Source organism: Zea mays, chromosome 6 (assembly GCF_902167145.1).
Source record: "Zea mays cultivar B73 chromosome 6, Zm-B73-REFERENCE-NAM-5.0, whole genome shotgun sequence".
In the NCBI taxonomy this organism is placed as follows: domain Eukaryota; kingdom Viridiplantae; phylum Streptophyta; class Magnoliopsida; order Poales; family Poaceae; genus Zea; species Zea mays.
In genome coordinates, this window is record NC_050101.1 from 81,899,064 (window position 1) to 81,970,703 (window position 71,640).

Below are 71,640 nucleotides of genomic sequence, written 5' to 3' on the forward strand. Positions count from 1 at the left end.
GGAAGACGACGAACTCCGCCTCGCCCGACCCCAGGGCTCGGACTCAGCCTCGGCCTCGGAAGACGACGAACTCCGCCTCGCCTGACCTCAGGGCTCGGACTCAGCCTCGGCTCCGAAAGACGACGAACTCCGCCTCGCCTGACCCCAGGGCTCGGACTCAGCCTGAGCCTCGGAAGACGACGAACTCCGCCTCGCCCGACCCCAGGGCTCGGACTCAGCCTCGGCTCCGGAAGACGACGAACTCTGCCTCGCCCGACCCAGGGCTCGGACTCAGCCTCGGCCTCGGAAGACGGACTCGACCTCGGCCTCGGAGGAGCCTCCGCCTCGCCCGACCTAGGGCTCGGACCGACCACGACACAAGGGGGCCATCATTACCCTACCCCTAGCTAGCTCAGGCTACGGGGAACAAGACCAGCGTCCCATCTGGCTCGCCCCGGTAAACAAATAATGATGGCGCCCCGCGTGCTCCATGACGATGGCGGCTCTCAGCCCCTTACGGAAGCAAGGAGACGTCAGCAAGGACTCGATAGCCCCGACAGCTGTCCTTCCGCAAGGCTCTAGCGCTCCTCCGACGGCCACGACATCACATGAATAGGGTGCCAAAACCTCTCCGGCTGCCACGACGGCATGTACTTAGGGCTCTCGCTCCTCTCTGCTAGACACGTTAGCACACTGCTACACCCCCCATTGTACACCTGGACCCTCTCCTTGCGCCTATAAAAGGAAGGTCCAGGGCTCTCTACGAGAAGGTTGGCCACGCGGGAGGATGGGCCGGCGCGTAAGTCTCTCGCCCTCTCCCACGCGGACGCTTGTAACCCCCTACTGCAAGCGCACCCGACCTGGGCGCAGGGCAACACGAAGGCCGCGGATTTCCCCTTTGCCTGTTCCCTTCCCCCCCCTTCGTGCTTTGTCTCGCGCCGACCCATCTGGGCTGGGGCACGCGGCGACAATTTACTCGTCGGTCCAGGGACCCCCCGGGGTCGAAACACCGACAATTTCATGACTCATATGGTTTTGACAAAATAAAATAAATAATCCCTCCCTAATTAAACTAATCCTACAAAAAAGAAAAGAAGAGAGTGAAACTAGGGAGAGAGAGAAGAGTAACACCTGAATTTGGTTGGTAATTAGCAAGAAATTTTATACCCCCAAATTCAGGGTGTTACAGTGAGCTCGGCAGCGTGGCTTGGCGACGCGACTTGGGGGCGGCGGGGCGGCCAAGCAGGGAGTGTGTCTCTTGCTGGAGAAGAGGCGCCCGACGATGGTCAAGGGGGCGATAGGGGTGGTAATGGATCATGATCCAAATGGTTCTTCACAAAATGTCAAGGCCCTAAATAAATTTTAGTTCCAAAATTAATAAAAATAGAGCTCGATCCTAATTTGATCTGATCCTTAAATCTTTTATTGTAAAATATTGTTATCCATTAGTCGGTTGCCCGTGCGTTGCGATGGCTTACAACAATACCCAGGTAAACTATCCATAAAAATATTCAAGATTTTTTATTGATTATCTCCGCTCTCTGTATAATAATTTTTTTTTGATTTGGCTAACTGATGTTATTGTTTACTCCATGCAATATATGTCTTGGTACAACACGACCAATGAAGTGAGCGATTAGAAGAGAGTTCACAACGACTGACTGAACGAACAAAGATTATAAAATGACATAATTCCATCATACAGAGACCAAATAAGAGAAAGTTTGTGAGCTCAAGTTTCTAAAATAAGTCACATGAAATCAAACTTATAAAAAAGATAGATCAAAATATGGAGTGATTGCTAAAGCAGGCATCAATAAAAACTGAATGTGCTCCATATAAATTATGCTACTTCGTAGCAATTACTAACGTTTAAAACTAACAAATAACCTTTCATTTTACTGTTAGTGTGACAAATCATTGTTGCTCCATCCAATTCAACAACCTCAAACACCATGTAGTCCATTGCGCCAATGTGGTCTCAGAAACGACCTAATGCTTGCAAGAGCCAAAAACGTCGTGACGTGCTTGGGCTGTAGCCTCGACCCAACACGATTATTATTTTTATTTTACAAAAAAACGTATATACATATATATACAATTTATATTCAATATTAAAAACTTCTGAGCATGATATTCTACTGGTTAGACAGCTTCACCCATTGTCTTCTGTCCTTCTTCCATCAGGGCATGGGTTCAAACCCCACCTCCTGCATCGTTTTTTAACATTTTACATTGATTTAATTAAATGGGCCAACGGACTAATGAGCTATCCTGGCACAGTTAGGTCGGCATGACATGCCTGAGCCATAGTTGTGGTCTGTGCCGTGGGCCGACGGGCTAACGAGCTGGTCTGGCACAGTCAGCAGGCCGGCATGACATGCCTGAGCCATAGTTGTGGCCCGTGCCGAGCGCCGTTTGGCCATCTATAGACATGCAACGGATTAATTTGAAATAGCTGTGAGGAGTTATTTATAAAATGGTGACGCGAGACCGTTGAAATTAGTAGTATAGATAAGGATTGTGATTGTTGAGAACTACGTTACCACGGATCACCAGATCCGCTCCCTTCCCTCCCGTCAGCATATTAGGCACGAGAAGATGTGGAAGACCCGTATCCCTTCCCAGAAGCACGTCAGTGAAACACACGAGACACAGGATGTAGGGTTGGGCCTCTGGCCTCTTTCTCTTCTCTCTCTTATCTTATGAGGGGGTACATGTTCCTTTATATAGAGACGTGAGACCCCTCAGGGGCAGAGTCGGTATTTTCCCACATAACCCTAACTAGGGTTACTTAACACTCCCCCTTGGGCGAATACCGCGACCAACACATGCCTCGTTAAAACTCCCAAAAACCTAGTGGGAAAAATATGAAGAAAAAGCGCATGGTGACACATTTTGCATTTGCACTTTATTGCCTCGTTAAAAACCTCATGTGAGAAACTTCAGGAAAACTCACCAAGGAAAAAAGAGTACAACGGCTGTCGACAGATTTTGATACTCTAGGATCTAGATTCTATCGAATCTTCTACGAGAGCTAACTTTAGAATTGTGCTCCCCCTGATCCTTGCAAAAATGTATCAATATGGCAAAACATATTCTTCTGGAAGTATATGCACATAGAGATTTAGCAAACAGATTGCATATCCTTGCAAGGATTATTTCAGGAACTTCACCTCAACTCACTTCTAGGATGCACGAGGTAAGTGCAGTATCAACATAAATAAGCCACTTCGGCTGATGGTGTTCGATCGACTGGATCTATATATTTGATAGAAACTTCAATAAAGGTTCACATATTGATCATCAAGTTGACACCTTCAGGGCATAGAATATGATATCTATTGTCTCACGATTGATCAATATAAGCATTCGCTCCCCCTGACGATGACATCTGTCAAAGTCGTTATCCCTCATAGCTCAAGCATATTCTTCAAGATATATGTCTCATTGTTCATCTGGAATAACGAGAATGGATGAGGTTGGGGTGCTATCATTTTCTATCTTACACCACAATTTATACATAGTTGTGCAAAGCAAGTAACATGTCCTTCTATAGGACTTAGGGGATAATATAGTTGCAATAGTACATATTCTAAATATGACACATCGCTCCAGACGTTCATCCAATGCAACATCTATGATGGTATAACAAAAGTCCACCAAAGATCGTAATCCATCAGGGATTTTTCATCGATCAGATATATCGTTATAGTCTATCATTCTGGCACAATGGGGATATTTTGCCCGTAACACCTAAACCTTATAGGTTTCTGCCATTGGGGCTTTAGAGGATACCGTAATTCCACATCTAGTGAAAAATATCATGAGTAAAGATCGTGGAAGGCACATGTGCTTATTCGATGAACTTCAAGTCCTTTGGTACCTCATCTTATTCCTTTTTGGATATGTATGGGTCTTTATCCCTATATAGGGATTATCAAACTTTGGTGTTCAACACAGACTTTATTTCTTCTGGAAAGGTTCCATCAAGGAGCTATAATCTCATCTAGGAGATATTCTCTCTACATAGGATAGTGTTCATTCGTCAGGAATGTATTATTCGATATGAGATTTATATGTTGCATGCTTATAATTCAAAGATATGAGTCCTCCTAGGATCTCATGACGGATCTTCAGAATCCTATTAACTGCAAATTTCAATTCATGCCATTTGCCAGATATATTACATAGCGGAACAGTGTTTATTCAACACATATGTAGGATGGGTCTCTCACAAGACCACTTGAACCATCGCATTCACCACACATTATTTCAATAGTGCCCATAAATGTCCGAACTTCAAGCTCGTGACTTTTATTTTGCGATTATTGGTCCAGCCTCGATTGCATTTATCAATGACCCGATAAGAGAGCTTAAAGCACTCATGCCTAGGACTTTGTTTTGGATCCATTTGCAATCTAGAGGGGCAAGATAGGTGTCGACACATTTGTCTCCCACATTTAATAATGATCTCTGTCATTTCCCAAAAACGAAAGATTCATTGTTCTGTATTCCCAGCACAATGATATTGTGTGCATTGCTAGGAATTTCATTATCAAGATGAACCTCTTCGTGAGGCAAATCACCATCAGGGTGAATTAATCGGAGGAGAGTTATGACAGACCATGTGAATCTGCAATCAAAACATATGCTTTGACTAAGGCTGATGGATCATATTCCCAAGCGTCCCCGAGAATAGATCAAATACCAATAAGTCAAATGTGGATATAATATTAATCCCGGGTATATCCACATCTACATCAGGTAGAAGCATTCAAACCAATATGGTTACTCCTCAATGATTTCTGGCAAACTCCATATTTACAGGAGTACACACTAAACGATATGTTCAGTTTGGCTTTTGTGCGTTCATAGAATATTGAGGCATTACACTATATGGGCATTCCTCCCCCTAATGCCGAGATGTTATAAAAGCATACAAATAAAATCCCCAACCACAATCATCCAGTTGTGGCCAATGTATGCTATTGTGGTGATTTATTTGGGAAATCTTACGCACATTACAGATCAGGGTTTTATGCAGTGAGCTTTGGACTTAGATTAATGTAGTGGCATGAATACTACATATTTTTCCTTCAACTTGAAGGGTTAGTCTCAACATCCAGCGAGACACGCAACAACAAGTTGCTTCGTGGTTACAATTCTGCAAACTTATTGTTAATATTACCAAGTGCACAATAAATCATTAAGATTTAGACTGATATGCGCAACACTATTTTATCCATATGCGTCCTTCAGGGGCTCATGCTTACCATTCGTCGTTTGGAGCCAGTAGTTGACTTCAGATCAACAAGTAAAATGGCCATCAGGGTCTAGCGCTCACAAGGACATTCACTAGTTGCATTGTGCTTTTAAGCACATAGAAAAATGTGTGCAGATAATGGTAGTAAAGTGCACGGCATCAGGCCAATGCTACTAAGCAAATATTTTTGGTATGCAGTGATGTATAGTCCAACTCATTTTACCATTGCCCATGGTTTACCCAATTACTCATACAAGTCTGAAATTGGGTTTCAAGTTATGCAACATTTTTTTAGGTATTATAATTTTGAGAGATAACTTATAACAACAGTTAATAATTCGTGGTGTTGCCAGCAGGCCAAACATTTCTCCTCATATTATATATCAAATTGTTCTATGTAGCATATGTCGATCTCTTTATTGTTCAGCAAAAAGAGAAACTTTGGAATAGAACAGACAAGGCCAAGAATTCCTATATTATCTGGGAAAATCACCCGATTGCTAAGATTTTGACTAAGCAAATGGTGATAACTGCTTGGTAAGAACAAAACAAGACTGGTATCCTCCTAGGATCCATCTTCAACAACAGATAGTACTGCTCTCATACGAAGAAATCATCAGGAGTAGAGAGGATACAACAGGTCTCTACAAGATCTTCATATTTCTATCACAAATTATCATCACTAGTAGTCTAGTGGTCAAGACATATGACCATTCTGGCTCCGAGGACCAAGGACATGTTAATGTCCAATCTAGCTTCAAGCTCTATGGTGATGTGGGATTTCATAGTTATTTGTCTACTCTTCTCACTTCTGGTAGATCGGAGGTAGATAATGGTAAGCATGCCAAATGGTGGAATTCAGTGTAGTTCGGCTACATAAACCCCATGTATGTGTCCATTCAGGACCGACCTTTACCATTTAGCTTACAGTGTATATCAAATTGTCAAAAGACTATCCCGAGTCAATTCAGTGACTATAAGTATTTACAATTCCGAGAAATGTATGCGACACAAGCATAGAGGTCCTAGATAGAACGAGTAAAGTGGTTCGACGGGAACACACTATGGTTTTCACACCAACATAGTGAAAAAAATCTTAGAATAACCTCTCGGTATACTCGCAACTTCGTGTTGCTGGCGATTACATGTCCTTTTATCTCATAGTTTGCTTCATGTCATTTAGCGAAAAAGAGAGCAATGTGCTAACATCTGGTTGAACAATGTATGGCTAAGATTTATAGTCTTAAATTATTTGGTAAGGCCTTTTGCTTACTAATAGAATCCCAATTTGTGATGTCTTCTATGCCAAAAAGGCTTTCATGCATTATATTATATATCTTTGGGTTACTTCGGGTAAAACTTTATGCATGAAAAGATAGCAAAGAATTAACTTATCTGTGTTTCATTGTATTTCAATTTAATTTCCCATATTATTTAAGCACTATAGAGCTTGATATAGTTGTTATGGCCACTTGGCAATATATATAAATATATTAAGCCACACAACACATGTCAAACAAAATATAGAGCCAAACGAAATTATTTACGAAGGTTGCGCTATGCTGTGACTTCAGAGGCTCGGATAATCCACCACATTCCACGCGAGTACAAGCTCCAGCGTATCTAGCGTCAACATGTGTGCGGCCATCAGGGCTACAACAACAAATAAGCCTCTGTGACAAGCGCAACAGACGCAATTGTGGCTCAATGATTGCGACATATGGATAGTGCCTACAGTGCCTGCGAAAAATACGTGACTCAGCGATGGCGGTCCGACTCAACGGGAGCGATCCGATTAATAGAGAGTGCGACATAGCAATCACATGACGCAACCAAGTGCGAACGTCACAAATACTGTGTCGTGTTGTCAGGGCGCAGCCAATATTCAGCTAATGCCATAACTCAGCTGATTACCAACGCAGCCTGATCAGCGTGTCCGAGTACCCACTATACAAATTAATCGCTCAGCGTGAGTCCGAAAGCTCAACACAACACAAATATTTAGAGCGATTTAAGTATACACAATATATACTCCACATGCATTTTAATAATTTTCTACTATTTACTTCAGGAAATAAAGCAGAAAAATAAATACCAATATTAATGCATAATCATAACACATCGGGTGTAAAAAATATTTTTCCAATATTTAAGCATACATTTTTTCTATTAATTATTTACAACAGAAAATAATTAATTGAGGTAGAAGCCGTAACATAAAACATGCTTTATTCTATTTGTTATTTTCAACAGGAAATAAATAGAATAAATATGATATTATTCATGTAAAATATGAGAAACCACATAAAAAATGGAAGTTGTTTTGCTTTTTTTCAACTGATCGTGCTGCCTCATCCGCGTAGCAAATGGATCCACATGACCACATCTTGCATGACGTAGTAGCATATAGTCAAATACGATCATGCAAAAGGAGTGAGAGCGTGCATCACTTGCATGACCGGTGGGATCAAGAAGGGGCAGGGCCCGGTCAACAAGAATATGAGTCCTCCTTGCAATGTAGGCATGCAACAGGCGCTCGACCATCACCTCATTCTCATGCAGTCCCATAAGAATAGGACTGAATTGGTCTTCATCTCCTCATGCAGCCGCATAAGAATAGGACCCGAATAGGACCGAACTGGTCTTCATCTCCGCGAGACGTGGCACGACTGGCGGTGTGAGTGCGGCTCCCAGCGCAGCTTGGCCCCGGCGCGACTGCAGGCGCGGAGTCCTAGCGCGACTGCCAGCATGGCACGACTGTCGGCATGGCCTGCACCGGCACGACTGCCAGGGCCGCGCGACTGCTGGCGTGGGTGCGGCTCCTGGCGCGGCATCAGGCCTCAGCTCAGGCGCATGGCCTTCGACGCGGCGTGAGCATCTCTGATGTGCGGGCGAGCGGTGCAGCTCTGGCGCGTGGTCGCGACACCAAGGCGGGCACAAACTCTGGTGCTCGGGCGAGATCGAGTGGAGCCCCACCGGATATGGTGGAGTGATTACAAGATTCCACCAACATTAGTTCTAAAATAATATACCGTTCAATTGCGTAGAGGAGGAATCGTAGCTGTCGCGTAGGACAGTCCGGCTAGGCCGAGGGACCTGCCGGCTTGATGGAGAGTTGGTACAGATCTGATTTAGCAACAACGTCGAGGTAGAGCGTGCTGATAATGTGTTGAGAACTACGTTACCACGGATCACCAGATCCGCTCCCTTCCCTCCCGTCAGCATATTAGACGCGAGAATATGTGGAAGACCCGTATCCCTTCGCAGAAGCACGTCAGTAAAACACACGAGACACAAGATGTAGGGTTGGGCCTCTGACCTCTTTCTCTTCTCTCTCTTATCTTATGAGGGGTACATGTTCCTTTATATAAAGACGTGAGACCCCTTAGGGACAGAGTCGGTATTTACCCATATAACTAGGGTTACTTGGACGGTGCTGGAACTTGTCTACTGGACAGGAAGGGGCGCGTCCGGCAGAGGAGGGGTGCGAGCATGTTAGGATGCGTTTGGTTCAAGGTCAAAGTGGATAAGTTAGGGTCATCCCTGATTTGGGGGGTAGAGTCATCCCTAATAGTCACCACTTTTTTTGTTTGGTAGAAGGGATGAACTTGGATGGAACCAACCCAGTTTTTGTTTGGTTGGTGGTTGTCACTGGTTAATGGAACCAGCCCAGTTTCAGCTTTTGTTTGTTCTATAAACAGTGGTCAGTTGAACACACTATTACAATATAGTAATACAAAAAATTGAGCATACACCGTTATAAAAAACATTTCAAAACAATATTTCAAACAGTACTTCAAAACAAACAAACTGAGCATACACCATTACAATGAATCTCAAACCCAGTATTTCAAAACAAACAAACCGAGCATCCGTGTTGGTCATAACAAACCCAATATTTCATAACAAACCCAGTATTTCGACATAGCAAAGCCATTATTACATAACAAAAGAACAACATAGTTCTAATTTCCACTTAACCTCCAACATAGTCCTAATTCCCGGTCCTCATAATCTAAGGAAAGTTCTCACTAACGAAGCGAGCAAGCAAACTTATCTGATATGTCAATGGGAGAGTAGGGAACTGCCTTGCCAATCTAGGATTTTTCACTAGATATGCAAAGTAAAAGGCCTTGTGTGTGTCATCAAAACCTGGAATACTTTGCAATGTTTGAAGCAAGTCAGGTGGTAGGTCATCTGAACCAGCCTTCTCAATAGCCATTGCAAGCCTTTCAGCACCATCTTTGAATGCTCCAAACAGCCCTGCCTCTTCTTTACCAGTAACCCTTGCCTTCTTCCTAGGTCTAGGAGCTGAGGATGAAGCCCCAATATCATCTATAGGACTAGGAACAGCATTACCATCTCCCTCATCAATCTCTGTTTCAGCCATACATTTTCTATCTTCAGTACCTAGAGCTTCACTTGATCCTTTTGCATACTTTCCTATAGCCATATTGTTTCCAAAGACAATGAACATTTCCTTATAGTTCTCCAAAGGCTTGTTTAAAAACTCAGCATCAGATTTGTGATCCTGCATGTAAAAGTAACAGCTTGGTAAGGGCAAAACGACCAGCACTATCAGTTGCATATGTTGAAAACCCTGTGTCCTGGACAGAACGTAAGAAGATAATAGAAATGAGTTAATTGAGGCAATTTTGGATTTCACACTACAAATTAATTTACATCTAAAACCCACTAAATGTTTGTATCATGCATTCCAAGAATAAATGAAGCACAGCCTGCAGGCTGTTATTACCAGAAAGATCTGACGGATTCATAAAAAAGAACGAAAAAATAATGGTAACAATACAAATAATGGTACATGTAAAAGTAATATGCTGAAATATAGTAATAATACATGTAAAAGTAATATGCTAAAATATATTAACAGTACATGTAAAAGTAATATGCTGAAATATAGTAACAATATGCTCAAATGGTTCTTCACTTGTTCTCCAGTGAGCTTCATCTTGAAATAGTCATTTAGAGCCTTAGCACACATGTTAAGGTGAACTTTCTTGAAGCCTGTTGATGTCCTGATCCCTTCAACCACAAGGCTTGCTAGGTTACTGAGCATGTAAGCGGACATTGCAGAAGTCCACACAACATGGCCACTACCATCAGCTTGTTCCACAAAGTGCTCACCAGCTCCTTCACTCTCCATTTTCTGCAATATGGTTATGTCCAGACATATACATCCCATGAAGAATTTTGACATAAATGATTGATGTCCATGAATACATTAAATAAGTCCATACATTAATGTGCATATAGCAAGAAGTAATCTCACACAATATATGAATACATTAATTAAGTCCATATATTAATGTCCATAAATAAAAATTACAGCAAGAAAAACAATAACAAATTAGGAAGCATAGTGGTTTTGACGATCTTCCCACATCTGATTTTCTATTTCATGCCTCAAATTAACCATGAATGCATGTTCACTAGCTTGGCCACTTGATGTTGTAGCATGATTATGAATTGGCCAATTAGATTCTTCAATGATCAGCTCATCGCCTCCATCTTGTATGACCCAGTTGTGAATAATGCAGCAGGCTACAACAATATCTACTTGAGTAGAAAATGGAAAGAATGGTGTGGCATCATCAAGTATTTTAAATCTTCTCTTCAGTGAACCAAATGCACGCTCTACGGTGACACGAAGAGACGAGTGCCTAAGGTTGAACAACTCCTTCTCATTTTGTACCGGATTATTTCCCCATTCATTCAAGTGATACCGGACAGCACGAAAAGGGGGCAAAAATCCAGGTTTGGCTCCATATCCAGCGTCCACTAGATAGAATTTTCCTAATATATTATATACAAGTTGGTCACAATTCCACAAAACAACAAATATTATTGATAAGTACAACTTTAGAACCTCCTATATTTACCTTGTGGTACACGAAGGCCATTCTCTCGCTCTAAAGCATCTCTTAGTACTAAAGCATCATGTGTTGAACCCTCCCAACCAGCCAAGACATATGTGAATCGAAGATCAAAATCAACGGCTGCCATTACATTTTGAGAGGCATAAGACTTTCTACCACGAAATGAAGGTTCCATATCTATGGAAACCGAAGCTCTTATATGTGTGCCATCAATAGCTCCAATGCAATCCTATGTTTATCCAATACAAGCCAAAATACAATTAAGGGTCTTATGGGTTTAAATAGTGAAAATTCTTGAAGGAGAATATTGAATAGCTGAATATCACACCTTAAAGTAGGGATCCCATCTTGGATTTCCTGCTATTTTGGATGGAGTCTCTAATGATGGTGGCCTAATAAGTTCAGCTCGTAGCTCTCCAATAGCACGAAGCACTTTGTTGAAGTAGCGACTAACAGTCTCACCAGATCTACCATAATTTGTTCCCACCAACCTATTCCTAAGGTTATGTCCCACTGTGTTCAAAAACATGGCCACTTGTTCCTCAACACACATGTGTATTGTATCTTCAAGTAAACCCCGGTCTCTAAAGCCCCTACAAAAGCGAAAGAAACTAGACCTACTAAGTCTAAGCATGTTCACATATGTTGTATCACTCATCCATATTTTAGTGTTAAGATAATCAAGTCTCATCCTATCCCTTTCCTCCATTGGCCCATAAGTAATACCGACTCTTCTACTATATCTTTTTCTTTTTCTAGACTCAATAACCATAGCCATCATGGACAACAACATGTGTGCTGAAGCACCATAAATCAAAAGCTTGGTCGCCTTGTCCATCTACAATGAAATAACAAGGAAGAAGAGATGAAAGATTACTCACCACCAGAGACAGACCCACCAAAGCTGCCAGACCACCCTAAATCTATGGTATAAAAATACCGAAACCAAGCAAGGCAATTATAAACTGACAGCAAAGATCATATAGTTTTCCAAATTTCCCATAGTGCAATAAGGCTGACCTCTCATAAGAAGCAAATTGTGTATAAAAGAATTGTATTCTTGGCGGATTTTTGTTTTAAATAATTTTTTTTCAATACAACACACGAATAGATTTCCCATAGTACAACACACGAATATAGTTGACCTCTCATAAGATTACTCACCACCAGAGACAGGACTCGGCAGATCTCGAACAGACAGTGGCTGTCGTCGCTGGTGTTGGGCAAAGGCAGAACCAGAACCAGTACGTTCAGTTCTCGGGCTGTGGTGCAGTGCAAATGCAGCAGTGCGTGGTAAATGTTGCGGGATGATGAAGACGATGAACCAGAACCAGACGCTAAAGCAAGCATCGTGTGGCCTGAGTGCCTGACGATGATAGTGTAGTAGCTAGAACGACATTTTCCCCCCTTGAATACGGATTTAGAACAGATGGCATATGAGATGTAAATTATGTTGTAACGTGAACCATCGCATTTTCCCCTGATCTAGTAGCACAACGAAAAAGAGCATAGAAAAGTACTGGTTCTTGGAATGTGTTGTGCGTAGAAAAGTTGTGCCGCTCGCTGGACGGAAGCCTGGACGGACGCTCGCAGTTCGTTTGGACGGACGCCTGCTCGCAGTTCGCCTGGACGGATGGCCGCTAGCCTGCGCTGGACGGACGGCCGCTCGCCTGCGCCTGGACGGACGGCCGCCCCCTGCTGCCCGCGCGACTGGACGGCCGCTCGCCTGCGCCTGCGCCGCCGCCAAGATAAGAATGAGAGGGGATAGGGTAAGGATGGAAGGCAAGACGATTTTTTACGGTCGCGAGAGGGGCGGGGGCGGATCCGTCCGCTCGTTTTTGCTGGACAGCGCTGCCACCGAAAAATGGTTTGGGGTTCACCTCGCCTCCATATGACCCTCATCCAAATAGTGTAAAAAATGTGGTAGGTCTGTTCCATCCCATCTTGAGCATCCAACCAAACGCATCCTTAGAGGAGACGCGTGGTGGGGGCGCGTGACGACGGCGCGACGGAGACGGACCGGCGCACGGGGTCGAGGCGTCCGCGGCGCAAGCGATGGCAATAACAAACCGAACATGCAGGAAGACTAACAAATCAGGTGATGGCCGCTACGAGACAGCGACGACACGATATAGTAAATGAGAGCTGAGGTGTCAAGATATTCGAGGTCAAACGTTGTACTCGTCAAACTCTCACGTGGTAACCGAGAAAAAGATGGCTGCACCTGCACGCAGTCAGGAGTCACCAGTCAGTCAGTGCCTCGTGCTAGACACCTTTCGCACGTGGTAAGACGACAGTTCAACGTACAACTATAAGAATGCCAGTGATCCTCTCAACGTCTAACAGACGTACTGCGTGCTGGGTTTTGCTTGGAGGTGCAGTGAGAGGGAGAGCCATGACAGCCACGCTAGTGGAAACTCTGCACATGGTTCCCGGAGACGGAGATACAAGCTACGCTCGCAACTCCACTATTCAGGTAGGTATCCATGTATTTTATGCATGCATATGATGGTGCTCTTTGTCTGTCTCAGTCTTCGATTTCACGCCAAAAAAAATATCAAATATGGCCCTTGTCAAATCTAACAAATCACGCATGCATCAACAAATAGATCTAAAAGAAAGATCTCCAAAGCTAAAACTTCCCTTATTATTTGTCCTACTTTACAAAATAAAAAAAACAGTTTACATTTCTTCTGTTATCTATCGTACGTCCAGGGTGGGCAGCAAAGCAACCTAAAGCCCATGATCGAAGAAGCCGTGGTAAGCCTCCTTAACGACAATGATGGTGCGACCGGCCTGGCGATCGCCGACCTGGGCTGTTCCTCCGGCCCAAACACGCTTGTGCTCGTGTCGACGGCCGTCGCCGCCGTCCGCCGCCGCTGCTCGGAGCTCCGGCGGCAGCCACCGGAGCTCTGCGTGCACCTCAACGACCTCCCAAACAACGACTTCAACCTGGTAACCAAGAGCCTGGCCACGTACGCGAAAGCCCAAGAAAGCTTGGGCCCTCCTGTCCTGACCAGCATCGTTCCCGGCTCGTTCCACGCCCGGCTCTTCAGCAAGCGTAGCCTTCACCTGGTCTGCTCAAACGCGAGCTTGCAGTGGCTCTCAAAGGTCAGTGACGACGCCACGCGTGTGTACGTACAGTACAAACTGATGAAAATTGAATTGCAGTGGTGATCATCAGTTCCCGTGCGTATATGTATGTACGTATGTATGTATCAGGCACCTGAAGAGCTGGTGCAGAACGGGATCCCGTTCTACGACAGGGACGAGTCGGCGAGGCGTGCTCGGCGTCCTGCAGTCATCCAGGCCTATGCCCGGCAGTTTCGCAGCGACTTCACCCAGATCCTGCGCCTGCGAGCTCAGGAGATGGTTCCCGGAGGAAAGATGGTGTTCTCCCTCCTTGGGCAGCGCCCCGACGACAAACCGGAGAACGCCCTCCAGCTTTTCGAATTTATAAATGCCGTCCTACACGAAATGGCGTCCAAGGTCTGATATATGAATTATGATATGAAAATGTCTTTTTTAGAATTATTAATAATTAACTGGCTATTAACTGACAGGGTTTGATCGACGAGGAGAGACTCCACTCTTTCTACATACCGGTGTATGGGCCATCAGAGAAAGAGCTGAGGGAGATCGTAGAAGCTGAGGGCTCGTTTTCGATCGACAAGATGGCGATCCATGAACCTCCTCCTTCTCGGAATGCCAATCTCACTCCCAAGGCAAGGGCGGGCGGGTTGAGAGCTGCAATGGAACCGATCATAGTGCGGCATTTCGGAGCATCTCCACCAGCCATGGACGAGTTCTTGAGGATCGCGGAGAAGCTCATCAAAATGTCACATGTAGAGGATGAGTATCCAAACAAACCCAGGGCTTTCGTTGCTGCGTCCCTCACCAGGAGGGCATGACCGCATCACGGGAATACATGCATGCATATAAACTATGGTAATGCCATTGCCATGTTTTTGCCGAATAAATTTTATATCATGTACAGTGATATCCACTGGATTATTTACACGCACTGTGATTATTTCCATACTAGGTGAATGACCGTGCGTTGCAACGAGAAAAAATAGTGCAACAATAATATATATATATATATATATATATATATATATATATATATATATATATATATGATCATGTGTTGTTAATCAAAATAAAGTTGTCTCTAGAACTTTATAGTAGTCATGCGTCAACAAAATTAAGTTCATGAAACACATAGTATACGAGCTTTGGATAGGAAACATTTTACTGCATCTAGCACTCAATTTTAAAGCAACATGCAAATATTATAAAGAAGGTTAAACGAAAAACCAGCACACATGCACATACTGCATCTCTGATGTCGGTGTAGGGTGCTCACAAAGCTCTCCCTCGACGACAACTATTTCATCGGGACCCGGACAACCTGTACACGCTGCCCAACCTGAGGAGACTGAGCTTACATGAAAATCAGCTCACTGGCAAACTCGGTAGTGGCCTTGGTAACCTCTCTTTCCCTGATGTCTTTGGAGAGATGAGGAGGCCAGAGTCCATAAACCTTGCCACCAATAGGCTGGATGGTGAGTTACCCGCTTCCCTGTAAAGTTGTCCACTACTGAGGGTAATTAGCTTGAGGAACAACTCGCTCTCTAAATGTGTTATATTGTCAAACAAACATTATCAACAGCGCATAAACCCGAGCCCGTACACGACCCGGATGACAGAGATGCCAATCAGCAGGAGGAGCACTTCCTATAATAAATGACTTGTCCAAAAGAAATATATTGAACATTGATGACAAGATTAACGGTGGTGGTCTTTCTAAAAAATTGGTTATGCCTCTTCTGGGTGGTAAAGTTCAATCCCAGCAGGTTCCTAGAACTAATGATGCAATTAACTCTGATTCTTCTAGCACAAATGAGAACCCTATTCTTGGTGGAAGAGTATTTTCTCCTTCAGTTGTTTCTAGGGTTCAATAGAGACATCAAGTTGCTGTTGCATTTCAAAATCAAAGTGAAACATAATGACACACAAGAACACTGATATCCATTTATATTTAAAAAAAGTACACCATACATTATAAGTTTAGAACCACACTTGAACTGATTACACCCATACGACTACAATAGGTTACGCTTCAATAGGAGTCTTCCAAGGAAAACAGCTTAACAACCATAGCACCCTAAACCTTACAAGCTAAATGATTCCCACTACATTTTTTATCTTGGGGCCATCCTCTGCACAGCTTGGTCACACAGTTTAGCAGTTTTGTTTGGCGCCTCATCTCTTGTGCAGCCTCGTCTTTTTCAATATTTGGTCGTCGCAGCCTCAACCTTTTCAATATTTGGCCGCTCATCTAGCTTTCCATGTAGTATAATCGAGGATTGTGGTTGTACAAATCACAGGTTCTTGGTTTACCATACAAATAAGGAGCAGTAGAGGCAGAAGCCTCGGTCGGAGGCACCTCGTCATCATTGTGCAGTTGTGTTTCTCCATGCCCAAGTCCACCAGAATTGGGCCTCCTACGCCAGCCACTGTGTGAGGCCAAGGCACAACGTGTGCGTGAGGCTGCACCTCGGACAGTTCTTGAACCACAACAACTAGAAGTGCATGTTGAGGCAGATCTTCTCGCCCTGGTACATCTGCGTACACCAGTAGTGATCCAGCATAGCGAGAGACACTATATGAAAAAAAAGAAAATGTCCTGTTAGTAATGCAACTACTCAATGAAAACAAAAGGTAAGTCCTTTCAGAGGTTTTAGAATGATACTTGAATGTGGCAACCCTTCTGAAAATAGCATGCATTGCACCACATATATAGCAAAATACAATGGTATATTCTTGACAGAACAGAATAAGCGATCAAAAAATACATCACAACACAACCATGTTACATGCAGAGTCAGTTACCATCTCACCAGCCACCTTGGAGGCTCTGGAATGAAGAAAAGCCCAACAAGTAGGAAAACACAAGATATCAATCCTGCATGAAATGCTACATTAGTTTCTCTTGATGCTCAATTTGTCAACATACATGATACATGTAAATATATATGTGATTACCTACTACAACCAAACAGCGCCATGAAACAAGTGCTCCAATAATTTAAGCAGCTGAACACCCTGAACAGATGAATAACTTCATATTCAAAAGAGCCCATATTAATTACTAAGATTCACTACATAAAAATAATAAGAGGCACTTCAGATCCAATTTCTCTAACCTGGTTTGAGGTTGCAAGGCCTCCTCGGATACCCTTTGGTGCTATTTCAGATATATACACAGGCACATGTGTTATTATAACCCCAGGAGTTGTTAGTGCATAGAGTGTGTGGTGTGCATAAATGAAACTTTTTTAAGAATGTTTGAGAGTGGGACATGTTTCCATTTCTTAAACAAAAGGTTTAGAAACATAAGAATGAAGATTTAGGTACATATATTGAGAACTATAAATGTTCACCACATAGGAAAGAACTCCAGTACAATACCCCAGCAAAACTCTTCCAGCATAGAGCATCATAGCATCCTTCATGTCAGTAGATGAAGGAAAGTATTACAACTAGAAAATGGCAGTCAGAAGATGAAGGAAGAAAATAGCTGATGGAGGAGCATACCTTGGCAAAATATACAGTAAGCCAGCCAAAAATGCCTACAACTGCTGCAAATCGCATGGTCTGTGATAAATGCAAATGGAAGAGATGTGAGGATGAATAATGGTAACCATTTTACTTATCAACTGCTGCAGCTGAATTACTTAACCATTTTGTGTCCAAGAATGTCTGTCAGGCTGTCGCTAGTCACAACACCAATCATTGCTCTTATTGTCAAAACAGATCTAGTACAGAGTTACCTAGCAGCTAGTAGCCGCCTGGCATTCGACTCTAGTCCAGTACCTGTAGAGATGAACCGGTATTGGCCTATTGGCCTATTGGGTATTGGCTATTGGAGCCGTGGAGTGGACAATGTAGTGGACATTGGACAATGGAGTGGATAACTAGAGACATGGATCCTGGGAGTGGGAAGGGAACCGTACCTGCAGGCTGGCGCCGCCGCGTCGGGGATGGAGGAGGGGTCGAGGGGGACGATGTCGCTGTATCCCCCATCAGCCGTCGTCGTATCCCCCATCATCCGTCGCCGGTAGCGCGCCGCGAGGGCCTCCATGTCACACCCGGTTTTAGAAGGCAAACCGAATGCGAACCATGTACATTCCAGGATCAGCGATTCACGAACACAGCAGTTACATAACTGGACATCATCACACAGTGCTCAAATAATAATATAAAAGGGTAATAATAGTCGATTACATCATATGTCTGAGACATCCACATAGTCTTTACAATAATCAAAGTACGGAAAAGAAACGTAGACACACGCGGCCTTCACAGGCAGCCGACTGAGGGTTACCGCTAACCCAGACCTAGAACTCATCATAATCTTGGAACTCCTGGTGGTCTCCTTCCACAGCTTCATCTTCTCCTGATCAGGGGTTGCAATGCTGACAACCTGGGGGGAGGGGTTAGTGTGTAGAGCAAGGGTGAGTACACATCAACATACTCAGCAAGTATCCTGTTTGGTTGTAGTGGACTGGCTTTATGTGGGGGTAAGTCAAGCAGTTGCTTTTACTTGGTCAGATTATTATTACTAGTAGAGAAAGCCAAGTTTTAGAATTAACCCACGTTATTAACCCAAACGTATTCCTTTCCAAACGGAAAGAGTACCACTTACCATTACCGGAGCCAATACCAAGAGCCATCAATCTCATTGCCACCTACAATCCGAACATCTCTGATCAAGTACCACTAATCACTGGAGTTCCCTTGGCCGCTCATAACCGCGAGCACGACTGATATATCAGTTTTCATACACTCTGCAGAGGTTGTGCACTTTACCCACAAGCCGTGATTCCCTTTCTGCCCGGAGATCATGACTCTCCATTGATCACTACCAAGGTGACCCAGCAGGGCATCACTACGTAGCCTTTACAAAGATTCCCCGGGGTTGTAGCCGCCCGTTAGGTTTCCTAAATGTACCACACTCCTCCCCAAGGGACAAATCAACCTTGGCAGAGCGAGCCGCATACACCGAGCCCCATTAACGGCACGACGGCGAAGCGAACTACATCCCGGTTCCTCTAATTATTCAGCTAAGGGCTTCCCATTCCACCCTCATGGTTGCACTGTTTTCCCGGGCAGTCATCCAACAAACAGATCCTTACGGAGAGGCACTCGAGAAACCGCTCGAGCCCCCTTGAATGACACAAGTATAACATCATAGTAAAGGAGGGGAAAACAACATATCATTGATAATTCTCATCATGTTCATTGATTAGAGTTGAGCAATAGCATAAAGCTAAACAATAATAATCCAACCCAAATAGGTAAACAAGGACATGGATAACAAAAGCTAGTCAATCCTTAGGTATAACTGTGAAATGCGAGAGGTGAATTAAAGAATGTATAGGACAGAGATAGGTCAAGGGACACTTGCCTCCACCAACCGACTACTGCTCAGGGGCTGCTCCTGCGAGTTCTTCGGGCTCCTCAACCAGATCGTTCTCTATGCGAGCGCAAACATACATACGTCCATCCATTCGAATTAGGAAATAAACAATACACCATACAAGAGAGCAGATAAGTCAAATATGCATAAGATATGACATATGATATTGCATTCGCCATGGCTAGAAAGAGAAGAAAGAAGGTCTCGTGGTGGTTAAAGCTATACTCGAAGCGTATTACGGGTAGATACATAACAAATCATTACGTGATCTAGTTTCATCGAGTTACATTAACAAGTATTAGTCACATGCACTAGTAGAATCATAACTATTTTCAATTGATCAACATTACATGAGGTCCAGGATTAGCTACATGAAATAACTAATGTAACCAATTTCCAAATTGAGTTTCCATTTATTGATAGAAATAACGTGATCGCTACGCATGGGTTATAGGGGGGTAGACGGGCGCGTCTAGGGGGTAGACGAGCGCGCCGAGGGCACGGCGAGCCGTGCCAAAGCACCGCGCGCTCCACGAGAGAACGTACGCGCAGGGCCGCGCACAAGCCGGGGCCGAGGCACCGCGCGCTGCATGGGCCGCACCGAGGCTCCGCGCGCACCGCGCCGCGGGGGAGACGAGGGGGCTGCGTCGCGCGGGGAGCGAAGGGGGTCGAGGCGGGCGCCAGGGCCGCAGGCCGAGCGCCACGGCCGGTGAGCGCCGCCGCGCGGGGGGGGGGGAGAAGGGAGCCGGGGCGAGCGCGAGGGAGGGGGTCGCGCCGGACCGAGGAGAAGGGGGGAGGGGCACCGAGCCAGGGCGAGCGCGCCGGGCGCCGCGCGCCGAGCACGGGCGGGACTCCAGGGGGCCACGGGCGCACGGGGGGCGAGGGCGGAAAAACCGCGCCGGGCGGGTGCGCGCCGAGGGCAAGCCACCATGGCCGGCAGGCACGGGGAAGAGGGAGGGGGCGCGACTGAGCCAAGCAAGAAGAAAAGGGGGTGGGGAAGGGAGAAGAAGGGCTCACCGCGGGGGTCGGACGGCGGGCATCGACGTGCGAGCCGGGGCGGGGGAGCTGCGTGAGGTGGGAGGAGAGAGATCGTGTGCGGGGGGGGGGGGGGGTTAGGGGAGGGAGAGAGAAAGAGGGAGGCAGTTTGGGGGGGGGCGTGGCTGACGAGCGGGCCCCACTAGGGGTGGCGGCGGCGGCTCAACCGCCTGCGCGGGGCGCGCGCGAGGGGAGCGGGGGGGGGGGGGGGGACGGCTGGGCCGCCAAATGGGCCCAAAGCGGGGAGGGAAGGGGGTCCGGCTAGGCCGCCCAGGCTGACTGGGCCGCGCGCGAGGGGAGGGGGCGAGCTGGGCCGCGCCAGTGGGAAGCCGGCTGGGCCGAAAGGGCAGGAGGGGGAGGGAGAAAAAGAAAAGGTTTTCCTTTTTCTTTAAATCTAGATGAATGGTTTTCACAATTTCAATCAATCAAAACAAATGCATGGTTCGGCATGGTGCATCAAACAAAAGAAAGTATTTCTAGGGTTTACTTACACGAGATCTCAAGCCGAATCTCGCTATAACTTTGGAAAAGATCAAGGCTTAGCGAGGGAAAAGGAAAAAAGAAAGGGTAACGCCCGAATTTGGTGAGCGAAGAAAAGAAAATTTCAACTCCAAAAAATTCGGGGCGTTACAAACCTATCCCCCTTAAAAGAATCTCGCCCTCGAGATTCAGGGTTGGCTAGCAAAGAGCTCAGGGTACATGGCCATCAGGTCATCTTCGCGCTCCCAGGTGGCTTCTTCCTCAGAGTGGTGATTCCATCTGACTTTGCACATTCTGATGGTCTTCCTTCGGGTGACTCTGTCTGCAGTCTCAAGGATTTGCGTTGGCTTCTCAATGTAGGTCAAGTCCTCCTGGACTTCAAGACCTCCAACTGGTAACTGCTCTTCTGGCACTCGCAGACACTTCTTCAACTGAGACACAAGAAAGACATCATGCATAGCAGACAAGTTTTTTGGCAAACTGAGCTGATAGGCCACTTCTCCACGCCTTGCGAGAATCTGATACGGACCAATGTAGCGGGGTGCTAGCTTTCCTTTGACTCCGAATCTTCTGACTCCTCTGATCGGTGAAACTTTCAGATAGACAAAATCTCCAACTTTGAAACTCAGCTCTCTTCTTCTTGTGTCTGCATAGCTTCTCTGCCTTGATTGCGCTATCTTCAAATTCTCCCGGACCATCTCGATGTTCTTTTCAGCTTCAAGCAGAATGTCTGGCCTGAACACTTGCTTTTCTCTAGGCTGATCCCATTGCAATGGAGTTCTACAACTCCTCCCATAAAGCGCCTGAAATGGTGAAATCTTCAAGCTGGCCTGGTAGCTGTTGTTATAGGAGAACTCTGCATAAGGCAACCTCTTGTCCCATCCGGACTGATCTTGCAACGCACAGGCTCTCAACATGTCTTCAAGGATTTGATTGGTCCTTTCGGTCTGACCATCTGTCTGCGGATGATAGGCGGAACTGAAATTCAGATGTGTACCCAAAGCTTCATGCAACTGCTGCCAGAAATGGGAGGTGAACTGTGTTCCTCTGTCTGACACTATCTTCTTTGGCACACCATGAAGACAAACAATCCGAGACATGTACAATTTTGTCAATACTGCACTGCTGTAGTTGGTCTTAACTGGTATGAACTGGGCTGACTTGGTTAAGCGGTCCACTACTACCCAAATGGAATCGTAGCCGGCTCGAGTGCGAGGCAATCCGACTATGAAGTCCATACCGATTTCATCCCACTTCCACTGAGGAATTTGCAACGGTTGCAACAATCCAGCTGGTCTCTGGTGCTCTGCCTTGATCCTTCGACAACTATCACACATAGCCACATGCTCTGCGATTTCCCTCTTCATTCCGTACCACCAGAATTTCTTCTTCAGATCCTGATACATCTTCTCACTACCAGGGTGAATCAAATAAGCTGTCTCATTAGATTCCTTGAGAATCAATTCTCGAATAGACTGGACATTGGGAACACACAAGCGGTCTTTGAACCATATCACACCTTCTGCATCTTCCCGAAATACTTTACCTCTGCCATCTAGAATCAGTCATCGGATCTCACTGATCTTCTCATCATTCTTCTGCGCTTCTTTGATTTCCCGCTCCAGGGTAGGTTCCAACTCAATTGTGACTCCTCGCGTATTATTCAGAAATCCGAGACTCAACCTGTCAAACTCTTTGGCCAACTCATAAGGCATCGGACGAGCGACCATTAGATTGACTTGACTCTTCCTGCTCAAAGCATCTGCCACTACGTTCGCTTTGCCTGGATGGTAATGAATCTCCAATTCATAGTCTTTGATCAACTCCAACCATCTTCGTTGCCTCATATTCAACTCTGACTGAGTGAATATGTACTTCAGACTCTTGTGGTCTGTGTAAACATCACATTTCTGCCCGTACAGATAGTGCCTCCATGTCTTCAGTGCGTGAACTACTGCTGCCAACTCTAGGTCATGGATTGGATAATTCTTCTCATGAACTTTCAGCTGTCGAGACGAGTAAGCCACAACTCTTCCCTCTTGCATCAACACACATCCCAAACCTGTGTAACAAGCATCGCAATACACCGAGAAGGGCTTGTGCACATCAAGCAAGACTAAGACAGGCGCTATAGTCAACTTCTCTTTCAGCGCTTCGAAGGCCTCTTGACATTTCTAGGTCCACTTGAACTCAACCTTGTTGCCTAGCAAAGCTGTCATTGGTTTCGCAATCTTCGAAAACCCTTCAATGAATCGCCGATAGTATCCGGCCATTCCAATAAAGCTCTTGATTCCTCGAGCATCTGTTGGCACTTTCCAGTTCAGAATGTCTGCCACTTTCTTCGGATCCACAGCCAATCCTTCTTTGTTGATTATATGACCCAAGAACAGGACTTCACTGATCCAGAACTCGCACTTGCTCAACTTTGCATACAACTGGTGCTCTCGCAATCTCTGCAATACCATCCTCAAATGACTTGCATGCTCTTCTTCGCTTTGAGAATATATGAGAATGTCATCAATAAATACCACCACAAACTTATCAAGATAATCCATGAATACACTGTTCATCAAGTTCATGAAGAAGGCTGGTGCATTTGTTAGACCGAAATACATCACAGTGAACTCATACAACCCATACATGGTAATGAATGCCATCTTCGGAATGTCTGAAGGTTGGATCCTGAGCTGATGATAACCTGACCTTAGATCTATTTTGGAGAACACGCTGGCTCCTCTCAACTGGTCGAACAGATCTTCTATTCTGGGGAAGGGGTACTTGTTCTTGATGGTGACCTCATTCAGAGCTCGATAATCGATACACATCCTTTTGGTGCCATCTTTCTTCTCCACGAATAAGACAGGGGCAGCCCAAGGTGAGGTGCTTGGCCGGATGTAACCTTTCTCTGACAGCTCATCAATCTGCTTTTTGAGTTCAACCAACTCTGGTCTGGATATTCTGTAAGCTCTCTTAAAGATGGGGGCGGTTCCAGGAAGAAGCTCTATAGCAAACTCAACTTTTCGCTCTGGTGGCATACCTGGTAAGTCCTTTGGAAACACATCTGGGAACTCGGACACAACCTTGATACTCTCAATTGGGTCTACTCCACTGCTATCAACAGCCATCTGATAACAACTTCCTTTCTTTGGCTCAGGCGGGACTAACTCGGTCACCACTTCCTCTCCTAGTGGGGACACCAACTTGATTTTCCTCTTAGCACAATTGATAACTGTCTGATACTTATCTAGCCAATTCATCCCTAGGATGACATCTATTTCCTGAGTACCCATTACTATGATATTAGCGGGAAACGCTATCCCCCTTATTTCCACACTTACATTCAAACAAATGCTATCGGATCGAATTCTACCACCGGATGAGTCAATTTGAATGGGGGTTGACATGGTAGTTATTGGAAGATTATGTGCTTCTACCCATGATGCAGTAATGAATGAATGCGTTGCTCCAGTATCAAATAACACTTCTGCAATATGGGAGTCGACTGGGAACATACGTACTATCATGCCGGGGGTCTCTTGAACTGCTTCAGCCTCCAAGTGATTCAGTCTCCCATGATTATAGCGTGGCTGAGAGCGGTTGCCTGCTCCAGGCTGAGACACATTCTGCTTTGCTGGGGCATTGGGGCCTGACTGCTGCTGGGCTGCCTTCTTCGAACATTGCATCACCCAATGACCTTCCTCTCCACAGTGGAAACATGCTCTGTTTTCCACCCTGAACTAGTGCGGTTTGACTGTTCTGCTGGTTCGCTGGGGCAGGAAGACGAGGTGCATGCTGATTCTGCCTCTGGAACTGACCTCCTCCTGACTGATTGTTCTGGCGATTCTGATGCTGGTGCTGAGGATACTGCCTTTGAAACTGCTGCTGCTGAGGTGGACGTTGGTTCCGTCTGAACTGCTGAGGTTGATTGCCTGAGAAACGAGGGCGATTGCTGCTTCCAGGCTGGGGTCCACTGATCTTGCGCTTGGGCGATCCTCCATCTCCTTACGCTTCCTCTCTATCATGGTTGCCCTGTCAATCAGGTGCTGACATGTCGGGAAGGTATGATTCATCAGCTGATACTACAGAGGGTCAACCAAGCCTCTCAGGAAACGATACTGTCTCTTGGCGTCGATGTTGACATCTTCAGGAGCATAGCGAGACAACTGCAGAAACCTGTCCCGGTACTCACTGACAGACAGTGACCCTTGCTTGAGGGCCAGGAACTCCTCCTTCTTCACTGTCATCAGACCTGCAGAAACATGGTACTGACGAAAGCTACCTCTGAATTCTTCCCAGGTGATGGTGTCGGGGTTGGCATGGGTGGCGAGATAAGACTCCCACCAAGACTGAGCTGCTCCTCTCAACAAACGGGGACCATACATGACTTTCTCCCTGTCATCGCACTGAGCAGTATGCAACTCTCGCTCCACAGTGCGCAGCCAGTCTTCAGCATCCATGGGGTTAGAAGAGTGAGCGAACGTTGGGGGATGACCTCTCATAAATTCAGCACGCTTGTCCCTGGGCATCTGAGGCATTTGAGGCTGGGGTGGTGCCTGCTGCTGCTGCTGAATGGCAGCCAGAGTCTGACCGATGGCTTGAACTGCCTGAGTCTGCATTAGGAACATCTGCTCGATGGACATCGGGGGCGGGGGCGGCAGTTGCTGTTGCTGGGGTACCTCATCCTGCTGAGCTGTCTACTCCTGCTGAGCACGCCTTCCTCCTCTGCGTCTGTTTTCTGACATATGCAGAATGCAACCACACATCAGAACTGATCTTGCAAATCTTGCAACATAAGAAAAGAGTATAGAATTTTCCATAACAGTGAACAGATGAGTATCTTCACTGATCTCCAACACAGACCAACACAGCTTCTCAGAAAAAATGGAAAGTGGAATAAAAGGCTTCCCAACTAGATAGCTAACTTCATGAACATATAACAGATAAACCAGAATGCAGGGGATACCCACACTCTAGTGACAGTCATTACAAAGATCCAACTCCAACATTGTTCATCATAACAAGCATAAAAGCACAGGATAAGCAAACTACCCTGTCTAACTAAGACTAACTAAGAGCGAGACTAACGCTAAGACGGAGACTAAGACTAAGACTAAAGTTTCTATATTAAGCATTTATTACAAGACTCAACACTGACGGTCTATGGTTCTAAGTCTATCTTGGTCTTGCAGTTGGGATTGCCATAAGACTAGTGTCCACGCCGAGGTGAGCGATATGGGTGCTGAGTCCCGACGGGAGCGGGGGAACCACCATCCAGGTGACGACGTTCCGCGCGCTCAGCCCACAGCTGGGCGATCTCAGCACGAGCCCTACTCAACTCGTCTAGCGCATAGTCCAGCTCCGTGTTTAGCATGGCGGCTAGGTTGACTGTGCTGCTCAACCTAGAATTGTCCTCACCAACAGGTGAGACAATCACGCCTCCTATGCTACCAGATGGACGGCGGGGGTAATACTTCAGGTTGAGATCGTCAGCTACCCCGCTGAGCACTGAGCAGTAGTGCGAAAGCGCACGCCGTGCGGCATCCTGCATGGCCGCCTCAGCCGAGTCCCGCTCAGAGATGGAATAGTGCTCTGAGCAGACCTCAGCACCCCAGAGACTGTTCTCTGGACGACGCACCAAGCAGGTTGCCTCCCAGCGGTCCGGGTAGACCCCACGACTGTGCTGGAAGACCATACAGCGATACTCGATAGACCAAGTACGTCGGTCAAGTGCCCGACGTAGCAGGGTGTCGAGCGCATCGTGGAAGTGACACCCGCGAGCAGCATCGCGAGTGATGGGTCGAGCAACCCATCCTTCCGACTCCTGGTCAGCAGAAAAGTCGGTGTCGTGGCTCGAGCTGCTGTCGCCACCTCCGTCGTCTGGGTCTCCTCCAGCAGCTACTCTAGCGGCTGGGGCGCTCAGTGGTGGTGCAGGCGCCTCCAGCGGGAGCACAGGGGAGCAGCTCCTCACAGACTCTATCTCCTGCAGGAGCGAGACAGAAGAGCCCTGCTGCTCCTGTCGTCGACGCTCCTGCTCCTCATGCAGGTGGTGGTGTAGCCTCTCCAAGTGGCTGGACTGACCGGTCATGGGACGGCGAAGCGGACGCTCCGCGAGACGGGAGGGTAAGAAGGGGATGACAGACTTCTGTGTGGTGTGTCTAAGACGAGCCATCTACAACAGACACCGCAAGCATAAGAGTGAGAACAGAACTAGTATGACCAGCAAGTAATGAACCATAAATAAATGAAGTATTAAAATAAAACACAATTTTCAGCAAGGTATAATATATAGTAGAACATAGGTTTGGTCGATATGACCAACTTTTGAAGGGATACCAAAGTCAAGGCAGGGACAGAGGTCTATAATCCTTAGAACGACCATTCTACTCTAGGTTAGCGGTCCTACAGTCAGCACGGCTTTGATACCACCTATGTCACACCCGGTTTTAGAAGGCAAACCGAATGCGAACCATGTACGTGCCAGGATCAGCAATTCACGTACACATCAGTTACATAACTGGACATCATCACACAGTGCTCAAATAATAATATAAAAGGGTAATAATAGTCGATTACATCATATGTCTGAGACATCCACATAGTCTTTATAATAATCAAAGTGCGGAAAAGAAATGTAGATACACGTGGCCTTCACAGGCAGCCGACTGGGGGTTACCGCTAACCCACACCTAGAACTCATCGTAATCTTGGAACTCCTGGTGGTCTCCTTCCACAGCTTCATCTTCTCCTGAGCAGGGGTTGCAATGCTGACAACCTGGGGGAGGGGTTGGTGTGTAGAGCAAGGGTGAGTACACATCAACATACTCAGCAAGTATCCTGTTTGGCTGTAGTGGACTGGCTTTATGTGGGGGTAAGTCAAGCAGTTGCTTTTAGTTGGTCAGATTATTATTACTAGTAGAGAAAGCCAAGTTTTAGAATTAACCCACGTTATTAACCCAAACGTACTCCTTTCCAAACGGAAAGAGTACCACTTACCATTACCGGAGCCAATACCAAGAGCCATCAATCTCATTGCCACCTACAATCCGAACATCTCTGATCAAGAACCACTAATCATAGGAGCTCCCTTGGCCGCTCATAACCGCGAGCACGGCTGATATATCAGTTTTCATACACTCTGCAGAGGTTGTGCACTTTACCCACAAGCCGTGATTCCCTTTCTGCCCGGAGATCATGACTCTCCATTGATCACTACCAAGGTGACCCAGCAGGGCATCACTACGTAGCCTTTACAAAGATTCCCCGGGGCTGTAGCCGCCCGTTAGGTTTCCTAAATGTACCGCACTCCTCCCCAAGGGACAAATCAACCTTGGCAGAGCGAGCCGCATACACCGAGCCCCATTAACGACACGACGACGAAGCGAACTACATCCCGGTTCCTCTAATTATTCAGCTAAGGGCATCCCATTCCACCCTCATGGTTGCACTGTTTTCCCGGGCGGTCATCCAACAAACATGTCCTTACGGAGAGGCACTCGAGAAACCGCTCGAGCCCCCTTGAACGACACAAGTATAACATCATAGTAAAGGAGGGGAAAACAACGTATCATTAATAATTCTCATCATGTTCATTGATTAGAGTTGAGCAATAGCATAAAGCTAAACAATAATAATCCAACCCAAATAGGTAAACAAGGACATGGATAACAAAAGCTAGTCAATCCTTAGGTATAACTGTGAAATGCCGGAGGTGAATTAAAGAATGTATAGGACAGAGATAGGTCAAGAGACACTTGCCTCCACCAACCGACTACTGCTCAAGGGCTTCTCCTGCGAGTTCTTCGGGCTCCTCAACCAGATCATTCTCTATGCGAGCGCAAACATACATACGTCCATCCATTCGAATTAGGAAATAAACAATACACCATACAAGAGAGCAGATAAGTCAAATATGCATAAGATATGACATACGATATTGCATTTGCCATGGCTAGAAAGAGAAGAAAGAAGGTCTCGCGGTGGTTAAAGCTATACTCGAAGCGTATTACGGGTAGATACATAACAAATCATTACGTGATCTAGTTTCATCGAGTTACACTAACAAGTATTAGTCACATGCACTAGTAGAATCATAACTACTTTCAATTGATCAACATTACATGAGGTCCAGGATTAGCTACATGAAATAACTAACGCAACCAATTTCCAAATTGAGTTTCCATTTATTAATAGAAATAACGCGATCACTACGCATGGGTTACACGAGTGGGGGGGGTAGACGAGCGCGCCGAGGGCACATCGAGCCGTGCCAAAGCACTGCGCGCTCCACGCGAGCACGTACGCGCAGGGCCGCGCTGATGCGTCGCGGATGGGCCGCGCACACGCCGGGGCCGAGCTGCGCACGCACCGCGTTGCGCGCCGCGAGCGGCAACGGGGCCACGCCGAGGCCGACCGCGCGAGGTCGGGGAGCTGCGCCGTGGGCGAGGCCGTGTGGGCACGCCGCGCCGAGGACGGGGCGCGAGGGAGGCCGAGCCAGGGCTGAGGCACGCGGACGCGCGCGTCGCGGGCAAGGGCCGCAGGCCGCGTGCGCACCGGAGCAGCAGGGGGGCGCGCCGGGCAGGGGCAGGCGAGCCGGGGACGCCGGGCCGCGCGCCACGGCCGCGAGCCACAGGTGCGGCGAGCTCGCCGGGGGCACCGCGCGCTGCACGGGCAGCGCCGGGGCTCCGCACGCACCGCGCCCAAGCCTGGCCGCGCCGCAGGGGAGACGAGGGGGGCTGCGCCGCGCGTGGAGGGGAGGGGGTCGGGGCGGGCGCCAGGGCCGCAGGCCGAGCACCATGGCCGGAAGAGCGCCGCCGCGCGGTGGGGAAGAAGGGAGCCGGGGAGGGCGCGAGGGAGGGGGTCACGCCGGACCGTGGAGAAGGGGGGAGGGGCGCCGAGCCGGGGGCCGCGCGCCGAGCGTGGGTGGGACTCCGGGGGGCCGCAGCCGCACGGGGGGCGAGGGCGGAGGAACCGCGCGCGGGCGGGTGCGCGCCGAGGGCAAGGCACCATGGCCGGCGGGCACGGGGAAGAGGGAGGGGGCGCGACCGAGCCAAGCAAGAAGAAAAGGGGGCGGGGAAGGGAGAAGAAGGGCTCACCGTGGGGTTGGACGGCGGGCGTCGACGGGCGAGCCGGGGTGGGGCAGGGGAGCTGCGTGAGGTGGGAGGAGAGAGATCGTGCGCGGGGGGGGGGGGGGGGTAGGGGAGGGAGAGAGAAAGAGGGAGGCGGTTTGGGGGGGCGCGGTTGACGAGCGGGCCCCACCAGGGTGTGGCGGCGGCGGCTCAACCGCCCGCTCGGGGCGCGTGCGAGGGGAGCGGGGGGGGGGGGGGGGGGACGGCTGGGCCGCCAAATGGGCCCAAAGCGGAGGAGGGAAGGGTGGGTCGGCTGGGCCGCCCAGGCCGACTGGGCCGCGCGCGAGGGAAGGCGGCGAGCTGGGCCGCGCCAGGGGGAAGCCGGCTGGGCCGAAAGGGGAGGAGGGGGAGGGAGAAAAAGAAAAGGTTTTCCTTTTTCTCTAAATCTAGATGAATGGTTTTCACAATTTCAATCAATCAAAACAAATGCATGGTTCGGCATGGTGCATCAAACAAAAGAAAGTATTACTAGGGTTTACTTACACGAGATCTCAAGCCGAATCTCGCTATAACTTTGGAAAAGATCAAGGCTTAGCGAGGGGAAAAGGAAAAAAGAAAGGGTAACGCCAGAATTTTGTGAGCGAAGAAAAGAAATATTCAACTCCAAAAAATTCGGGGCGTTACACTCCAGGATCACCAATTGACTTAAAAGCGCAGCGAGGGCCTCCGGGATGCAGAAGTCATCGTCAATAGACCAGGTGCGCTGGAACGGCGCGCTCGGCCGCTTTGCACCCTTAGCCTCCACCTCCGCTCGGGCCCACCTCTCCCCGCCCTTCCTTCCCCGTGGCATCCACCATCGATCGAGGTCGTTGAATTGCGTTGCGTTCGACGAGATGCGTGTGTGCGGCTGGGGGAAGGATTTTTCCAACACCATACGTGATGACGACGACGCAGTTGCATTGCAGTTGCAGCGTGACACAGCTCGTGCCGGTGAGCGCGCGCTTCGTTCCCTAAGAACTCGGTGCTCCTACCACCGCCGACTATAGCTAGGCAGCGAGGTCTCGATCGGCGATAAGTTCGGGGACGGTGGGGGGGAGCGCGAGCGATGAGGGGTCAGCGACGGTAGGGGTTCCTCGCGTGTGGGAGGGGGGCGAGTGACGGGAGGCACGGCGGCGGCGGCGTTTGCAGGTGTTGCTCGCGTGGACAGGAGAGTGGTGGGCGACGAGCAGGGAGACGCACGCAGGCGTGGGCAGCATCCGACGGACGACTAAAACGGAGGCGAAAGAGAACAGACGGTTGAGATCGTCGGAAGGATGAACACAAGGCAGGCAGGCTACCCCCTTGTAGCCTTAATAAGTAGTATAAATAATAGATAATAGATTTATAGATTGGCGCAAAGAAGGTTTACAATTATTTCAGATATTTAAAGTATGCTATAGTTGATCACAGATGTAGACCCACTATATTTCAAATATTTCATGGGTGGCACAGTTGATTAGTGATGACAAATGAGAATAGGAAGGACAACATAGTACTAAAAATGGTGCATAATAGGGATTATTTCGTGATGTAAATAGCCTTCTCCACAGTCTAGGCATTTTATACAGATCCAATTAATTTACCTGTTCTTTTCCCAGTTGGCTTGCTAAAACAACACCAATAAGGTTTGATGGAACCTAAAAGTAAGATCAATCCTATTCTCAGTGTGGCAGAACCACCCGAATTATTCCACCTTAAGTGCCCGAGTCATGCCTTGGAGGCACCAACACACTTAAATCGGAATAACCTGTCAGTCCCTCAGATCTAGTCCAATAAAGCCACTTACCAAGGATCAAATACCACTAGCTCACTCGAATGTGAGGCACAGAGAAATACAGTAAAGCATAATACCACAAATTTAAGAAGTATCATTAGTGATTACATTATCGGAGTTTCAGAAACAGTAATCATAATTTTTAATGCAGCGGAAATAACTAACGGAGAAAACCGAGCAACATGGCGAAGCCTAGCCACGCTACTCCTCCTAGTCCTCTGCTGCGGAAGCAGTAACCCACTCGATCGTCTATCCCGGTGGCAGGGATGGAGGCCAAGTCACAACATCAACCAAATCAAGGAGGTACCTGCAAAAATTATGCCACAAGCAAGGTTGAGTATACTAATACTCAGCTAGACTTACCCGGTGTGAGGAGTCTACTCCTCTACCTCTAGACTATGAAGTTGTTTGGCTGAGGGGTTTGGTTTACCAAAAGCACTAGCTGGGTCTAAAATCAAGTTTTAGCTTTTCAAGTTCTAGAATAATAATTTAGACTAGATGAGTACCTAGCTACTCATACCTGGTATCAAACATTATATCAATCAACATCTTTTGCCAGTAACCTCGTTTCCACTTATTACTCAATGTAGTACAATGGATCAAACAGTCCCATTTGCTGCGAGAAGCAGAGGATTCGAATCGAGTTTTAACCTTGCAAGGTAAACCTAAACACACCACATGTAGGGGCACTCCGTCCCCACACACGTCAACCGTCCCCATCGATCCCCCGTTCGCGGCCAGGGCTCACCGCCTTGGCATACAATGCTCCACTGACCCCGGCTGCCCTCGTGCAGTGGCCGCACTTGTACCCACTATATCCGGAATGGGAGACCACTTCTTAGGACGAGTGAGGAGGAAAGTCCGCGCCCGGCTTCACTCAAGTACTAGGCTTACCGGTTACCATATTTCCCGACATGTGTTTAGTACGTTCAAACGCTTGACACAGGTATCTGCACGTTAATCCTTATTCCAATTTCGTCTCGTAGACAATGCATCCCCATGGATCCATGTCCACAAACCATCATCATTCTATTATCAAAATGGATACAACTAATTCCTGACCTCGCGCGAGTGCTAGAAATATCACTCGACTTCTAAATTTGGTTGAATTTCTAAATTTGCTTTTACTTAATTGAGCAGTCTCAAGCAAGCGTAGGATTTATAATTTCATATGAATATTTGGTTCAAGCTTTGAGAAATCTTTAGAATACACTTGATAGATAGAGATGAATGATGATATAGAGATAACAAGTCGATTTGCATAATAATTAATTAGGGGTTGGTACAACAGAGGTTCTGCTGGAGAATGTGGATTCGAACTACGTATTTGGACATACACCGACTATCAAGAAATTAGATTCAGACACTGATTGGATAATGTAACAACTATCGAGAGTCCGAATAAATGAGTCTGGACGGGAGTTGCGAGACGAGATTGACTTTCGAATTTGCATTTGCTTCAAGAAACAAAAGTTTTAACAGGCTCCAAATTTGGCTGTTCTTGAGATCAAATAATTCCAAATTTGGTGAAACATTCATGAGTAGCTTGATAAATGGAGATAAATGCGATAAAGAAATAGAAATTTTCACTGAGCATCCGAGATTAGGATAAATCTCCCGACATAACACGAAATAGACACCTGGGTGTCACACTCAGTCTGGTACCTATCATGGATAGTAAAGTATAAAGCAAAAAAAAACAAAAGTGGGTACTGGGTAGTCATTTTAACTGAAACAAGGTGGGCATTTTGCTTGTGTAAATAGAGTTACACCAGCTTCTTGAAATATAGACTGAGAAGATTAGGATATTTGACATTTATTTCATTACGACTTATGTTTGGAGGTGTGTAATAAAATTGGACAAGAATCTAATTTTCTAGGTGGTGGCTATGGTGGTGGTGGACGCAAGGATAATTACGGAGGTGGAAGTATTTTTGCTAATATTATAAACTCAATCCACCATATAATCTTTGAACTTTTCCTTGTATAAACTCAATACACCATCGAAATGATAAAGCAGGCCATTTGCATGAGAATTCAGAAGTCAAGAAATACATATATATTGGTGTTTGTAATCTATATTAAGACAAGAAAGGATTAAATAGTCAGTTTTAGATTATTTTTCCATAAATGTATAGGTTTGACTGCATGCTTTCTTTATACATGCACAAATAACACATGATAAGGTTATATGAAGACAAAAAAATTACAAACACCAATATATATGTATAAATTGCATATGACTGAATGAGTTCATGAGCGCACACCAAGACACTGAAAAGAAAATAGATGTGCATAAAAATGTGAATACCTACAACCATGTAGCAATTTGTTCTTTCATATACTCATTTTTAATTTCCAATCAACATAAAGAGCAAGACCATACTAAGATTCCATTTAATGCAGATATATGTTACACTATCATTGTATCATAATAATTGAACTAAACCTGCTTTTTGGTTGAAATTTTACCGAACCAGAGGATGAACAGAATGGAAACAATGGGTATTCAGAAACAACATACCTGGAATCCACGAGATCATCTTTACAGGATAGAACTTTTATAGCATGCTCAAAAACAGATAAGACATCTTCTCCCATGTGTATGGCATGCACAGAGAAACTGCATCAAATGAAAATGAGCTGGAACATCAGGAATCTATTCGCATGGAAGCATGTCAAGGCTTAACTACAGAAATTAGATTGAATATACAGACCCTAAGTTGGATCATAAATGTACATATTGCTTACTTGTGGTTCACATGGCTGATTAAAGGAAGATCATAATGATGAAGTTTCTTAACAGTAGTCTTATAGAACGGGGTAAGAACTTCACCAACTAGAGGGATTCTTGTGTGCTCAAATATGTGATCTATTTTTGTAAACCAGCGCTCCAGTTCTTCAGGCCCCAACTTAAACTCTAACAAAACCAAGGAACAATTAATGCTTAGTATAAACAAACGAACTACAAACTTTGTGATTTGATATAGATGATTTACCATGCCGTCCATTTCCATCAAATCCAATAAAGATGAAGTTCACAGGGATCGGAAGATATATGGAATCAACCTCTGCCAGGCTCAAATAGTTTGCAATATTACCTTGGTATAAGAAAAGACGAAATTTAGTAGTGAAAAGATCTCTGCTTCTTAAATAAGTACACACAACAATAGCACCTAGACTATCCATACTTCATGTGTGATTCCTGATTGTCTGAGATGAATGTGCATAATATAATTAGTCAAGACTGCAACTACAATCACTTCTCAAAATACAAGATCAAACGAAAAAGGCAGATAGCAAGTGCTTAAAACTCCCACACAGGTGGCTCTAGGAAACGAAATCCCTAGGCAACCTTACCCTTGTTTACTTGAGGCTGATTCAAACCCAGGACCTTAAGGAGGCTGATAACAAACCTGCTACTCCACAGCAATAGCATATTATTGAAATTTTAGACCCGGCATGCTGATATACTACACTAATGTAGCTAAGCTTATTGGTTGGTCATATATCTGGCAAACTAATATTTGTGGTTTTTTGTCTAAACTGCAAGCTAAACTCCACATGCAGTCATATGGTCTTGATTTTTATCTCCAGTTGGCCACACCACTTAATCAACAAAGTACATGCATATCTGGATAGAAAGGTTGCTAATCTGGAATTATGTAGTCTCTCCCTGCTCCAGTGGTCATTAAGTGTATTTACATGGTAATAAAGAATATCATATGCCTTGTTTCCTATGACTGCTTATGCAACAAGAACAATTAGAAAGTGATGGTATCACTTGCAATTGAAGCACACATGATTTTTTTCCACTAAGTTTCTTGTTGCAGTAACCAGAAGCATTACATTACGCCTTACAGATGTGCTCTCCCCGACCCAGTCACTACAGGAATTCTACTGATTCCCGTCGGCCAGGGTAATTCCCGTCGGCCCGAGCGAAAGCCGACGGGAATAGACTGTAACATCCTAAATCTCATTTTGAGAATATAGTAATTTTTCTTTAAAAGATCTTGAATTAGAATATTTTCTTTTCTTTCCTTAGAATTCCCATAACATTTGAAGTCACATCTCCTTAAATAAAAGTTTTATAACAAAAATTCAATAAAAAGATTCTTATATAAATAAGTCATTATTGAAGTTTACAAGTATTAATGTGAGAACATTTTTTTTAATAAGAGATCATATAATATAAACTATTTTTCTTACAATGATTACATGGGTGCTACATATTCAAAAGCAATTGCTTATGTAGAATAATAAATGAATGAATAAATATATATATATAATGAATATTGCATCATGCTGGATTCTGCTTGTGCATTTTGTTTGAGATAGAAAATTCAAACTCATATTCAAATTTGAATTCAAGAAAGAAAAATAGAGAAAAAAAATATAATAGTAATAAGAAGCCACAGATATGTTCCTTTGGGCTGAATTCCACGAGCCGGCCCATTCTCTATTTCCTTCACTTCCTCCGCGCGGCCCAATTATCCCATCCCTCTCACCTGCGTGGTCGTGTGCCCCATTCCCACTGATAGATGGGGTCGCTACTCTGGCTGTCCCCGTGCGCCTGTGGGGAAATCGGCGCCGACCCCTGGGCCCCGTCTGGCAGTGGCCGATCCTCTGTGCATTGCGGGTCGGTGACGGATGGGCCCCGAAGACTGTTTCGTCCTCAATCCGGCGGCTCAAAACGAAATCGCGCACCGGCCGCCGAAATCCGCTCTGATAACAGCCGCATTGACCGCCATGGCCGGACCCCAAACGGTAGCTGGCCCGGCTGTCGTTGATCCGCAGGGATATGCTCCGAGCTCCGGGATAAATACCGCCGGATCCGCGGCCCTCTTCCTTCCCATCGGGTGACCGGCATCACGTACGGGATACGCATGCTCTGGGTGAGTCGTCGCACAGAGAACCAGGGGAGAGGGTGGCGACTATCCTGGGCATCGGCATTCATGGGGAGCCTCGGGTCGATGCCGATTGCTCACCAAAGACCAACGTTGCTGTGGATCCACTGCGCGCCATAGGGCCCCCATCTTCTGCCATGAACCGAAACCGGGAAAGAGAAGAGGAAATCGCCATCGTCGGGTATGGTGGCGGGTACCGCAAACGCCGTCCCTCGCGTGGGCCATCGTCGATCCCTTGGGGACTGCTCTGGGTGGTTCGCCGGGGTGCATCGGTGATGTACGTGGCCTCACCGTGCTCGGGGTTGGTGTAAGCGCTGGGCAATTTCTCGCCGGTGCTTAGATGTCGTCGTGGAGCTCCTGCGCACCGTGAACTGAAGTTGTCGCGACGCAATTCAAGGTAAAGTATTTGCCCTATCGTTCATCGTACTCACTTGCGTGTTCTGTGCTTGTGTCAGAGCGGGTCAGGGAGTTGGTGAGGTGATGGTGCCTTGCCGTGGTTGTGCGCCGCCATGTGAACTACGAAGAGAGAAAGGTTAGGGGAGAAGGTGACCGCGGTGGACCGTTGGATCCCTGAAACGCGACTACGATCAGATCTGGGCGTTGGTTGGCGTGGACCGTAGATCTAAATATGGACGGTCTGGATTAGATCACAAAGCAAAGATTCGGTTGATGCGTCCGTGACCGTTGATCCCGGATCGGAGGGAGTGGATCTGACCGCGCGAAATTAAATCCGAATCGTTGATGTTGGATCAAAGGGACGGAGTTGGATACCAGTTCGGGTGCGTGGGATTCTAATCTGAACCCTTGTTTTGCGATCGGGCGGCTCAGATTCCATCTTACTCCTTCGCCGCGGTTATTTTCTAAAAGAGCCCCTGCACCTATTTGAAATAAACCCGCCGTCCATCGGTGGGTTAAACTGTGTCTGGGGAAAACTTACTAGTTAGCCCCTGCAGTTTCCGATAATAATGCGCCCAGTTCGTGAGCAGTGAAATTAGATAATAAATTGTAGAAAATGATTTTTTAATACAAAAATAATTTCAGAAACTTGTGAAATTCATATTTAATTCATTTTAGCTCCAAATTGATTCATTCTAGTTGCAATAATTTTGTTTTAATATTATCTATCACCTAGTACCTTTGTTTAGCCATGAAACTTGAATTAAAATTGTTCATTTGAATTAATCTATTCTAGGTGCTAAATAACTTTAGAAATTCGTAACCTAATAACCGTAACTTCGTTTTGATCCCTTCTAGTTTCATTAGTCTCACAATAATATTTATTATCATCTGGTAACTTTGTTTTGTCATGAAATATAGGTTAAAATGTTGCACTTAGTCTATTCAATACTTAACTACGGGGATCTTCGGAAAACCATAACTTCACAACCGTAACTCCGATTGTAGTGATTCTCGAGCCCACGATCTCGTAGTAACGCGTAGATTATTATTATGCAGTGTATTCTTATGTTTGGTGTGATGTTAATTTTGCATATACCATGTTTGTCTGTATTGCTACGTTTAGCAGTGAGGACACGAGGCACCTGAAGAGCAAGTTGGTACCTGGAATCTCAAGTCCCAGGCAAGTTGTGCCCTTGATCACTTATTTTTACCCACTCATGTTCTAATTAATCATAATGATCTGCATAGGTTAATTTTGATGGGACCCAATATGATACCCTAGTTTGTCTATCTTTATACCTTGTTTACCACTGAACTTTCTGGGTAGTACTTGCTAGTGCTATATGTGGTTTTGTGTATGGAGATACATTTTATTCATGATTATACTTTTATTATCAGTTGTTATTTACTGTTCATGATAAGATCATTATGTTAATTGGAACATGGAGAACCACCCGGGAAAACAGTGCTACCACAAGGGTTTATGGACGCCCTTGGCTGACTAATTAGGAAAGCTAGTGGAGGACTACCTTACCCGAAAGGGGCAAGGGCAGTAGGGGAGTGGTCAGTGTAGGGAGGTCCTTGGTTGATTTTACTGCGATGGCGGTCAGGCAAGAACCCTGCATTGGAGCTTCCTATAAACTGTAGCGGGTTTTCCGAAGCTAGTGGAACTTTGTAAAGGCCTCGTAGTGTTACCCTGCCTCGCCTCCTCGGTAGAGGTGTATGGGAAGTCGCGATCCCTTGGCAGATGGGTAACATGACTTGTGGGTAAAGATGCGCAACCTCTGCAGAGTGTAAAACTGGTATACTAGCCGTGCTCACGGTCATGAGCAGCTCGGACACTCACATGATTAGCTTATGGAACTAAATTCAATTTGTCATATGCATTGTATCGCAGGTGATGTTGTTACTTTTGTTCTACTACTTAATTGGGTTGGTATTTACTTATACTTAGTAATTGCTAATAAAATTTTGACCAACTTTAAAAGCAATGCTCAGCTTCAACCATCCTCTTTGGTAAGCCTTACACTTCACGTGAGCTCCCACCTTTGGCGAGTTCATGCACATTATTCCCCACAACTTGTTGAGAGATGAACGTATGTGAGCTCACTCTTGCTGTCTCACACCCCCCCACAGGTCAAGAACAGGTACCGCAGGATGAGGCGCATGGAGGATGCTGCGATGAGTTCGTGAGAGATCTAGGACGTCGTCTCCTAGTCAACTTTGGGTTGCTGGACCGTTGTCTCCTTATAATGTAATTATTTATTTATTTTGTATAGAACTCCTGTTATGTAGTAAAGATGTGACATTCGATCATGTGCCATGATTCATCATATGTGTGAGACTTGGTCCCAGCACACCTGGTGATTATGTTCGCGCCCGGGCTTTGGACCCCTAAAATCCGGGTGTGACAGAAGTGGTATCAGAGGAATGTTGACTGTAGGACGAAACCTAGATAGAACTGGACAACCATTACTTACTTACCTTTGCTACTCTGATTCTTTCTAAACTTTTCTTAATCTTTTCTCATCTATTTCCGCTTTACTCTGATTATTCTTACCTTTTCATTCTAAAGACAAATGTGGATTTCACACTTTGAAATCCTGTGCTTAAAGTGACTTTAGGAATAGGAGACCTACTCTTAGGAACAAAAACAAAACTATTTTTATAGATGTTTATACGCTTGAGTGCTTGTTCTTATGATACTTGTCTGATTTGGATCTTTGATTGAGTGTGATGGTTTGTGGAGTAATGTCCACAATTGCATCTGCATATACACCTAGACACAAGGGAAAATATTTACAAAATAGACAACACAGAATATTCCCTATTAAAAAATGGATCTATTGAACTAGATATATTTATAAGATAGACTAGATCATCTACGAAAATCCCCCACTAGAATATATCCATCTTATCTTAAAAGATACTCATCTTATCTTGAAAAGATCTTATGTCACCCTAATAGATCTAACTAATCTCAAAAGATTCTACCTTATCTTTATGGATTCATCATGCCCTAATTAGTATATTTATTCCACTCTAGAATAACAACCGTGAGCTGATCTAAAATTTATTTAGATCTTATCTAGTCTAAAATAGTCATATCAATATATACTAGATCTTATCTAGTTATACCAATCTGATCTAGATCCCACATAATCTAACATGATCTAATCCAAATTGAGTTACTTAAATAAGTTAGATAATGTTGGCAACATAAATTAGGCCCTAATTCTATAAACATATCTTACCCTAAATTAATACCTAGGACTAACTCGTCCATAAACAACAACCTAACCTACATCACTAGACATTGGCTGCCTAGTCCATTTATCCCAAAAGCAAAGTAAAACTCTATCCAAATCTACCTACCTCGTGTACCCCGGCTATCCTAACTATATGTCCTTAGCCAATGTTCTTAACTCGGATGACAACTCCAAGAATAAAGGCCAAAGAAGACCAACCACGTCAAAGAAGGATAAGCATCAACTCAAGTCTTCGAAGAGCAAGCTGGATCACTAGACGAATCATGATCCACTGTCCAGGATGGAGTCATTCATTACCATAATTCTGGTTATCCCAACCTATCCATTCATTATCCCACATAATATGTGGTTAGATATATATACTCTCCTGATCACCCATTAAGGATTATTATAAAAAATGGACTCTTAATTTTGAACTAATGGGAAAATAAAAGCTAATTTACATCCCAATCTCTCTATATCCCTTTTCTATCTAATCTCGGGGACGAGATTTCTGTTAAGGGGGTAGGATTTGTAACATCCTAAATCTCATTTTGAGAATATAGTAATTTTTCTTTAAAAGATCTTGAATTAGAATATTTTCTTTTCTTTCCTTAGAATTCCCATAACATTTGAAGTCACATCTCCTTAAATAAAAGTTTTATAACAAAAATTCAATAAAAAGATTCTTATATAAATAAGCCATTATTGAAGTTTACAAGTATTAATGTGAGAACATTTTTTTTAATAAGAGATCATATAATATAAACTATTTTTCTTACAATGATTACATGGGTGCTACATATTCAAAAGCAATTGCTTATGTAGAATAATAAATGAATGAATAAATATATATATATAATGAATATTGCATCATGCTGGATTCTGCTTGTGCATTTTGTTTGAGATAGAAAATTCAAACTCATATTCAAATTTGAATTCAAGAAAGAAAAATAGAGAAAAAAAGATAATAGTAATAAGAAGCCACAGATATGTTCCTTTGGGCTGAATTCCACGAGCCGGCCCATTCTCTATTTCCTTCACTTCCTCCGTGCGGCCCAATTATCCCATCCCTCTCACCTGCGTGGTCGTGTGCCCCATTCCCACTGACAGATGGGGTCGCTACTCTGGCTGTCCCCGTGCGCCTGTGGGGAAATCGGCGCCGAGCCCTGGGCCCCGTCTGGTAGTGGCCGATCCTCTATGCATTGCGGGTCGGTGACGGATGGGCCCCGAAGACTGTTTCGTCCTCAATCCGGCGGCTCGAAACGAAATCGCGCACCGGCCGCCGAAATCCGCTCTGATAACAGCCGCATTGACCGCCATGGCCGGACCCCAAACGGTAGCTGGCCCGGCTGTCGTTGATCCGCAGGGATATGCTCCGAGCTCCGGGATAAATACCGCCGGATCCGCGGCCCTCTTCCTTCCCATCGGGTGACCGGCATCACGTATGGGATACGCATGCTCTGGGTGAGTCGTCGCACAGAGAACCAGGGGAGAGGGTGGCGACTATCCTGGGCATCGGCATTCATGGGGAGCCTCGGGTCGATGCCGATTGCTCACCAAAGACCAACGTTGTTGTGGATCCACTGCGCGCCATAGGGCCCCCATCTTCTGCCATGAACCGAAACCGGGAAAGAGAAGAGGAAATCGCCATCGTCGGGTATGGTGGCGGGTACCGCAAACGTCGTCCCTCGCATGGGCCATCGTCGATCCCTTGGGGACTGCTCTGGGTGGTTCGCCGGGGTGCATCGGTGATGTACGTGGCCTCACCATGCTCGGGGTTGGTGTAAGCGCTGGGCAATTTCTCGCCGGTGCTTAGATGTCGCCGTGGAGCTCCTGCGCACCGTGAACTGAAGTTGTCGCGACGCAATTCAAGGTAAAGTATTTGCCCTATCGTTCATCGTACTCACTTGCGTGTTCTGTGCTTGTGTCAGAGCGGGTCAGGGAGTTGGTGAGGTGATGGTGCCTTGCCGTGGTTGTGCGCCGCCGTGTGAACTACAAAGAGAGAAAGGTTAGGGGAGAAGGTGACCGCGGTGGACCGTTGGATCCCTGAAACGCGACTACGATCAGATCTGGGCGTTGGTTGGCGTGGACCGTAGATCTAAATATGGACGGTCTAGATTAGATCACAAAGCAACGATTCGGTTGATGCGTCCGTGACCGTTGATCCCGGATCGGAGGGAGTGGATCTGACCGCGCGAAATTAAATCCGAATCGTTGATGTTGGATCAAAGGGACGGAGTTGGATACCGATTCGGGTGCGTGGGATTCTAATCTGAACCCTTGTTTTGCGATCGGGCGGCTCAGATTCCATCTTACTCCTTCGCCGCGGTTATTTTCTAAAAGAGCCCCTGCACCTATTTGAAATAAACCCGCCGTCCATCGGTGGGTTAAACTGTGTCTGGGGAAAACTTACTAGTTAGCCCCTGCAGTTTCCGATAATAATGCGCCCAGTTCGTGAGCAGTGAAATTAGATAATAAATTGTAGAAAATGATTTTTTAATACAAAAATAATTTCAGAAACTTGTGAAATTCATATTTAATTCATTTTAGCTCCAAATTGATTCATTCTAGTTGCAATAATTTTGTTTTAATATTATCTATCACCTAGTACCTTTGTTTAGCCATGAAACTTGAATTAAAATTGTTCATTTGAATTAATCTATTCTAGGTGCTAAATAACTTTAGAAATTCGTAACCTAATAACCGTAACTTCGTTTTGATCCCTTCTAGTTTCATTAGTCTCACAATAATATTTATTATCATCTGGTAACTTTGTTTTGTCATGAAATATAGGTTAAAATGTTGCACTTAGTCTATTCAATACTTAACTACGGGGATCTTCGGAAAACCATAACTTCACAACCGTAACTCCGATTGTAGTGATTCTCGAGCCCACGATCTCGTAGTAACGCGTAGATTATTATTATGCAGTGTATTCTTATGTTTGGTGTGATGTTAATTTTGCATATACCATGTTTGTCTGTATTGCTACGTTTAGCAGCGAGGACACGAGGCACCTGAAGAGCAAGTTGGTACCTGGAATCTCAAGTCCCAGGCAAGTTGTGCCCTTGATCACTTATTTTTACCCACTCATGTTCTAATTAATCATAATGATCTGCATAGGTTAATTTTGATGGGACCCAATATGATACCCTAGTTTGTCTATCTTTATACCTTGTTTACCACTGAACTTTCTGGGTAGTACTTGCTAGTGCTATATGTGGTTTTGGGTATGGAGATACATTTTATTCATGACTATACTTTTATTATCAGTTGTTATTTACTGTTCATGATAAGATCATTATGTTAATTGGAACATGGAGAACCACCCGGGAAAACAGTGCTACCACAAGGGTTTATGGACGCCCTTGGCTGACTAATTAGGAAAGCTAGTGGAGGACTACCTTACCCGAAAGGGGCAAGGGCAGTAGGGGAGTGGTCAGTGTAGGGAGGTCCTTAGTTGATTTTGCTGCGATGGCGGTCAGGCAAGAACCCTGCATTGGAGCTTCCTATAAACTGTAGCGGGTTTTCCGAAGCTAGTGGAACTTTGTAATGGCCTCGTAGTGTTACCCTGCCTCGCCTCCTCGGTAGAGGTGTATGGGAAGTCGCGATCCCTTGGCAGATGGGTAACATGACTTGTGGGTAAAGATGCTCAACCTCTGCAGAGTGTAAAACTGGTATACTAGCCGTGCTCACGGTCATGAGCAGCTCGGACACTCACATGATTAACTTATGGAACTAAATTCAATTTGTCATATGCATTGCATCGCAGGTGATGTTGTTACTTTTGTTCTACTACTTAATTGGGTTGGTATTTACTTATACTTAGTAATTGCTAATAAAATTTTGACCAACTTTAAAAGCAATGCTCAGCTTCAACCATCCTCTTTGGTAAGCCTTACACTTCACGTGAGCTCCCACCTTTGGCGAGTTCATGCACATTATTCCCCACAACTTGTTGAGCGATGAACGTATGTGAGCTCACTCTTGCTGTCTCACACCCCCCCACAGGTCAAGAACAGGTACCGCAGGATGAGGCGCATGGAGGATGCTGCGATGAGTTCGTGAGAGATCTAGGTCGTCGTCTCCCAGTCAACTTTTGGTTGCTGGACCGTTGTCTCCTTATAATGTAATTATTTATTTATTTTGTATAGAACTCCTGTTATGTAGTAAAGATGTGACATTCGATCCTATGCCATGATTCATCATATGTGTGAGACTTGGTCCCAGCACACCTGGTGATTATGTTCGCGCCCGGGCTTTGGACCCCTAAAATCCGGGTGTGACATAGACTAATTCCCGTCGGCCACCAAATAGCTGACGGGCATTATATTAATTCCCGTCAGCCCCGTCCCAAACCCACGGGGATTAACTAATCCCCGTCGGCCCTGTGCTCTGGCCGACGGGAATTAGCTAATTCCCGTCGGCCCCGTATTCTAGCCGACGGGGATTAATATTTTTAGAGCCAGGCCGCAGACGCGCGGGCTCATTCCTTCTCCGTTCGCACAATCCCTGCCCGACCGCCGCCCCTGCTCGACCGCCGCCCTGCCCGACCGCCACCCGAGCCGCCCCTGCCCGAGCGCCGCCTGCTCGAGCACTACCGGCGAGGCCGCCCCAACCCCCGCCCGAGCCGCCCCGCCCGAGCCGCCGCCTGCCCGAGCGGCGCCCTGGCCGAGCGCCGCCGCCGCTTGAGTGCCGCCGCCCTGCCCGAGGCTGGCCTGCCCCCGAGGCCGCCCCGCCTGAGGCCGCCCCGCCCGAGCGCCGCCGCTGCCGCCGTCGGCCCGCCCCGGAGCGCCGCCGCCGCCGCCCGAGTGCCACCACAAGCTCCCGAGCTCCTCGTACCCCGAGCGTCGTCGTCCCTAGCCCGTCGTCATCCACCGTCCGCTCGTGCCCCGACAGGAATCAGTAACTGAGGTATAATCCTATCTATATGTAAATAAGTATGTGATTATTTTCGTCGGTTTTTTGTGGCCGACGGGAGTTAACTTTCATATGATTAGAGTTAGTTTAAAATTGTTAATTTATAGTGTTCTTAGTTTTCATATGACTTTATGCATTATTGAATGTAAATGCGAGTGCGATTGTTAAATTTGTGTATACATGCTTATTTTCGTCGGTTTTTTATGGCTGACGGGAGTTAACTTTCATGTGATTAGAGTTAGTTTAATATCACATGTGATTAGAGTGTGATTAGAGTTAGTTTAATATCACATGTGTGGCTTGATGTTAGGTAAGTATTTATTCTATTATTATAATAGATTTAACTTATGCTATTGAATTGTTGAATTTGATGTTATTTAATAATTAGATTTAACTTATAATATTAGGTTGTATGAAGGTTTCGATATTGATAAATTTAATGTTGTTTATATATATATATATATATATATATATATATAGTTATTTATGTATATATATATAGTTTTACTACTTACCTATAGATGTATGTGTGACGTGTAGAAACGTGATTGTCTCACACACACTCTTTACTCGTACACACAGCCGCAATAATGGGTGATAGACGTGATTGGATGTATGAAGGTTTCAAGAAGGGTGGGTGTCACACAAGTGAATGGTTTGCCAAGACGCAGATATTTCTGGACCATGCAGCTGCTTTGTCACAAATAGATAATATTAGGTGTCCATGCAATAAATGTAGAAATATGACGAGCCACACCAAGATGCAGGTCACACTACACCTGTGCTCACATGGTTTCTTGCCAGGCTATAAGGTCTGGTATCTCCACGGTGAAGATGTTGAACGAGCAACAGAAGTAGAAGTTGATGATGGTGAAGATGATGTTGATAGGATGGACCAGATGCTTGAGGATTTGCAGCCTGAACTGGCACCAGATCATCATGATTCACCTACACCGGAGGTTCAGAAGTTCTTTGACCTACTCAAAGCGTCAGAAGAGCCTCTTCACGGGCACACTAACGTGACCGTACTCGAATTCGTGACCCGGCTGATGTCAATCAAGTCCAAGTTTGCTTTCTCAATTAATTGTTACAAGCAGCTTGTGGATTTGATTAGCGAGGTTCTTCCTACGGGTCATAAGATGCACAAAGACATGTACCAGTCCAAGAAATTGCTTGAAGGTCTTGGTATGGAGTATGAGAAGATTGATGTTTGCCAAGACAACTGTATGCTTTTTTGGAAGGAACATGGCAGAGAACAGAAATGCTTAAAATGTGGGAAGTCGAGGTACGTGGAGCTTGTAAATGAAGATGGGGAGAAGGTGGTGACAAAGGTTGCACATAAACAGCTTCGGTACATGCCTCTCACTCCTAGAGTGAAACGTTTGTTTCTCTCGAGGAAGATCGCTATGCACATGAGGTGGCATAAAGATTGTACGGACAGACAAGATGGGTTAATGGTGCACCCGTCAGATGGTGATGCATGGAAGGCTCTTGACAAATTTGATCCAGATTTTGCCAGCGATGCAAGAAACGTTCGTATCAGCTTGGCAACTGATGGTTTCACGCCGTTCAATATGACCACTACGTCGTATTCATGTTGGCCTGTCATTGCCATACCGTACAACCTTCCACCTGCTCTTTGCATGAAATATGAGTTTATGTTCCTATGTCTTGTTATACCTGGGCCTGAGCATCCTGGCGTACGCCTCAATGTGATGCTTCAACCACTGATTGAAGAGTTAAAGAAGCTATGGCAAGGTGTGGAAGCCTATGACTGCTTCAAGAAGCAGAAATTCAATCTTCGTGTTGCATATCTGTTCTCGGTTCATGATTTTATGGCGTATGGTATTTTCTCTGGATGGAGCGTGCATGGTAGATTGACGTGTCCTTATTGTGCTAAAGATACAGATTGTTTTCGTCTTAGTGCTGGTGGCAAGATATGTTACTTTGATTGCCATAGATGTTTTCTACCCTTCAATCACCCCTTCAGAAGGCAGAGAAAGGAATTTAGGAAGGGCACTATTGTCACGAAGGGACCGCCCAAGCGACGTAGTGGGATAGAAATTACAGAAGAGCATATGAAACTTGTCCTAGACGAGAGTGGGAAAAGGTATCAAGGTTTTGGTGAGGAGCATAACTGGACTCACATATGTGGCTTGTGGGAGCTTCCTTATGCTAAGTCATTGATTTTGATGCACAACATCGACGTCATGCATCAAGAGAGTAACTTTTGCCAAGCCCTCATAAATACATGCATGGATTTCCCTGATAAAACGAAAGACAATGACAAGGCACGCATGGACTTAGCAGTGATATGTGATCGTCCAACCCAAGTGCTTAGAGAAAACGGAGGCAAACCAAAAGCTGACTATTGTCTGAAATCTAAGCAACGGAAAGAAGTGATGAAGTGGATGAAGGATATTAAATTCCCCGATGGTTATGCCGCTGGTTTTAGAAGATCTGTGAACTTGAAGAAAATGAAGATGAATGGACTGAAGAGCCATGACTTCCACATAATTATGGAGAGGCTCATGCCTGTAATGTTTCGTGGGTACATTTCTGAAGCTGTGTGGAAAACGTTAGCTGAAGTTAGCTATTTCTATAGACAGTTGTGTGCTAAAGAAATCAGAAGAGATATGATGGAACAGCTGGAGAAAGAGGCACCGGTGCTTTTTTGCAAATTGGAAAAAATATTTCCACCGGGTTTCTTCAATCCTATGCAGCATCTCTTTATACATCTTCCATATGAGGCTAAGGTCGGTGGTCCTGTTCAGTATAGGTGGATGTTTCATATAGAAAGAGCATTAAAGAAGCTTAGAGCAATGGTGGGCAATAAGGCAAGAGTTGAAGGATGTATTGCGGAACAATTTAAACTAAAGGAGGTAGCACACTTCACAAGTTGTTATTTTGCAGAAGAACATAATGTATTTGCTCGAAAGAAAAGGTACCATGATGATGAACGAGAGATGCCTCCATGTAGTGATCTTTCGATTTTTCAGACAAACGGCAAAGCCGTTGGTCCACCCAAGGCATATCACCTCAGTATGGAAGAACGGAAGTCTGCTTTACTGTACATGTTCACGAATATGCCTGAGGTGGAGAAATACTTTGTGTAAGACTTATTTTCTTAAACTGTTCATATGTGAATTAGTTTATGTTATCAAATATCTCATGTCATACAATAATATTTGACAGTGAGTTTGATGAACAAAACATGAGGTGTCTCGGTAGGCCAACAGCGAGAGACATAGACAAATTGCGACGCGATGGTATGCATGGGCGACCTAATTTCATTATGTGGCTTCGGGACCGTGTAAGTCTTAATTATGTGGCTCCGAGAGCTAATTTCAGTTAACTCATATTACAGAATTTGCTAATGCTTTGTGGCATAATTGACAGTTTGGGGAGGAAATGAATTTGAATGATGACTTATGTCAGTTATCTATTGGAAGCGTAACTGCCAAAAGCTATGGACGTTACGACGTCAATGGATATCACTTTCGTTCAAGCATTTTCGAATCAAGTCATCCTATGGCCGCCACTCAAAATAGTGGAGTCGTTACTAGGGCAACCGACATGGAAGGACACGAAGCCTGCTATTACGGGAAAATCAAAAATATAATCGAGATTACATTTGCTGGAAATAAGCCTTTAGCGCTAGTTTTCTTTGAGTGTAAATGGTATGACCCGAAGTATTATAGGACCGAATTTAGGATGACACAGATCCAACCTGAAAAATTGCTTCAAGGACACGACACGTATATCCTTGCCCATCAAGCAGACCAAGTTTATTTCTCGACATATCCATGCAAAAAGTTGTCTAAATGGAGGGTTGTGTACAATGTAAATCCCCGCGAACGCCTATACACTCCTGGTGAGGACGAATATCAAATTGGTCACCTTGAGTAGGTTGATGAGGTGTTTCAAGAAGAAGAGTTGCCAACTAGTTTTCATATTGATCCTACACCGGCATTAGATTCACTAGTTGCAGACGTTAACGACTTAACTTTTCCCGAGAGACGGAGAAGACAACCTGTTAGGAGAAAAGTTACATGGCGACCTCTACATAGAAGAGAACAAATAGATCCTGATTTTGATGATATTTAACAAGTAAAGTTGTTTTGTTATTTCATTTGTTTATATTTTAAGTATTATGTCATTTTTGATGCACTAATGAATAATTTCTTATTTTTTATGCAGGATGCCGCCAAAATCAAAGAAGTCAGTGAAGGGGCTGTTCAAGGGCCTCGGCCTTTTCCAGGGCAGTTCCTCGAGCAGCAGCAGACGTCGAGAGCTGTTGAGCGCGGTACATGGAGATGAGGTAACATATCTTGTACAAATAAATTTGTTTACATATTTACAAATAAATCTTGAGTTGTATGTACCAGGATGAGCAGCACACTGAGGAGCAGCACATTGAGGAGGAGCAGCACAATGAGGCTGAGCAGCACAATGAGGAGGTGGAGCACAATGAGGAGGTGGAGCACGTGACATGGGACCAGGCCGCACAGCATCACCAGCCATGGGACCAGTGGGACCACCAGAGAGAGCAGCAACAGGCGTGGGACCAGTGGGGCCAACAGGGCGAACCGGCTGACAACCCGATGGATGATGGCTCGGGAGGCTCTTCACCGACACGCACATGTCGCTCAAGAAAAAGCCACTCAGTAAAGCCTCGTCACGCGATAGAGTGAGAGGCTGATAGGACTTTAATCATGCCACATGGAGATCGGTGAGTGTAATATATTAACTTATCTCATATAACTATTATGTGTATTGTTAATGTTTTTGTGTAATGCAGTAATTGGGAGGACCTGTCCTTTGACGACAAGGGACACCACACTCAGGTTAACCTTACGTTGGGTTCTCTTTGCCGCCTTCACTACCCTGGTATAGTGAAGGTGTCAAACGGTGATACCAAGGATGAGGTGCTCGTCAGTACCTGGGACGAGTACAAGTTTAAAAAGGAACGAAACCACACCGACAGACATGGACTTGTGCGTAATGACTTTTGGGTATGAATTCTTTATTATTTTTGTTATGTTTCTTAATATTGTAAATCTATGACTTATACCATTGTATTTGTATTCTTTATGTTGTAGCTTCGATATCGGTTGCCTGACGGAGAGGATTACATGGGGCACGCTGAACGTGTCTTCCAAAACAATGCAAAGAAGCTGGTGAAGGATGCCATATACTATGCGAGAATTCAGGCTACAAACCTGTATTTTCAAAAGCAACCGGAAGAAGCAGACCCCTTGAATAAAAAGGAAGGGTCCTCAAAGATATATTTGACTGAGGATCAATATCGTGAGGTTAGTATTCAATTTGTTTTACCCTTTATATTGATTGTTGTGATTGATATAATATGTAACATTGTGTGTGCAGGTGATGGTTCCATGGATGGCGCCCGTGCCTGATGCGTACTATGTTTGGTGTCGATATTGGGCTTCCGAAGGCTTCCAGAAAGCGTCAGCGCATCACAGACAATGTCGAGGAACCAATCCTAACCACAAGTTTGGCGGTGACGACATGATACGAAAAGCTAAAAGAATGGTAAGTTTGATCTATCTATGTCGATCAGCAAATAATACGATTGCTTATGAATGTTTTTTGTTTATACAGGAAGCTACGAGTGGCCAAAAGCCTAGTGACATTGAGGTCTACCAGGAGGGCCACAAAGGACCAGACCCAAACAACCCTGACTAGCTCTACAGCCAGACAACCACGGATCGGCTGGTGAGTTTTGGCCAAAAAGTACAAACGTTCAAAGTATAGAAATTCCTGCATTTGTAAGGTTGTGAATGATGTATAGGCGGCATATGGGGAGGAGATGGTTCGTCGCCATGGCCCTGACTTCGACTAGCGCCATGAACCGGTGGATCCCTCGGTAGTGTACACAAGTGGTGGTGGCAAAGCGCATGGACGGTAAACTCTAACTTATGAAATTATATGGTTGACACTAAATTCATTATGCAGTAATCACATTTTTTGAATCACTTATAGATACGCACTCTTCGACGGATTCATTGACTCGTCATCGGTGAGATCTCAGAGGACGGGTTCGTCTTCCCGTAGCTCATGCTCTCATCGACCGAATGAGCAGGAGTTGGAGATTATGAGGATGCGTGAGGAGATGAGACAACAACGAGAATTTATGGAGGCATGCAATGCACATAACCAAGCGATGTATCAAGTGAGTATACATAATCCGAACTCTAAATTATTATATTTCAATACAACATCTTCAATATTAACACATATGTTTAACAGTTAATGCAGCAACAGGGCATGGCAACAAATTTTCCACCGCCACCACAATGGAGCCAGTTTGCAAACACACCAGCTCCGCCACCACAGTTCAACACCCCTCCGACACATATACCTGCACCTAGAGATAGGGTACGTTTGATAACTGTCGATTTATTTATACACTTATATACTTTTTGATATTTGCATTTAACGTGTTGATATTTGCTAACTTGCATAGGTTACGCCCGAAGCGGGTGGTAGTGGGTCTGATCCCGTAGCAGGGACTGGATTTGTTGACTCGCTCTTCGCGTTCCCTCCTCCTGGTGGTGGTGGTGGCAGCGGTCAAAGCTCTAACCACCCAAGTGGTGGTTATCTCTAAACACTTGAACTCGTGCTCGTTATGTATTTTAACTCGTGGACGTTATGTTTGTGTAACCACTCTCGTATCTGAAATGTTTGTGATGTGTGAATTATATCAATGTGTTTGTGATGTGTGATGTCAATGTGTATGTGTGATATCAATATGTTTGTGATGTGTATGTTTTGTGTATGTTATGTGTGCAATTGTGGAGAAATATCTAATTTAGTGTTGCTGTTGCAGAATTATAGGTTAACTCCCGTCGGCCCAGTTAATTCCCGTCGGTTTGACCATAGCCGACGGGAATTAACTATTAACTCCCGTCGGCCCAGTTAATTCCCGTCGGCCGACCAGACCGACGAGAGTTAATAGTTAATTCCTGTCGGCTGACCTGGCCGACGGGAGTTAATTAATAACTCTCGTTGGTTGTGGTGGCCGACGGGAATTAGCCGTAATTCCCGACGGCTAGCTATTGGCCGACGGGGATTAATTATTCTCGTCGGCAGCCGACGGGAATAACCGTATCCCCGACAAGGGATGCTTGGCGGCTGACAATCGATGGGAATAAGACCTAAACCGACGGGAATTACTTATTCCCGTCGGTTTATTGCTTATTCCCGTCGGTTCCTGGCCGACGGGAATTAACTGTTTTCCTGTATTGAGTATGGTGTCGGCGGAGCGGTGTGGATGTTCTATAACCACCAATGAGGTAGATCCTACCACCTGCTGCCCATAAATGATGTGATATGGTGTCAGCCGAGCCCCCAAGGAACATGCCCAGGTAGTAGCCGCGGGTGGCGTGGGTGGGCAGCTCGTGCAATGACAGACTGTGCCTCCTACCGATGAACTCGCTCACCTTGCTGTCGCTGTCGCAGGTGAGGTTCGAGAGGACCCCATCCACGCCGGGTCGCTCCTACAGCCGCTGGATCGAGATGATGGGGAACTGTTGTCGATGACCCACATGTTCGGTAGGGATGTGGACACGGACATGTTGATGTGTTAGGTATGCGGCAGCTCGGGCGCGCCCATGCCACGGTCGACGAGCTCGCAGATGGCGTCCACCGCGGCAAGGCGTCCACCACAGATCGAGCATTTCGTCGAGCGGCTTGATGTATGTGAGTATGAGTTAGTCCCGTTCAGACATTGCTTTCCCTATCATTATCATCCTCTCACTGATGCACGCAACCACCATGGCATCCGCATCACACTCGCAGCCGACGCCACCAACGCTGTCGGTGCATGGCGCTGGCGTCTAGGGCTCGAGCCCATCACCGGTCGCCTCGCCCGTGGCCCTCATGGCGTTCCTCGCCAAGGCCACCCGCTCGCCCTAGACTCTCAACTACACCTTAGCCCCAACCGACGATCCCACTTGCTCCCTTCGTCCCGCGCTGGAACCACCTGCACGACCTCCAGCCAGATCATCTGTCACATCCTTGAGTCTTCGGCCGCCGGGCACGCCATCCCGCACCTCACACTCCTCTGCCTTCAATGGCACCCTCCCGTCTTGGAACCACCAGCAGAGCCAAGCTCGGTCACGTGCCTGGGCAGGCCAGGCTCTGGCTCCGCCACTACACGACGTTGATGACGCGCATGTCCGTGTCGAGGCATGTGAGCTCGTAGTAGATCTGTGCGGCCTCGCTGACGACAGAGCAGGGCAGTATGGAGAGGAGGCTAGGGTTTGAGCGAGGAGGAGCGAGCTTCGCCAGGAGGATGGGTTGGACGAGGGGGGAGGGAGGTGCAGGGCGACAGTTGGGGAGGGGCACAGTGGCATGGGCGGGATCTGCGTCGGTGGGGCTTGGATGGTGGCGTTTGTGTGGGCGTGTGGCCGAGGGGTCCTCGGCTAGGGCGATGGGGAATGCGGGCACAGCCACGGATCAGGATGGACGGCTGAGATTGTACAATGCAGGAACAAACACTTGAGATGGTAGAATGGCAGGACGGGGGAGGCAGGCTACCCTCAGCCTTAATATAGTAGTATAGATTAAGAGACAATATTCCATAATTCCATGTTTGTGTAGAATGTTATTTTTAGGACATTATTTAAAAAAGTAATTTACACCGGTGGTCTTTAAAGTGATATGTGATTCTCATTGAGGTCTCCAAACTCTAAAATTACACATACATGTCATGGTCTATTACGAAGCTTCACCAACCGAAGACTCTACGACATAGTTTGAGGACTTATGAAGGCTCATCCACAATAGCTAGCCCTATTTTCGTAAGGTCAAGCGGAATCCACTAGATGGTCTTCGCTATAAATTAAACTCTGCCCTATCAATAATAGAAATTTAAGAGCTGATAGGGAGGATAAGTGACCAAATTACCTTTATATAGATAAATAATAATTATAATCTTATACTATATCCATTCTTAAATATTTATTGTCCGTTAGTTTATTTTAAACTAAAACGTGACAAATAAATAAAAATGAAAGGAGTATTGTTGGGGGCCTTCATCTTCTGAAGGTCCTCAAAAACACAACTAACATGTTTTCCAAGTATAATACATTTACAGGAACCTTCGGCATGAAGCTGTACACGATATAAAAAGCATGGTCTGGAGAAGGATGAACCAGTTCCGAAGCTACGTGTGGAGAAGCTTTGGCTTAGCGATGGAAAATGAAACCGACTTAAAGAGGAAAAGGCTATCTAGTCCTCGATAGATTGTCCTTAAGTCAATAGTAAATATAAAGGGCATGGATGTAATTTTACATAGGCTGCATCATGTGCCTATAAATAGACAAACAGTAGCACCGTACTGTTCACGCTGACTTGTATTCACTCGCATGTCACTCTTGAGCAAATACCTTCTGTCAAGCCGAAGGTACAAATGTAATCTATTATTATTCATGTTTGTCCTTGATATGATAATGATAATACAGATAATCTATTGATTAATAAATATGATTGTTCATGTTATTCTCCATGTTTCATATACTTCTACCTTCATTATCACATACTGAGATGATGAAGGTATGTCTTTCATAACCTTCGTCTGGAGATCATTATATCCTAAGGGAGATAATGCTTTGAAGGACGAAGGTCTTTTATCATTAACATTTTGTGTTGCCTTGTTCTTAACTCATAGCATTTGAGAATAAGTCCCCAACATTGGCACCCACCTCTGGTGAACTCATTCGACCACCTTCGTCAAGCTGTGACCTTCGTCATGCCGCCGAAGAAAGCTTCAGCACTAGGGGCTGCATTGCAGCCACTGGACATCAACCAAGAAACACTGCGTGAAGCTAGAAGCCAAAAAAGGAAAGCTACAAGTCCAACACCTCAGGAGGAGGAGCTGGACCAAGAAATCAGGGACCTCGAAGCCATCCATCAACAGGTCCAGAGGAAGAAGGAGAAGATGCTTCGTCTCTCCGATCTACAGCAGAATATCGATGAGGCTGCTGAGGAAATGCGTCATCTCACTCAAGATGACCAGGACCGAAGACCTCAATGCAGAGAGCTTCGTCAGGACAATTCCTACGATGATGATGAATGGTATGATGATTTCCATCATGGAAATTTTGCTTTTGATGATGCTTCTGCTCTGTCAGCAAAACTGCAGGCTACCCCATGACCCCCATCATACAAGCCACCCCAGCTCCGCATGTATGATGGGCACTCAGATTCGAAGCAGTTTCTGATGAGCTACGAAGCAACCATATCTTCATATGGGGGCAATACCGCAGTCATGGCGAAATCCTTCGTCATGGCAGTAAAAAATGTTGCGCAAACCTGGTACTCCTCTCTTCGGCCGGGAACAATCACATCGTGGCAGAAGCTAAAGGACTTGCTGATCACCAGTTTCCAAGGGTTTCAGACGAAGCCGGTTACTGCTCAAGCTTTGTTCCAGTGCATGCAAGACCACGAAGAATACCACCAGGCGTATGTCCGAAGGTTCTTGAGTCTGAGAGCACAAGGGCCCACAATGCCTAATGAAATCATCATTGATGCCATGATCAAAGGGCTTCGGCCAGGACCTACGACTCAATACTTCGCCAGGAAACCCCCTCAGACTCTGGAGAAGCTGCTTCAGAAAATGGATGAGTACATCCGAGCCGATAATGATTTCCTCTAGAGAAGGGAAGAAGCTTATAGGTTTTCTGAGATGACTAGGGGCTTCGGAGGAAGAATCCACCCTAGGCATGTCAGATCAATCCACAACTCCAGTCAGACTGATGACAAAGGAAGCCAGTTTCAGAGGCCACATCATTGCTCATAATCTTCAGGGCAGCATCAGAGCTCTTTCAGGCCACCAGCCCCAAGGGGCAGAGGCGGCAGGGGCTTCGGAGGAAGATATGAGGATCAACCCAGAAAACTTTATTGCTTATTCTATGGTGAAGACAAGGGCCACACTACAAGAACATGCCAGGTCACCATTCAGAAGCAAAAAGAGATTGCCGAAGCAGGTTTTACATACTGCTTCGTGCTACTCTCTGTATATACCAGAATACGTGGGTAATCAACCTACAACTTCTGTTGCTTCTGCAAGTCATTCACAAGCTTCCTGGCCCCAGCTCCTACTACCACCACCATTGCCACCTACTCATACCCGAAGCCAGCAGCCAGAAGGGCACCAGCACGCCCAACAGCAGCGCGACTTCAGGGAGAAGTCCGAAGCTCGTACAGTCAACAGCACTATACCAGAGTCAAAACATATATACTGAGGAATATCCTACTTTTGATGTACTTTTATCTTTTATGACATTTTATTTTTCTATGTGAGAAAAAACTAATGAAGAACATAATTTCATTTTCTAGTAATAATTGTGCCTACACCAGAGTGAAGTATATCTTCCTCATGGATTTACGAAGCTCGAAAGACGTATCTAAGGGAACAAAGTAAATTTTTGAAGCTTCAAAAGTCGTTCCTAAGAGAGCGCAGTGTAAGTTTTCTGCTCAAAAGTCGTTCCTAAGGGAATGCAGTGCCAAAAATTATAACCCGAAGCTGCAAAAGTCGTTCCTAAGGGAGCGTAGCGTAAGTTTTCTGCTCAAAAGTCGTTCCTAAGGGGATGCAGAGCCAAATACCACCGAAATATAAGGTGAAGAAGCTCAAAAGTCGTTCCTAAGGGGATGCAGAGCTTAAATGCCACCGAAATAGAAGGTGAAGAAGCTCAAAAGTCGTTCCTAAGAGGATGCAGAGCTTAAAGACTCAAAAGACGTTCCTAAGGGGATGCTGAGTCTTGTGTATTCCAGTGTGGGCGCGTAGGTGTGTGTCTTCGGCATTCTCATCATTTTGCATCATATCATCACATCATTTCGCATAACATTACATCATACATCATATTGCATTGATGGCACAAGAATTTAATACGAAGCCAATCTTCGGCAAATGCTTCGTCAAAATGAAAATGTGCTGAGGCACGAAGTAAGCTTCGGGAAATACAGTTTTATCAGACTTGCTACAGAAGGAATCTCTTTCTTTACGAAGCATAAAAAGAAGGGAATGTGTTTTTTCATCGAAGGCTCAAAAACAGTATGTGTGCAAAGTTTCACGCATCGTAAAGAAATATATTACAGTAATTTACATGTTCCATCAATTGTTCCATACATCAAATATTACAAGGTATTCTTACAATAAAGTTACAAGGCATTATCACAATAGTCTACTCTTCTCTAAGGATCTTTTCTGTAGCTTCGTTTAATAATTTATCGACAACTTCGTCGATAATAGAATTTGCAATGCTTATAATGTCTAGTGCTTCTTTCATCTCCGGATTAGCCAGGGGATTGTATGGCTATGGCAGTGGTGATAGCTCAGCTGTAATAGATAAACTATCAGTTTGAAGCCATAAAGCAAGTACCGAAGTTAAAATTCAAAAAACAATACCTATGCGCCTTTCGCGCTCAGCAGCCTCTTCAGTTCGCCTAGCTTCTTCTCGGGCGTCATGGGTGTCTTTTTCATTCTTTTTTATAATTTCAAGGGACAATTCTCAGCCACCGTTCACCCAGACATCAGAATAAAATTTTTCGCCCATAAAAGTTGCTTCGACTGAAGTATCTTTTGTATTGTCTATGGAGAAGGCAGCTTCGACATTCGCTGTAGCTTTCACGTGTTCGCATCTAGCCGTCTCTAGAATAGCTGCGACTCCCCGGGCGCCGGAGAAAGCACAAATATCTCCACGATCATTCAAAATCTCCTCAAAAGCTTCAGCTTCCCCTCTTATCCACTAAATGAGGGTCGCCTCGAATGAAATTCTCCTTAGACGAGTAGGCACCAACTTTTGCAAAGCTGTTTTTCAAAATTTTCACGCAGTCCAAAGATTTTTCGAAGCATCTTTCCTTGGACTCGCGTATCTCCTCAATATTCTTCTCCAGCCTGGCCTTCCACCATTCACTTATTTCTTGGCTGGCCTTCGCGACTTCACAATTTTCTTTGGCTTCGGCCAGTTGTTTCTGAAGGTCTTCAACCTCGACTTTTTGGGCTTCGGCCTGAGCATTATACTTAGCTTTGTCTTCTTTCATTTTATTCACCAATGAAATTAAAATTTTGTCTTTCTCTAGACCTTCGTTTCTCAGCTCAATTACCTCTGAGCGAAGGTTGCTGAGAGCTATTGTACAACTTTCGTCTTCGGCGCTCTTTTGTGCCCTCAAGGCATTGCTAAGAATCAAGACCTACAAAGAAAAAGAAAGAATTAAGCATGACAATGAAATACTTCATTTCCAACTTTAATGTTGACTTCTATACCTTTATACTGTTGTACATAAGGCTATCAGCAAGATCATCCTTCGACATAGCCGAAAGGCCTTCCTCAAGCTTCGGAAATCCCATACTTTTAGCTATCTCCCGGCAAACGGATATTTCTTTGTTGTCTAGGAGACAGTATAGGAAATCATCTTCGTTAGTGCCATTGAACACTAAGGCCCCTTTCGGATATTTTAGTTTCTGGGCGTAGTGTCTGGCTTCTAGGATTTCTTCTTCGGATAATTTTTTCCCCAAAGCATGTCGAACAATGTAGCCAACATCTTCGGCTAGAGCTTCGGGGGCAGGAGATTTTGCTTTTTCTGTCATATCTTGCCCTGCTTCCATGCTGGTATCTGAAGTTTGTTGATTAGCTTTATCTTCAGGCGCGATAGCCTTCGTCTCAAGGGGCACTGAAGGCCTAGCTTCGGCTTCGGCCTGGACTTTAACAGCTTCAGGAATTTTCTTTGTAGGAGTAGGGCTCAAGGCCTTTGTGGTCTCCATAATAGCGTCTAGCACGCTGGCCATCCTCCTTCTCTTGGGAGTTGCGGCAGGAGCCTTTTGCACTTTCGGCAATTCTGCCTTTGCTGGTGGGCTCAGAATTTCTGGCATTTTCACTGTTTTTTCCAATTCTGGTTCTTCGGCCGCATCATCTTTGGCTTCGGCTAGCCCGACTGTAGGCACCTTCGACACTACAATCGATTCTTCAGCGCTCTGCACGGTGGGGGCCACTTGTTTTGCTTCGGTAGTTGAAGAGGTCCATTCGCCAAATTTAGGCACTACGGCCGGTTCAATATATCGCGCCGGTGGGTCAGAACCTTTATTTTCTTACCCTTCGGCACAACAGTGGTGGCCGAAGCGGCAGTTTTTTCTCTTCTTTCCTTTCCTTCGCAGTGGGTAGTGATAATCAGGGTATACGAAGCCAATTGCATCAAACACCCTGTTCAATCTTTTCTTCCCTCGACCCCCGAAAGCTGCGGACAAGGCATCATCTTCGGCCTTGGAATATGTCCCAAGCAGCTTGTTGCTGGTAGCTTCAATACATTTCAACTAGTCATCATTTGGTTCATCAAACTTTTCTCTAAATCTGAAGGTATATTTCAATCGAACTAAGCCACCTTCACTAAATTCAGCAGTAGTCTCCTTCGGCATATCCCAGCTCTCCACAAGTGGCCACACTCTGTAGGCTATGTGCTATTGAATTATATCTCTTGTGCCAATGAAGGCGCAAACATTGCTAAAGGCCTTCTAGCATGCTTCGACGTCACTTTCAATAGTGACCTTCGGCCTTCGAAGGCCAAAGCGAGACCAGATGGGGCGCTGGATAATTTCCTTGATGTCTTCCCTTTTAATCAGATCATTTTTAACATAAAACCACTCCTCCATCCAGGCCCCGGGCCACCTTTTCCGGTATGTTGGCACCGGGTAACTTGCATTAGAGCGGGCAATAAACTCGTAGCAATCGAAGTTGTTGTGGTATTGTTCTTTGCCGGTAGCCTTCGTCTCGTATAATAGCTCGTGCATATTGCAGAAGCACTTCGCGCTCGGCTCCAGTCCCTGGCTTCTTACAGCCCAGACAAACATCCCCATCCTAATTATAGCTTCGGAGGTAATCTGATGAAGAAAGATCTGGAATATCTTTAATACCTCAACCACAAATTTGCTCAGCGGGAACCGAAGGCCTGCCTTCAGGAAGCTTCGGTAAATAACAACTTCATTTTCCTCAGGAGCAGGGGCAGTGTTATCTCCTCCAACCCTCACAATAGACATGTCGCGAAAATATCTCCCTCTCATGGCGTCAATATGACTTTGTTTAATGCTTGATTTCCCGAAGATGGTATGGCTTGACTGCCAGGGCCGATCCTCAGAATCTTCATCTCCACTCTCCACATCATAACTATCGCTGTCATCAGAATCTTCAGACAAACCCTCCATTATCTTCTTAGTAATTTTCTTTGTATTCATTTTTGCCATAGACTCATAAAACCCAGCGATAAAAGGATGCGCAACTTTTTTCTCTTCATATAGCTTCTTCTCCTCAGTCATATTTTCCTCGGTCATCTTCTTCTCCTCAGACATGGAGCAAGCACGTCTTTAAGCCGAAGCTCGAAAATCAGGCGAGCGCTTATAAGCAAGAGTTAAAAATTTAAGAAAATAACGTAAAGAGCAGAAATGGCGCATCAAATGCTGCCGCTGTGGGTTCCTATTTATACGCCTAGCGCTTTGCAACTTGGCGGGCCCCGTTTGTCATTGACTTTCGCTATTCTAGCGAAGGAAAGGTGTGTTTTCGGACCTTCACCTTAAGGCCTTCGTTCACGTTGCAGTCTGAATTTATTGTTATAACAAATTAATACTGCGAGGGGCTACTGTTGGGGGCCTTCATCTTCCGAAGGTCCTCAAAAACAAAACTAACATGTTTTCCAAGTATAATACATTTATAGGAACCTTCGGCATGAAGCTGTACACGATATAAAAAGCATGGTCTGGGAGAAGAATGAACCAATTACGAAGCTACGAGTGGAGAAGCTTCGGCTTAGTGGTGGAAAATGAAACCGACTTAAAGAGGAAAATGTTATCTAGTCCTCGATAGATTGTCCTTAAGTCAATAGTAAATATAAAGGGCATGGATGTAATTTTACACAGGCTACGTCATGTGCCTATAAATAGATGAACAGTAGCACCGTACTGTTCATGCTGACTTGTATTCACTCGCACGTCACTCTTGAGCTAATACCTTCTGTCAAGCCGAAGATACAAATGTAATCTATTATTATTCATGTTTGTCCTTGATATGATAATGAGAATGCAGATAATCTAATGAATATGATTGTTCATGTTATTCTCCATGTTTCATATACTTCTACCTTTATTATCACATACTGAGATGATGAATGTATGTCTTTCATAACCTTCGTCTGGAGATCATTATATCCTAAGGGAGATAATGCTTTGAAGAACGAAGGTCTTTTATCATTAATATTTTGTGGTGTCTTGTTCTTAACTCATAGCATTTGAGAATAAGTCCCTAATAAGTATATTTTTCCAAGTCACTCAGGACTTCGCATAAACAGTCACGAAGACTAAAAAAAGGCTCATGACTTGGGAAGCCTCACGAAGAACAATCCTATCTTTGTAGGAAAAATTTACTATGCTATCAGATTTTATACTTATTTATTGTGTGTCCCTAAGTGATATATAGGTAAAAAAAATTATATGTATGACATGTTGGGCTACTACTGGACTAGGGACGCGTTAGAACAGGCATTGGTGTCAAGTCTAGACTAGGACACCTCGTAATGCCATGGGACAGCTAGCCAAAAACTTGTACTCGTCCGTGGGCGTGCGGACACAGATATACTAACTAGAACATGGCATCAAGTCATTCAAGATAAGATAAAGCCGACTTGAACAAATTCAATAAAAAATCCGTCTCTGAGCTTCTAACCAGACGCCAGACTTCTTTTCCAGCTTGGATGGTAGTTTTTGGCGCTATTAGCGTGGACCCCAAGTCATTACATTTCAAGATGTCTTTGATGTTTGCCGTCCATTCTGATCGATGAGCGGTACGATCGGGGTACGAGTCCTCAGCGCCTTTTTTGCATGCCATTAGCATCCAAATAAATGCACTAGATGGCATGGTGAAAATTTTGTTCTTCATGATGGATAGATCTATACGTGGAACGGTTATTCATCATGTTGTTCCCAACTTTGATGTGCCTCTTCGATTTTTTTTTCACACTAGCAAACATGCATATGCATGCTCATTGCAATTGGCAAGGGAATCTAAGACTCGGCTTGGAGGCTCCACCGCTTAGCATAATGTACCGAGTGATGGCGTAAGGATGTGTTTGTTTAAGGTCAAAGTGGAATGAGGCGGGGGCGACACCGTCCCCTCGATTTATTAGGATCACGTCGCCAAAACTACTCCGGTATTCATCTCGCCCCTACGTAACTCTCATCCAAACACTATAAAAATTGTAGCCGCTCTCTTCCATTTCTGCATGTACATCCAACCAAACACACCCTAAGGGAAGCCGACGGGATAGACGCAGGACGAGATTTTATGGGGCGGCCAAGAAGATTGCACGAAAAAATTAAGCAAGACCGTAAAAGGCTACTTCCAGATGAATTCAAGTTTATATTAATACACGACACAAGTTGAAAGAAGAAAACTATATGAACAAAAGAAACAACCATATCACAAAGTTCTTGTTGACCGAACCTTGTCGAATATTGATCTCCATGAAAAGCGGGAGTGCCGGAAAAGGGATAGTGTCAGACGATGAGAGCCAGAGCTCATTAGTTCACCAAGCTTGTCGGCTGCCAAGGACAGGTTGCATCATCACGACGAGCGAGATCGAGCCTGCGTCGCGACGACGAGTGGGACGGGGGTGCAAGGAAAGGGGAGGGGTCGGGCTACATCACGTGTCTGGAAGGGAGCGGCAGCGGGAACAAGAAATCAGAGCAAACTAGCTCGAGTGCCGTTGGGAAGAATAAGGTCGGATAGATACATACGAGGGTTGGACCGTGGAGGAGAACATAAGTCACGAAAACGATCCAATGAGAAGGTCTAGAGCAAGCTTATTTTAGCCTACTCAAAAATTTAATTTTTCCATGCTTACCATTAGGCATAAAGGGTTATAAATAACTTAGGGGGGCACGGCCCACTTTGCCCCCTATGGATCCGCCTCTGGAGCGGGAATATCAGAACTCAATAGTGAGGGGCAGCAACGAGAAGAGAAGAAGAGGTGGGCGAAAATGATGACAAAAGACTCACGATCGTCCACGTCGTCACCAAGGGCTCTGGATTTCTCGAAGAGTCTCCATTTTCAAGATTGGATCCTCAACACACTAGTACATAGAAGCTCTGTAGTGGCGGTTAAAATCCTTTTTACACTGGCGTTTTAAATCACAAGTGTTAGGGGCTAGTAGAAATAATTTTTTATTACAGGCGGGTAACTGAGAACCGTTAGTGGAAATCGATTTCCACTTGCGGTTCAAGTAATAGACCCGCATATATAATAATTTCAGAAAGCGGTACTCCAAACATTCTAAGAGCACACTACAACTGCAAAACTCTACGACCATGCCTTTGATGTTTTTTTGAGGGAGATTTGAGCGATTTTCTGAGTCGTCACTTCGTCGCTTTGTTGTTGCGCTCTTTTCTTTGCATTTGTGCGTGTTGTTGCTGCGTTGTGACCGTGTGTGTGTGTGCTCTACTCCCTCCCTTACTATGATTTGGATTGTGATCATCTTGTGTAAGGTGTGAGAGACTCCAATTTATGGAGATTCCTCACAAACGGGATTGATATAAGGAAGAATACTGTGGCACTCAAGTTTGATCTTTGGATCACTTTAAAGGGGTTGAGTGCAACCCTTGGACGAACGTGGTCACCACAATGTGGAGTAGGCTTTGGCTGAACCATGGGAAAAATCATTGTGTCTCTTGTCCATTTACTTTATTGTGATTTCCATCTTCCTTTGAGCATAAGCTTCACTTACATATTGCTCTTAGTTTAATACACATCTCAAGTGAGCAATCAAGTGAAGAGTCTTTCTTTCTATCCTCGCCTCATCCAAACTTGGTTTTTACCCATAATTTAGACCAAGTTTGTGTTGTTTTAAGCTAGTTCTGCAAGATCACCTATTCACCCCTCTAGGTGCTCTCAATTGGTATCAGAGTCGTTCTCTTCATCAAGGGACTAACCGACCGAAGATACGGATCCTAAAGGCAAGGGGAAGGTGTTTGACAAGAAAGAGAAGGAGATCCCCTTCAATGAAACACTCAAGGGAGTGACCATCGACTCTGGGTCCGGCAAAATGAAGAAGGACGAGAAGAAGAAGAAATGCATCAAGAACATAGTCTACTATGATAGCGACGCTTCTTCTTCTTCACCAAGGGAGGACGATGACTAATCCTCTACAAAAAGCCAGTTAACAGAACTGTTCTAAAACCTCTTTCAATTATTCTCTCATTCCTTACAATTAGAATGCTCATTTGTTATCCATTCCTCTTGGCAAGCCCCTCATTTTGATGGGGAAGATTATTCATATGGTGGAGTCATAAAATGAGGAACCATTATTTTCTCTTCATCCTAGCATTTGGGGCATAGTTAAGAATGGAATGCAATGCGTAGATAGTGATGATAAGAATTTTAATGCTATCCATGCTCAAGAGATGATTTATAAAAATACCTAAGTTGCTACTGTGCTTTTAGCTTCTCTATGCAGGGACGAATATAACAAGGTTAGTGGCTTGGACAACACAAAGGAAATATGGGATACCCTCAAGATCTCTCATGAGGGTAACGACATCACCATGATCACCAAGATGGAGATGGTGGAAGGCGAGTTGAGGAGATTTGCCATGAAGAGAGGGGAAGAGCCAACTAAAACGTATAACAGGCTCAAGACCCTTGTCAACAAGATTCGAAGCTATGCAAGTACAAGACAGATGGATTATGACGATGTGCGCCTAATGTTATTGATCTTAATCTTTTAAATATTATTCGTGAGAATCCCAGGTACACTAAGATGTTGCCCAAGGAAATACTTGGAAAATTTGTAAGCAGACACATGATGACAAAGGAGGCGAGATACGTTGATGACATCGCCATTGGACATCTTCCTCACTACAAGCATAAACCCATTGCTCTCAAAGCAACAACCAACAAGGATGTGCTCCCCATCAAGGTGGCACAAATTGACGGATCTCTGTGCAATTTGATGTGTTGTTTGAAGCATATAAAGAAAGGTTGGGATCTTATCAAAGAACTTTGATGGTTTTGATATGTCTACGCTAATTCAAGACGAAGAGGATCTAGCTGCATTTGAAGAACTTTTCTCAACTTAGGAAATTGACTCAATTATTAAGTGTCTCCCCTCCAACAAATCACCAGGGCTAGATGGATTCAATACTGATTTTGTGAAAAGTGCTGGCCAACAATTGCTTAAGAGTTCTATGACCTCTATACAGGATTCCATGATGGAACGATATGCATGCAGAGCATAATTGGCTCCTACATCTTGCTGATCCCTAAATAGTGCTTCCTCACTATAGTAAGTGTCTATAGGCCAATATCCTTACTGAATACAAGTGTCAAAGTGCTAACCAAACTTCTTGCAAACCATCTACAAGGATCCATCACCAAACTTATTCATAGGAATCAGTATGTCTTTATCAAAGATATATCCATTCAAGATTGCTTGGAATGGGCTTTTGAATACCTATTTCTATGCAAACAAATAAGGAAGGAAATGGTGATCTTAAAACTGGACTTTGAAAAAGCATTTGATAAAATGGAACATGAAGTGATCATTGACATACTATGACATAAAGGATTCAGTCCTAAATGGTTGAAGTGGATCAAAATTATTATGAGTTCGGGAACATTAGGAGTGTTATTGAATGGTGTTCTAGGCAAACGTTTTCACTGCAAAAGATGTGTTAGGCAGGGTGACCCTTTATCATCACTACTCTTTGTCCTAGTAGCCGACTTTCTACAAACTATTATCAACAAGGCAAAAGATCTTGTTCTCCTTCGGCTCCCCCTTCAACAGAGATGTGGTAAATACATCTCCATTATTTAGTACGCAGACAACACAATAATGGTAATGGAAGCTTGTCCAAGGCAATTGTTCTTCCTAAAGGCAATGCTAAACTCATTTGCAGAATCCACAGGACTTCGTGTTAATTATCAAAAATCTAACATATACCCAATCGTTGTGTTGGAACAGAAGATGGAGCTCCTAGCCAATACCTTTCAATGCTAGATTGGAACCCACCCGTTCACATATCTGGGTCTGCCCATGGTCTTAAACAAGCCCCACCTTGAAGCCTTTCTACCGTTGATAGAAAAAGTAGAAAATAGACTAGCATCGACCACCCACTTCCTGTCTCTGGATGGCCGCTATAGATGGTTAACACTGTCTTCTCATCACTACCCACATACTACATGTGCACTCTCAGGCTCCCCAATTCAGTGATCAAACAAATTGACAAATACAAAAGACACTACCTATGGAGAGGTCTGGATGTCAATGCAAAAAAGTGGCACAGACTGTCTAGGATCTAATTTGCAAACCAAAAAACAAGGCAAACTAGGGGTTCTTCACCTAGCAACTTAGAACAAGGCGCCGATGATGTAGAACCTACACAAAATGCTCAATAGACTTGACATTCCATGGGTAGATATTGTGTGGAGTAACTACTATAGTGATGGCACAATACCGTTAGAAAGAAAGTAGGGTCATTTTGGTGAAAGATGTCCTAAAGAATATTCACACTCTCAAAGAATTAGCTCAAGGGAACATAAGAGACAGTCACACAACTACGCTCTGGTATGACTGATGGGCTGGCATGATTAAATGAGATGAATATCCAGAGTTGCTATCATACGCCATAAAAAAGAATATATTGTGAAGTTGGCAAGAATGATGAGCCAGCCCTAAGAGATGTTCCACACACCAATGTCCGGTGAATCCTTCCAATAGTTCCAAAATCTCGTTGTGTTGTTACAAGAAGAACATACCAGTGAACAATGTGACAAATGGGTATATATTGGAGCGTCGCAGTCATACTCATCCCAATAGTCATACAAATGCATGGTAGGTGATGATAGCCCGAGTAGGCGTCAAGAAAACTTAGGACCTTGGAACTGGAGGTAGAATCGACCACCTGATCTATGCGTGGGAGGGGATTGGATCTTTTTGGGCACGCCTTATTTAGGCCGATGTAATCGACGCACATTCTCCACTTATAGTTTTTCTTTTGGACCAACATGGGGTTAGCCAGCCACTCAGGGTGGTTAATTTCACGAATAAAATCGGCAGCGAGAAGCTTGCTAATCTCTTCCCCAATGGCCTTGTGTTTTTCTTTGTCGGAGAAACACAACCGTTGTTTCATTGGTTTAGACCTGAGATTGATTTGTAAAGAGTGCTCGGTGGTATCCCTTGGGATGCCCATCATGTCGGAGGGTTTCCAGGCAAAAATATCTTATTCCGTGCGATGGAAGTCGACGAGCGCTCTTTTCTATTTTCAAGAGAGTTTGGATCCGATGAGCATTGTCCGTCTGTCGGCGTGCTCGGGATCCAGGGGTACTTGTTTGGCATTATTCACTGGCTTAAAAGCCATGCCCACCCTCTTTGCGTGGGGTGCTTGCTCGTCCATAGTTAGCAGCATCTTCGTGAGCTCTTGGTTAGTGGAGGCTTCCTCGGCTAAGTTGCAACACTCGACCTCGCAGTCATACACATGGCGCACTTTGGTGCCCACAGTGATGGTACCTGCAGGGCTCGACATTTGGAGCTTCAGGTAGGTGTAGATGGGAATAGCCATGAACTTCGCGTAACATGGTCGCCCAATAATGGCATGGTAGGTACCCTGAAACCCGACTATCTCGAAGGTCTGGGTTTCAGTCATGAAGTTGTCCGGCGTCCTGAAGGTGAGGTAGGTAGATTCGCCGAAGCGGGGTCGCACTACACCAAAATCATACACTTCATACGGTTTTTTTAACTTCCTACAGCTTTTATAACAAACCGTAGGAAATAAATAACTTCCGAGAGGCAACTGGTAGCTCTAGGAAATAAACATAACTTTCTACGGTATTTTATAAAAACTGTAGGAAGTTAGCTTTCACATGCTGACCCGTGAGTGCAATCAAGTAAGCCGCTAACTTCCTACGGCTGCCTCTAGGAAGTTAGCATGGGCAGCTAACTTCCTACGGCCTCCTCTAGGAAGTTAGCTTTCAGTTGCTGATCCGCGAGTACGGTCAAACGAAAAGCTAACTTCCTACGACCGTCTCTAGGAAGTTAGCTTTTAGCTTTTGACCAGTCAAACGAAAAGCTAACTTACTACGACCGTCTCTAGGAAGTTAGCTGCCCATGCTAACTTCCTACAGCCTCCTCTAGGAAGTTAGATTTCTGCTTTTGACTAGTCAAATGAAAAGCTAACTTCCTACGACCTGCTCTAGAAAGTTAATTAACTTCCTAGAGTACATGTACAACCTCTAGGAAGTTAAGTAACTTCCTACGGCTTTACTCTAGAAAGTTATATTTTTTTATAGTAAACCCTACTCAATCTTATCCTCTTCTCACTCTCCTTTCTCCCTCCCGTGTCTTCCACCAGGACCGAAGCCACCGCCACATGCCTCCGCCGGCGCGCCCGCTCCCCGTCCGCCCGCCGCGCCCGACCCCGACCCCGCCCCGCCCCGCCCCCGCCCGTCGTGCCCCCCTCTCTCTCCTCAGATCATCAGTCCCCTATCCTCCTCCTCTTCTTTCCCACATCGTCAGTGAGGTCCTCGGGGTTGTTGCGGCAATAATGGGGGAGAGGAGGAGGTTTCCTGCTAGCGCTTGCTTGCTCGCCCTCGCCGCAGCGGTGGTGTTGCAGGTGGCAGCGGTGGTGCTCGTCCTGGTGCTCTCTTTCCTAGTACGACCCCATGGAAGGGCCCTCCTGTCGGTGGAAGACGCTCAAGTTGAGGCCCATGGTAATACCCAAATTATATTAAATAAAGGAGATGAAGTTTTGGATGTATATTATATGGATTTATTTCTTTCCTTCAACACATACATATATATATACATATATAAGTTAACATGAATATATTCATTAATAAATAAGAAACTAAAATAAAATATTTCATCATGCTGTTCTTTTTGTTTGTGCATTTGATCTATGTGTGAAACTCACAAACAAATTTGAATTTAAATATTAAAATTTGAAAGCAAGAAAGAAAATCAAAACAAAATAAAATAGAAAAAAAGAGCGAAGTCATGAATAGAAAAGAAAAAAGGCCAAACCTGTTGCGGGCCACTACTATGCTAACCAGCTCATCTCTGCTAGCACGCACGACCTGACTCCCTCGGCTCCTCCCACATTTCGTGCTTCAATCTATGACATGCAGGGCCCGCTACACAGCCTCTCAGCCGCGCGCGCCTGTGTTGGCTTAGTCACCGCTGGGTGGGACCGCTGGGTCAGGTCCGTCATCAAGCTTCCAGCTCCCGGCGCAGCGGTTGCAACGGAATTTGGAGATCCCGGGGTGGCAAATCTCATCCGCGTGCGCTACGGACCTAAGTACCGACCCCGCCGTCGTGACTCAACCAGGAGAGCATCAACACCGTGAGGGAGTCAGGGGGAGCTATGAGGTCTGCCGATCGGGTGCCGCCGCCGTGGGATTCCCATCAGCGTGCGTCTTCGTTCAACCATCTCGGGGTGGTGGAGCGGGTTAGACAGTGAGTTCGGATCGTGTGCAAGGTCAACAGGGCAAGGAAGATGCGAAGGATTGCTCCTCGGAGCGATTAGTGGCCGGGGGATCCGGGATTGCTCGTCGTGGTCCCTCCAACGCCGTAGATAACCCTGTACCGTGGCCAGAAGTTTCTATCGCGCCACTGTCGGTAAGTCCTCCCTCCACATGTTTGCCATCAACTCTGCATCGCGTCGAAGCTAACGGGTTAGGAGGTAGTGACCTGGGGCGTCGGATCGAGGTTCTTCGGCGTGGTCGCCACCGCGACATAGCCTATGTTTGTTTCGATTTTTCGCAGCTTCTGGCCACCGAAAGCTTATGCGGACTACCAAACACTCAGCTTTTCAGCCAACTTCTATAAAATTCGTTTGGTTAAAAATCATTCAAAATCAATATAAACATATAATCGGTTGAGTCATCGCAATAGTAGTAATCTGTCACTTTATAGATCCTGGGCCTCATGGACAACTTTATCTTCCTCCGCACGTAATCATAATTACTTAGATTCTCTACACAGCCAGATTCTCCCCACAGCTAGATTCTCGAAAAAGCTGGTCAGAAAAAAGCTGAACCTAACAGGCTCTAGTGTTGCCGCCGTGGCTAGGCAAGGGAGGAGGAAGTTAGCGTGCGGCCGTTGGATTCAAAGATATGGCCCAGACTAAAACCTAAGAAGCCGGTTGGATAGATTGAATCAGAGCCATCGATCAGCTTGGGAACGGTTTAGATTAGAGGAGCAGTGTGGCAAGTTATCAGTCGTGGATCTTAGATCCGATGGCTAATATTGTATACCAGTTCATAACATCCTCAAGATTAATCCGAGTCCTCGACTTGCGATCGTGTGGCCATGGGCGAACGATACCCCTTCGGCTGTGGGAATTTCGCATAAGAGTCTCTGGTTTTCTTTGAAATCAATCCGTTGTCCTGGTGACAGTATGCAGGATATAAAAAGAGTCCCTGAAACTTGCAGATCATCCCCTGGGCTTCTAAAGAATGGTGCCCACAGTCCAACCAGATAGAGAAATTAATAAAATAAATATATAAAATGAATTTTAGTATAGAAATAATCCAATAAACTTGTAAAATCCATATATTCTCTGTTTTAACTCTGAATTGATCTGTTCCAGTTGCGTTAGCTCCGTATTAAAATTACCTACACATTACAAAAAAATTTCATGTTTTCAGAGATAATTAAATGATAAATTTAACATGTGCTCATTAAATTTACTTTTCTAATTAAAAGTAAATACAATGCTTTTCACCGATAATTGGACTCAGACTAAAAGGTGACCACTCACCAAGTTATAACTTAATTTGAAGTTGAGTTATCTATTTTGTAATCTTGTCTCACATGAATTATATTAAATAATATGGAATATGTATATTGCCACTATTTAATCACATAAAGCTTCAAAAAATCATATATTTATAACCGCAACTCTGATTTTAGTGATTCTCGAATCTACGATCTCGTTGCAACACATATAACATTATTATGTAGTGTGTTCTCATGTTTGGTATTATCTTAATTTCTCCTATGCAATGTTTGTTTGTATTGTTGCGAGTAGACGAGCAAGTGACCAAGGAGCCCGGAGCACAACAGGTTGAAGAATCTGAG

General features: G+C 45.2%; 4 protein-coding genes and 1 long non-coding RNA gene across 7 annotated transcripts in view; 2 read left to right on the forward strand and 3 right to left on the reverse strand.

Annotated features, from left to right (window-relative positions):
- Window positions 1-9,018: 9,018 nt before the first annotated feature.
- Window positions 9,019-13,018, reverse strand: LOC114711029 (uncharacterized). 2 transcript variants are annotated; one of them, NM_001369841.1, is made up of 4 exons: window positions 12,942-13,018; window positions 12,663-12,874; window positions 10,194-10,412; window positions 9,019-9,776 (listed from the first exon to the last, which is right to left on the reverse strand). In NM_001369841.1, exons 3-4 carry the CDS (start codon window positions 10,407-10,409, stop codon window positions 9,261-9,263), a joined length of 732 nt encoding a protein of 243 aa, NP_001356770.1. In that variant the 5' UTR covers window positions 10,410-10,412; window positions 12,663-12,874; window positions 12,942-13,018; the 3' UTR covers window positions 9,019-9,260. The 2 variants fall into 2 exon arrangements, with proteins under 2 accessions (NP_001356770.1, NP_001356771.1); NM_001369842.1 differs by lacking the exons at window positions 12,663-12,874; window positions 12,942-13,018 and having other exon boundaries at window positions 10,140-10,600.
- On the reverse strand, window positions 10,507-12,941 carry LOC103629477 (protein ALP1-like). Of its 2 annotated transcripts, none has more exons than NM_001369839.1 (4): window positions 12,663-12,941; window positions 11,471-11,980; window positions 11,146-11,371; window positions 10,507-11,059 (listed from the first exon to the last, which is right to left on the reverse strand). In NM_001369839.1, exons 2-4 carry the CDS (start codon window positions 11,978-11,980, stop codon window positions 10,614-10,616), a joined length of 1,182 nt encoding a protein of 393 aa, NP_001356768.1. In that variant the 5' UTR covers window positions 12,663-12,941; the 3' UTR covers window positions 10,507-10,613. The 2 variants fall into 2 exon arrangements, with proteins under 2 accessions (NP_001356768.1, NP_001356769.1); NM_001369840.1 differs by having other exon boundaries at window positions 11,471-11,735; window positions 12,663-12,851.
- A 471-nt stretch (window positions 13,019-13,489) lies between the features above and the next one.
- LOC103629478 (jasmonate O-methyltransferase) lies at window positions 13,490-15,181 on the forward strand. Its single transcript, XM_008650589.4, has 4 exons — window positions 13,490-13,618; window positions 13,858-14,253; window positions 14,365-14,631; window positions 14,706-15,181. Exons 1-4 carry the CDS (start codon window positions 13,538-13,540, stop codon window positions 15,051-15,053), a joined length of 1,092 nt encoding a protein of 363 aa, XP_008648811.1. The 5' UTR covers window positions 13,490-13,537; the 3' UTR covers window positions 15,054-15,181.
- Window positions 15,182-33,676: 18,495 nt separating this feature from the next.
- Window positions 33,677-35,212, reverse strand: LOC103631131 (uncharacterized). Its single transcript, XM_020539973.1, has 4 exons — window positions 35,023-35,212; window positions 34,775-34,943; window positions 34,496-34,646; window positions 33,677-33,688 (listed from the first exon to the last, which is right to left on the reverse strand). The coding sequence occupies exons 1-4, from the start codon at window positions 35,210-35,212 to the stop codon at window positions 33,677-33,679; spliced, it is 522 nt and encodes a 173-aa protein (XP_020395562.1).
- A 34,388-nt stretch (window positions 35,213-69,600) lies between these two features.
- Window positions 69,601-71,640, forward strand: part of LOC103629479 (uncharacterized) — a 2,597-nt gene continuing 557 nt past the window's right edge. Inside the window, exons 1-2 of the long non-coding RNA XR_002263083.2 lie at window positions 69,601-70,176; window positions 71,591-71,640. The exon at window positions 71,591-71,640 is cut by the window's right edge and continues 557 nt beyond it. This is a non-coding gene — a long non-coding RNA (uncharacterized lncRNA). The remainder of the gene's footprint in view (window positions 70,177-71,590) is intronic.

Coding starts and splice junctions, on each gene's coding strand:
- LOC114711029 (NM_001369842.1), bottom strand. CDS start 10,463: ATGTCAAAATTCTTCATGGGATGTATATGTCTGGACATAACCATATTG. Junction 9,777..10,139: donor TCAGCATATTACTTTTACAT/GTACTGTTAATA, acceptor TTTTACATGCAG/GATCACAAATCTGATGCTGA.
- LOC103629477 (NM_001369839.1), bottom strand. CDS start 11,980: ATGGACAAGGCGACCAAGCTTTTGATTTATGGTGCTTCAGCACACATG. Junction 11,372..11,470: donor GATGGGATCCCTACTTTAAG/GTGTGATATTCA, acceptor GGATAAACATAG/GATTGCATTGGAGCTATTGA. Junction 11,060..11,145: donor TGGCCTTCGTGTACCACAAG/GTAAATATAGGA, acceptor ATAATATATTAG/GAAAATTCTATCTAGTGGAC.
- LOC103629478 (XM_008650589.4), top strand. CDS start 13,538: ATGACAGCCACGCTAGTGGAAACTCTGCACATGGTTCCCGGAGACGGA. Junction 14,254..14,364: donor GCTTGCAGTGGCTCTCAAAG/GTCAGTGACGAC, acceptor TGTATGTATCAG/GCACCTGAAGAGCTGGTGCA. Junction 14,632..14,705: donor TACACGAAATGGCGTCCAAG/GTCTGATATATG, acceptor ATTAACTGACAG/GGTTTGATCGACGAGGAGAG.
- LOC103631131 (XM_020539973.1), bottom strand. CDS start 35,212: ATGGATAGTCTAGGTGCTATTGTTGTGTGTACTTATTTAAGAAGCAGA. Junction 34,944..35,022: donor TGATGGAAATGGACGGCATG/GTAAATCATCTA, acceptor TGGTTTTGTTAG/AGTTTAAGTTGGGGCCTGAA. Junction 34,647..34,774: donor ATCAGCCATGTGAACCACAA/GTAAGCAATATG, acceptor CATTTGATGCAG/TTTCTCTGTGCATGCCATAC.